The following is a 72,089-nucleotide window of genomic DNA, read 5'->3' on the forward strand; positions in this document are numbered from 1 at the left end:
GATGACCAACGCCCCATCAGCATTTATGCACTTGATCAATAGTGTATTCCAGCCATATCTTGATTATTTCGTCATTGTGTTTATTGACGACATTCTGGTGTATTCCCGAAGTCGAGAAGATCATGAGCAGCACCTGAGGACTGTGCTTCAGACTTCGAGAGAAAAGAAGTTATATGCAAAATTTTCAAAGTGTGAATTCTTGTTTCGTGCGAGGGGATCAAGGTAGATCCGAAGAAGATTAAGTCAGTGCAGAGTTGGTCCAGACCGTCCTCTGCTACGGAGATCCTTAATTTCCTTGGTTTGGCAGGGTAAAATCGCCGATTTGTAGAAGGTTTCTGTCACGACCCAAAATCCATTAAAGATCGTGATGGCGCACAACACCACTGTCAGGTAAACCAACAATAAACATTTAATTTAATTACTCATTTTAGTATTTTTGAAATCGTAAATTTCCTTTCATTAAATAGTAAGAGATAAAATTTATAAAGTAAATGGAAATATTTTTACAACTTTAATACAGAATAACCCAAAAGCATTCCCAAAACCCGGTGCCACAAATGCATGAGTATCTACTAGTAAGTAACTAAAATACAACATCTGTCCGAAATACAAATTAGACAAGAAAAATACAAATAACTCTGGAGGAGCTCTGCTGGCCGAGGATCGTAACCTGAAATGCAGCTCGTGGAAAATCCCCACATCATCCGTGCCTCCGTGCCCAAAGGACCGCCGGACATAAAAGTACCTGCACAAAAATGTGCAACAAGTGTAGTATGAGTACGTAAATTCACGTGTACCCAGTAAATAACTAGCCTAACCCCGAAGGAGTAGTGACGAGGGGTCGACATCGACACTCACTAGTGGTCCAATAAGATCAGGTACAATAAGGAGGTGAACAAATATGAGGCAAAGTAAATAAATAAAATAAACAAATGTAAATATGTGGTACAATTATCCTCCTTACAATAAACTCAAACTCTTAATTAGCAAATTCCTCCTCAACCGGAGCATATATATATATATATATATATATGTATGTATGTATGTATGTATAATGGACCACACCAAATAGGTTGTTATAATTCGAATCAAGGAAAAACTCACAGATACTCTGGCTGCTTGCCAAATATTACGCACGATTCCATGAGGATATTTTATAGGAATACCAAGGCATACGGCCCGATCCAACATAAATATTAAACTGTGCACTGCCGAGGGTCGAACGACACGAACCATAGATGCAATTATTAAATTGTCGAGGCGAACGGACCTCTCTCATGAGAGTGTGATACATATATCCTGCCAAGGCGAATGGCCCAATCCTATTAGAATAAGAAGTTTAAACGTGTCCTTCACTCCCACTCATGAATGAATATGAGAGTTATAATTTTTAAGGAAACTTATTCGACGACAACGTATAACGCGCGAGAAATCCGTAAGAAGAACACCATTATTCCGTGGAAAATCATAAAACTCACGAAAACTCTACAATTGCAAGTCCATCACTCCACGCATATCTAGTCTCAAGTCATAATGCGAAATAAAAGAATTAGACGAGCAAGGATAATCCCTATAGTACAATTACATCATGATGTAAACCTAAGTCTACCCGGACAATAACGTGAATCTAACTACGTACGGACTCTCGTCACCTCGTACGTACGTAGTCCCCGCAACAAGTTACACATATTAAATATACCACCTAGGGGTAGTTTCCCCCTCACAGAGTTAGACAGGAAACTTACCTCGCTCCGAAGTTCCGTAACCGGCTCCAATGCCGCTCTAACACCTCAAACCGGTGCCCGTCGCTCAAAAACTAGTCAGACAATGTGCAAACCAATAAGAATATACTCTAATACTCATAACAAATTAATTTAGACAAACACCCAACTCCCCTCGAAAAGTCGATAAAATCACCCTCGGGCCCACGTGCCCGGATTCCGAACATTTTCGAAGATAACCATTACCCATAACCTCACGAACTCAAATATATAATTTATTTCCAATTCCATGCCCACATTCGTGCTCAAAATCCAAAAATACCAATTCTAGGTTTTCTACCAAAACTCCCACAATTTCTACCAAATTCCATGCTTGAATCCATATAAAAACCATGTTTTTAACTCAAAATAGGTAGGGATAACTTACCTTGCCATTGATGATAAAACCCTTCACTTGAACGTCTCCAAGAATCGCCCAAACCAAGAGAGAATGAAAGAAAATGGGCCAAATCTCGTTCTAAAAAGAGCACACTCCCCAGTGACCTCTCGCACCTGTGGTCACATGACCGCTTCTGCGGTCCCGCAGGTGCGGCCGAAATACCACTTTTGCGGTCCTCCTTCAGGCCCCTCAACTCCGCATTTGTGGCCCCATACGCAATTCTGCACCTTTGCTTCTGCGACTCCACGTGCGCAGGTGCGGTCCCGCTTCTACGGAACTCGACCGCATCTGCGATCCTAGCCTTCCCCAGCCAAAACCGCTTCTGCGACCCTCTTGGCCACTTCTGCCGCTCCACACCTGCGGCCAAAACCTCGCAGGTGCGGTTACACCAAAAGACAGATGCTTCAGCTTCCCTTCCAAGTCCAAACTTAATCCGTTAACCATCCAGAATCCACCCAAGGCCCTCAGGACCTCAATCAAATATACCAACACATCCCAAAACACATTACGAACTTAGTCGATGCCTCAAATCACGCCAAACAACATCGAAACTATGAATCACCCTCCAATTCAAATCTAATGAACTTTGAAACTTCAAACTTCTACAATCGATGTCGAAACCTATCAAATCAAGTCCGATTAATCTCAAATTTTGCACACAGGTCACATTGGACATTATGGACCTACTATAACTTCTGGAATCAAAATAAGAATCCAACCTCGATATCAAAAAGTCTACTCTCGGTCAAACTTCTCAAAAACCCTTCAGATTTATAACTTTCGCCATATGACCCTGAAATGACCTACGAACCTCCAAATCGACATCCGTACGTTCTCCCAATACCAGAATTACCATACAGAGCTATTCCCAGACTCGGAATCCCAAACGGACTTCGATAACATTAAAATACACTTCAACCCAAATTTATGAAATCCTTCCAAAATACCAACTTTCCATAATAGGTGCCGAAATACTCCCGGGTCATCCAAAACCCGATCCGGATATACGCCCAAGTCCAAAATCATCATATGAACCTGTTGGAACTTTCAAATTCCGATTCTGAGGTCGTTTACTCAAAAGTCAAATCTTAGTCATTTCTTCCAACTTAAAGCTTCCGAAATTAGAATATTTCTCTCCAAATCAACTCCGAATTTCTCGAATTTCAATTCCAACCACACGTACAAGTCATAATACCCGAAGTGAAGCTAATCATGGCCTCAAACCACTGAATGACGCGCTAGAGCTCAAAACGACCGATCGGGTCGTTACATTCTCTCCCACTTAAACATACGTTCGTCCTCGAACGTGCTAAGAATTGCTCTAGAGTCGTCCGAAATCACTGGTCAATACCTCGTGCACCTACCCGTGCTACCACAACCCAGTTGAGCACATTAGCTCGAGAAAATCTGAATATTCTCCCTTTTATTCAGTCAAGTTAGCCTTAGAGCCAAATTCCAACATCTGAAATCCTCTACCAGACATGTTTCCAACATACGAACACCGTATGAATCATTACACACTGTACCAAACATGATTGTATACCCTTACTGAATTCACACCATGCACCGCATAATTCGCATGACCATAATAACGTCCTCTGATAACAATAGCTGAAATTCCACGAATCTGATGCCCACAATGCACCTGATAACACATAGAAGTCATGTTCCGACACTTGCGATGCCACCACGACGGAAGAGATGTGTAGAAATTCATAACCAACTGCCAAGTCAATAAATCATCGAGTCTCTCCTCTTGACGAGAACCGTAACCTCATTATGAACCAAATAACGATATTTGCTCTTTAATATGCTTCATATAAATCTGATCGCACTGATCCCAGGTCCAGTAATCTCGTCTTCCCCAATACAAGATGCTCATGTAATAAGCCACCTCAGACACTGCCAAAAGTCTCGTATGATGCCACAAGGTGCCAAGAACTACAAACTCGAATGTGATACATAAGGAAACAAACTCTAGAAAGAGCTACTCTACCCATGTAACTAGTTAAACAACCGAAAGGATGTTATGAACCTTCCTCAGAAAGTGAGAAACGGAGCACACAAGAATAGATATGGGGAACTATACTCAACATAACGTTGTTGCAGCGTACAACCCGATCCATACATGATACCGTTGCGGCGTGCAACCTGATCTAACCATGATACCCTTGGCGGCGTGCCACCCGATCCAAACTATATCGCTGAGGCGACGTGCCACCCGATCCACATATAATAATAAATAGGGAAATACCCATCAAGCCAGAAATGTTTATACCTATGAAATACCCGAATATCAACCACAAGCACGCGAAATGCATAATACAAATCCTGGGGAGACAGATAGCACCATACGCTACAAAACTCAAGCATGACTAAGGTGCGATAAATGACCTGCATCTTGAGAGCCATCATGCTCGTTTAACACCGCAAGCTACATAGGATCACAACCCATGTGCGAATAATCAAGATGTCTCACAACCCACACGACACAATAGAGTATTACATGAAATAGCTGACAATGAAAATAAGATCCAACACTCGAATGCTCCTCCATAGGAATGTTATCCTTAATGAACACACCCAGGCTGGTGTAGAGTACACATCCACATCGGACCCGTCAACGGACCTCAAACCGATTCTGATCATACCATGCTTGGGCAAATAACCTCTCAAGTATCCACAACAACCTCTTTCCCATGACACCCAAGAACAACGGTCGAATCCGTAACAAACTCCCACAATTCATAGCCACTGAAGAGAGCGCCCTTCAAGCCTAAACTCTCACATTAGCGATAGTACCAAAATCTTCATACTTGGTTTCAATCTTTAATCAATCAAGTGACTATATGCCACATTTATACAACCTTCCTGTGGGATACGCTCCCCTGACCTTCTGTACCAGGTAACAAGTCTGCACATCCATTCCACCGGTCACACTAATGTTGTAAAGCAAATCAAGAATCTGCAACCAGTACACAAGGCCTCTTACACAGGACGGCAATCTCAGGTGATGCTAAGGACAATACCAACTAACTCTAACTAACTGAATCCTTTCCTGCTCGCCCGAGCTCATGACATTCTTATCGACACCGAACTGCAACCTTGATCCTCAGCTTCCAATTTCCCATGCCGCTCACTGCACCTAACATGTCAATATGTGAGAGTACTAGAATTCCATAATAACACCTGATCCACTAATAGAATAAACCCTTCATCATATAGAAACCTTTTACTTAGCTCATTTCACAAGAACTAATGCAACACGCAACTAAATTCTCAAATCGCATAAAATACAACCCCAAGTAGTTGTCCAAACCACCATGATCTTTCCGGGATCCATCTACATATAACAGGCCATCATAACTCGAATGCATCCAAGTAAAATCAATTATGGTGGCCGTCCAGCCTCGCACGTACCGCCACAACCACTTGTGAAACTTAACACGTTGAAGGAACTGACCATTGCCACATCATGCCGATCCAACCATTGCTAACCGATCCGACTTCTTCTAATTTACTCCGGACTTGCTTTAGGAATAATAATAGCTCGATTCAAAACATGACGAACCCAATTCGCACTTATCCAAAAGGACCCTATTTCACGAGACCATGTTGTTTCAAAACCCACAAACCATCGCGTACCCTCCTTGTGCGCACATTCGCATCTTTAACTGGTACAACCATTCTGATATTTCCTCTATGAATCCAAAGTTAGTTTCTCCCATTCCTCCAGTGCTACACCGTAGACCGATGATAACACAGAACACTCCAAGCCCCTTTCATAATCCACTACAAAAGCTCGATACTTAACCATGCCACGGACTCAAAATCCTTAGGCACCGCACTTTATTTTTTTTAAAAAAAATTGAACCCACTAGGACCGTTGCTGAAAGTCACCCACTCCGACTTGGTCCCGATTATAATCAACTCCAAGGTTCTGCTAGCACATGAATCATTCTTTCAAAGAAGCACCCGGCTGAATCACTTTCCTCATACATCACATCTACACGAAGCATAAACTCTAAGTCCTCCCTAAGCCTGAACACGAATCGATAAGGCCAATTGTAGAACACATTCCTCAAATTCTTTGCTCAAATCACCATTGATGTTCTCTTTCCTTAATCGTAATAACCCACCAATATGCCGATAACTAGAAACCTCACAAGTAGACAACCATGTTATCCAATCGTAGGTGATGGGGCTCTCCCACTTAGCTTGAAGCTACCATTACATGACCCTGGAACCTACCAAGATTCCCTCTTCCTCACTGACATGACCTCGCGCAATCGACCCGCCAAATTCCTCAAAATCTTCATGTTAACCATTTCATGAACGCTTTGAATCCCTAGCCACATTCACATGTTCGACCTCTTACCGTGTCGCCAGTAGAATTCTTCATAGAAGCTTCGTCAACACCATGCAATCGCTAACCTGCTCATAGGAGATAACCCACCTGTGAAAATTTTCATGCCGACATCTTCCAACGACGCTGCTCTGGGTACAATTACTACGAAATCAATAGACCATTCTGAGCACGTGCCCCTCCACCAGCTGTGCAAGTCCATTCACTCCTCATGGACATCAACTAAAGGTGCGATAATACAATCCAATCCAAAGTCATGTTGTATCCTTCTTCAAATCAAGCAACTCCTTTCTGTTGTCTCCAGCCTTTCTCTGTATAGCAGCCAATATTCCAAATTAAGTTCGTAGACTTAGTCACTGCCCACCATGAATCCCAAATCACTCTAAACTTTCCTCAAGGCATGCAACTATCATACCACAGAACCCATATACTACTCTGCCACTCTCTCACTTTGGTCAAACCCTCTCCTTTAAGAAACTACCCGACTCCTATTTCTTATACCTGGCCTTCTAGAAATTTAACCACCGCAAGAAGCCTCCCACATGTCCTTCCTTATCCTTCGCCGCCCAGTTGTTGCCTAAAATAAAAAATCCATCTCTGTAGCACTTGGATTGCTAGATCGCTACCAACTTTAAACCTCCCCAAAGATCATCTTCCTCGAGCCATCAACACTAGGAACACTGATTCGATTCTGAACCGCCGCACACCGCGATCTCTAAAAGCCGCTTCCCCGGCACCATTTCACAATACCCCGCCCCAAAGGCGAATTGAAAAAAACTAATACCGGCAAATTTAGCACATTCAACAAGGACAAAGGCACCACATCACAAATAAAAATTCCACCACGCTCGAAAATATCAAGTCTCGTTACTCAATCAACCCAAATCTGAACATTCTTAGTGTGATTGCCTTTCCTCCATCGGAAATAAAATACTGAATCTTTGAATCATGCACTGAGTAAAACCTCCTTTTAGGTCATTCACTGCCTCGACGCCTAGACAAGCATCCTACGATTACATCATTACTGTGCGATAACAACTTACGAACATCATAGCAACCTGCGCATAAACTCAAAACCATCATAAATACAGCTACTGAGCCGAAATGACATAACACCCTTCCGCAAGAAGACAGTAATAACTTGCTCGAATCCGCAGGGAGAAACATCCTGCACCACCTCTGCAGTACCATTAAAATTCTTAGATTCCCAATTGATAACAAGCGCTTCACGTTGCATAAGATTGAATAGGAAAGAAATGAAGGCATAAGCCTCAAAGGAATCAAATCACACGATGAGGAATCAAGAAGGGAAGTGCTCCTAACAGTCCTGTAGCCTCTCAAAGATAAGTATAGACATCTCTGTACCGATCCGCAAGACTCTACTAGACTCGCTCATGACTCGTGAGACCTAAGTGAACCTAGTGCTCTGATACCATGTTGTCACGACCCAAAATCCATTAAAGGTTGTGATGGCGCCTAACATCACTGTCAGGCAAACCAACAATAAAATTTTAACTTAATTACTCATTTTAGTATTTTTGAAATCGTAAATTTCCTTTAATTAAATAGTAAGAGATAAAATTTACAAAGTAAATGGCAATATTTTTACAACTTTAATACAGAACAACCCAAAAGCATTCCCAGAACCCAGTGTCACGAATGCATGAGTATCTACTTTGAAATAACTAAAATACAGCATCTATCCGGAATACAAATTAGACAGGAAAAAATACAAATAAATCTGGAGGAGACTCTACTGGCTGCGGATCGTAACCTGAAATGCAGCTCGTGACAAGTCCACATATCATCCGTGCCTCCGTGCCCAAAGGACCGCCAGACATAAAAGTACCTGCACAAAAATGTGCAGCAAGTGTAGTATGAGTACGTAAATCCATGTGTACCTAGTAAGTATCTAGTCTAACTCCAGAGTAGTAGTGACGAGGGGTCGACATCGACAATCACTAGTGGTCCAATAATATCAGGTACAGTAAGGAGGTGAACAAATATGAGGCAGAGTAAATAAATGAAATAAACAAGTGTAAATATGTGGTACAATTATCCTCCTTACAAGAAACTCGAGCTCTTAATTAGTAAATTCCTCCTCAACCGGAGCATACATACATATATATATATATATATAAAATGGACCTCACCAAATAGGTTGTTATAATTCGAATCAGGGAAAAGCTCATAGATACTCTGGCTTCTTGCCAAATATTACGCACGATTTCATGAAGATATTTTTATAGGAATGCCGAGGCGTACGGCCCGATCCAACATAAATATTAAACTATGCATTGCCGAGGGTCGAACGGCACGAACCATAGATGCATCAATTAAATTGCTGAGGCGAACGGCCCGCTCCCATGAGTGTGTGGTACATAAATCTTGCCGAGGCGAACGGCCCGATCCCATTAGAATAAGAAGTTTAAACAGGTCCTTGACCCCCACTCACGAATGAATATGTGATTTATAATTTTTAACGAAAATTATTCGACGACAACGCATAACGTGCGAGAAATCCGTAAGAGGAACACCATTAGTCCGTGGCAAATCATAAAACTCGCGAAAACTCTACAATAGCAAGTCCATCACTCCACGCATGTCTAGTCTCAAGTCATAATGCAAAATAAAAGAATTATATGAGCAAAGATAATCCCTATAGTACAAGTACAGCATGATGTAAACCTAAGTCTTCCCGGACAATAACGTGAATCTAAATACGTAGACTCTCATCACCTCGTGCGTACGTAGTCCCCGCAACAAGTTACACATATTAAATATACCACCTAGGGGTAGTTTCCCCCTCACAAAGTTAGAGAGGAGACTTACCTCGCTCCGAAGTTCCATAACCAGCTCCAACGCTACTCTAACACTTCAAAAAGGTATCCGTCGCTCCAAAATTAGTCAAACAAATGTGCAAACCAATAAGAATATACTCTAATACTCATAACAAATCAATTTAGACAAACTCCCAACTCCACTCAAAAAGTCGATAAAATCACCCTCGGTTCCATGCTTGAATCCATATAAAAACTATGTATTTAACTCAAAATAGGTGGGGATAACTTACCTTGCCATTGATGATAAAACCCTCCACTTGAACCTCTCCAAGAATCGCCAAAACCAAAAGAGAATGAAATAAAATAGGCCAAATCCCGTTCTTAAAAGAGCACACTGCCCATAGACCTCTCGCACATATGGGTAATTGACCGCTTCTGTGGTCCTGCAGGTGCGGCCGAAATACCACTTATGCGGTCCTCCTTCAGGCCCTTCAACTCTGCATCTGCGGCCCCATACGTGCTTCTGCGCATTCGCTTCTGTGGATCCACGTGCATAAGTGTGGTCCCGCTTATGCGAAACTCGACCGCATCTGTGGTCCCAGCCTTCCCAGGACAGAACCGCTTCTGTGACCCTCTTGGCCGCTTCTGCGGCTCCGCACCTACAGCCAAAACCTTGCATGTGCGGTTACAACAGAAGACAGATGCTTCGACTTTCCTTCCAAGTCCAAACTCGATCCGTTAACCTTCCGGAATCTACCCAAGGCCCTTGGGACCTCAACCAAACATACCAACACGTCCCAAAACACATTATGAACTTAGTCGAGGCCTCAAATCATGCCAAACAACATCAAAACTACGAATCACCCTCCAATTCAAACCTAATGAACTTTGAAACTTCAAACTTCTATAATCGATGTCGAAACCTATCAAATCACGTCCGATTGACCTCAAATTTTGCACACAAGTCACATTCGACATTACAGACCTACTCCTACTTCCGTAATTAGAATCCGACCCCGATATCAAAAATACCACTCCTAGTTAAACTTCTCAAAAACCATTCAAAATTATAACTTTTGCCATATGACCCCGAAATGACCTACGAACCTCTAAATCCACATCTGGATGCGCTCCCAATACCAGAATCACCATACGGATCTATTCCCATACTCAGAATCCTAAACGAATATCAATAACATTAAAATACACTTCAACCCAAATTTATGAAATCCTTCCAAAATACCAACTTTCCACAATAGCTGCTGAAACGCTCCCGGGTCATCCAAAACCCGATCCAGATACACGCCCAAGTCCAAAATCATCATATGAACTTGTTCAAACTTTCAAATCACGATTCTGAGGTCGTTTACTCAAAAATTAAACCTTAGTCAATTCTTCCAACTTAAAGCTTCCGAAATTAGAATTTTCTCTCCAAATCAACTTCGAATTTCCCGAATTTTAATTCCGACCACACGTACAAGTCATAATACCCAAAGTGAAGCTACTCACGGCCTCAAACCGCCGAATGACACGCTAGAGCTCAAAACTACCGGTCAGGTCATTATAGTTTCTCTTCTATCACTACACCTATGACCAAATTGACTAAGAAGGGTGCTCCGTTCAGGTGGACCGAGGAATGTGAGGAGAGATTTCAAAAGCTCAAGACAGCTTTGACTACAGTCCCAGTATTAGTATTGCCTAAAGGTTCAGGGTCTTATACTGTATATTGTGATGCATCGCGCATTGGTCTCGGCGCAGTGTTGATGCAATACGGTAGGGTGATTGCCTATGCGTCCAGACATTTAAAGATACATGAGAAGAATTATCTGGTCCATAACCTCGGGTTAGCAGCTATTGTTTATGCCTTGAAGATCTGGCGGCAATATTTGTACAATGTCAATTGTGAGGTTTACACCGATCATGGAGTCTATAATATCTGTTTAAATAGAAGGATCTTAATTTGCGGTAGCGGAAGTGGTTGGAGTTCCTTAAGGATTATGACATCACCATTCTTTATCATCCAAGAAAGGCCAATGTAGTGGCCGATGCCTTGAGTCGTAAGGCGGAGAGTTTGGGCGGCTTAGCATACTTACCGGTAGCAAAGAGGACTTTAGCCTTGGATATTCAGGCCTTGGCCAATCAGTTCGTGAGATTAGATGTTTCGAATCCAAATCGAGTTTTGTCTTGTGTGGTTTCTCAGTCTTCTCTTTATGATCGTATTAGAGACCGTCAGTATGATGACCCACATCTGCTGGTTCTTAAGGACACTGTTCAGCACGGTGATGCCAAGGAAGTCACTATTGGGGATAACGGTGTATTACGGATGCAGGGCAGGCTATGTGTGCCTAATATAGATGGTTTGCATGAGTTGATTCTCCAGAAGGCTCAGAGTTCACGGTACTCCATTCATCCAGGTGCCGCGAAGATGTATTAGGATTTGAGGCAGCACTATTGGTGGAGAGGAATGAAGAAAGATATAATTGGATTTGTATCTTGGTGTTTAAATTGTCAATAGGTGAAGTACGAGCATCAGAGGCCGGACAGATTGCTTTAGAGACTTGAAATTCCAGAGTGGAAGTGGGAGCGTATTACCATGGACTTCGTAGTTGGGCTCCCACGGACTTAGAGGAAGTTTGATGTCGTTTGGGTGATTGTAGATCGGTGAACCAAGTCCGCACATTTTATTCCATTTGGTACTAATTATTCTTCGGAGCGATTGGCTGAGATTTATATCCGCACGATTGTTCACTTACACGGTGTGCCAGTGTCCATCATTTCAGATCAGGGTACGCAGTTTACATCACAGTTTTGGAGAGCAGTGCAGCGAGAATTGGGCACATAGGTTCAGTTGAGTATAGCATTTCACCCTCAGATGGACGGACAGTCCGAGCGCACTATTCAGATATTGGAGGATATGCTACGTGCTTGTGTCATTGTCCAGTATTTCATGTAACCATGCTCCGGAAGTATGTCGGAGATCTATCTCACGTTTAGGATTTCAACACAGTGCAATTGGATGGTAATTTAACTTATGATGTGGAGCCGGTGGCCACTACAGACCGGCAGGTTTGAAAGTTGAGACCAAAGAACATAACTTCATTGAAAGTGCAGTGGAGAGGCCAGCCATTCGGGGAAGCTACTTGGGAGACTTAACGGTAGATGTGGAGCAAATATCCACACCTATTTGAGATTCCAAATATAATTCTAAAGTCGTTCGAGGACGAATATTTCTTTAAGAGGGGGAGAATGTAACGACCCGGCCGGTTGTTTTGAGTATTACAACCCCATTCCCCTATTTACTGCTCAATTTATGCTTACAGTTGTTATGTGACTTGCCGGAGAAATTACTTCGTGTCCGGTGAGGTTTTGGAATGAATTGGAACACTTAGTTCCAAGGTTTAAAGCTTAAGTTAAATATTGACCGCATGTCGACTTATGTGTAAACGACCCCAGAATAGAGTTTTGATAATTCCAATAGCTCTGTATAGTGATTTTGTACTTAGGAGAGTGTCCGAAAAATTATTTGGAAGCCCGTAGCTAAATTAGGCTTGAAATGGCGAAAATAAAAATTTATGTTTGGAAGTTTGACCGGGGAGTTGACTTTTTGAAATAGGAGTCGGAATCCAGTTATGAAAATTTTCATAGATCCATTATATCATTTATGACTTGTGTGCAAAATTTGAGGTCAATCGGAATTGAATTGATAGGTTTCGGCATCGAATGTAGAAGTTAGAATTCGTTAGTTTCGTTAAGCTTGAATTGGGGTGTGATTTGTGATTTTAGCATTGTTTGATTTGATTTGAGGTTTCGACTAAGTTCGTATGATATTTTAGGACTTGTTGGTGTATTTGGTTGAGGTCCCAGGGGCCTCAGGTGAGCTTCGAATGGTTAATGGATCAAAATTTGGACTTAAACAACTGCTGGATTTTTCTAATGCATGTATCTGGTTTCCTTCATCGCGTTCGCGAAGAGGAAATTTGGACTGGTCATTTTGTGCTTCGCGTTCGCGAAGAAGAAATTCAGAATGGCCATTCTATGATTCGCGTTCGCGACCGGGGGCAAGCATTCGCGAAGGGTCGAGGGGCAAGGCATTTGGTCTTCGCGTTCGCGAGACCGGGCTCGTGTTCGCGAAGGAGGAAATCTGGGCAGCACGAAAATGAGTTTCGCGAACGCAAGGGAGCTGTTGCGTTTGTGAAGAAGAAAAGGCTGGATAGAGAGTTTAAGTTCTAAAAATGGGACTTCGTCCCATTTTTAATTTTTGACGAATTGGAGCTCGGGAAGAGGCGATTTTCGGGAGATTTTCAAGGCAAATAATGGGATAAGTGTTCTTAACTCAATATTGGTCAAATTACCCAAATCCATTGTTATTTTTAACGTTTAATGGGTGAATTAAGTTGAAAATTTTAGAAAACCCTCTTGGTTTAATTTGAAGATATGAGGGTCGAGTTGATGTCGGAATTTAGTAAAATTGGTATGGTCAAACTCATGGTTGAATAGGCTTTCGGATTTTGTAACTTTCATCGGGTTCCGATATGTGGGCCCCACGTGTATTTTTGGGTGAAATTTTGAATTTTGTTAGAAAATTTGTATTTTCATATGGAATAAATTCTTATAATTTGTTTTGACTGAATCGAATTAATTGTGGCTAAATACGAGACTTTCGAAAACCAATTCACGAGGCAAGGGCATAGCGGAATAAGAAATTACACGGTTTGAGGTAAGTAACACTTCTAAACATGGTTCTGAGGGTATGAATTCCCCAATTTGGTGTTATATAAATTGTTTGGAGGTGACGCACACGATAGTTGACGAGCGTGTGGACGTGCACCATTGAAATTGTGACTTGAATAAATTCTGTGAAGCTGTAAAAACTAAAGAACCGGGTTATTGTCCAAATATACTCCACGTGATAGGAAATTGAGTTGAGAATTGTATTAAAGAACATAATTAGTCTACGTGCCGATATTTAAAAAGCATATTTCTTACTCAGTCATGTTCATCCATTGTAAGGATATTTATGGGATCGGGGTTGCCTGCCTGAAACATGCCATATTAGCTTTATGTGTATTTTTATTATATGGAACGGGACTGCCCGCCTGCAATAGGCGTTATAGGCTTTATTATTATATGGATCGGGGCAGCCAGCTTGCAGCAAGCCATATCGGCTTTATATCACGCTTGGGCTGAAGGGGCCCCTCCGGAGTCTGTACACACCCCAGTGAGCTAGATAATTATATATTCGGGATGGACTTCTCAAGGCATGGACTTGCCTTACTTATTTATATTGTGATGAATTTTCCTAAACATGGATCTTGTCTGTATCATTTACATTTGGGGATAAATTACCCAGGGCTGGATTGACCTTATACGGTACCGCATGACTGGCTGTCAGTCGATATATATATATATATATATATATATATATATATATATATATATATATATATATATATATATATATATATACGTGATGGAATATTCCGGGCTGGATTTGGCTATAAATAGTACCGAGTGACCGAATAATTAGTAACCAGTAGTACATGAGGTCTTTCCACTGAGATGTCATATTCCTCATATCATGCAGTATTGATCTATTTTGCTTGTACTGAGTTTAACTGTTGAACTTGAAAGTATGCCTATATTTATGTACCATTATTTATATATACTGGATTGTACCTGCGGAGCTCGTCACTACTTTCAGCCCAGAGGTTGGTCTTGTTACTTATTGAGTTGGTTGTACTCATACTACACTCTTCACCTCGTGTGCAAATCAAGGTACTTTCAGACATGGCGACTGTTAGATCTCAGAGTGCTGCTATCAGTTGGAGACTATCAAGGTAGCTGTCTGGCATCCGCTGACTTGACTCTCTTTCCTTCAGTTATTATACTGTTCGATACTTTTAAACAGTGCTTTATGAGTCAGACTTTGTATTCATATTAGATGCTCATGTACTCAGTGACACTGGGTTTTAGGATTATTTATATCTGTATTTATGAGATTTATTCCGCTGAATTTGAATATTATGTTTTCAAATTTAGAAGATATGGTGGTTTATTGAGATTGTCGGCTTGCCTAGTATTGAGATAGGCGCCATCACGATAAGTGAGATTTTGGGTCGTGACACTTATGGCGTGTCTTGTCTTGGTTTAAGTTTAAGATTCAATTTAGGTTTATGTTGTCAAAGATGTCGTAGGTTTAGGATTCTTTTATTAGCAATCTTAATTTCTCTATAAAAAGAGTCTAATCAAGACATTACTACAAAGTTTGAACAACTTGAGTTTTATCGGAAGATAACTTTAATAACATTTTCAAGTAGAGCGTATTCAATAAAAATTATTTTTTGATCCAATTGCACTTTTTAAAAATATTTTTATTAATTTTGGGTGTGTGTTGCAGTAAAAGATCAACAATTGCTGATTCTTCAAGCTGATCCTCGAGTAGAAGCACGAAGCCCTATGGAAATGTCGTTCGCATTTTTTACCTTTTGTAAGTGTATTTCACGTTGGATAAAATTATAATTATAAACAATTACTCCCTCCGTTTCAATTTAGATAAGGTAGTTTGACTTGACACAAAGTTTAGGAAAGAAAAGAGGACTTTATAAATATGTGGTCCTAAAAGCTTAAGGGGTAGAAGCTTTGTGGGGTCATAATATTTGTAGGGCTATAAAAGATTCTCATTATGGGTAAAGTGGGTAAAATAAAAAGTTCAAAGTTAAATTATTTCTAAATATAGAAATGTGTCATTCTTTTTGGAACGGACTAACAAAGAAAGCGTTTTATTTAAATTGAAACGGAGGGAGTAATAATTTAACAAAACATATGTAATTAACTAGTCGGGTTTTAATTCGAGTCTTTCTTTATTTTGGTTTGTATTTATTTAGGTTTTGGATTCTTTTGCCAATTAATGTTACTTACATTTTCTCTTTTCTTTATTTACTTTAGGTTTGGTACCCCTAACAGTAAATTGTTCCACATTAACGTGTTAAGGTGCAAGAACTTCACCTTTAATGACATTAACATAAAGGCTCCAGCAGAAGGAATAAAGACAGATGGTACCCATGTTGCAAGATCAAGAGGTGTTAACATTACAAAGTCACATATTGATATTGGAGATGACTACATATCGATTTGTGGGGAAAATTAGCGGGGCTTAGGATTCAACAATTAATATCGAGGTATGTGAAAATTTCATATTGTGGTAGGAAGAAGGTAAAGAGTGACTTGTGATTAAGGTAAACTTTAACCCTTTAGTCGTTTAAAATATGTCATTTTATATAACTTTTATATCCAATAAATATATTTTCTGTAGTTCGCACGTATATGTTTTATTGTGTAACATTACTGTGTCGTTAATCAATCTTATAGCGTCTCAAGTTTTGCTTCTAAAATAGATTGTTTATACTGAAATCATCCGATGCTACTTCTTTGCTTTCTATGCTTTGGGTTAATTAAGAAAATTTATACTAAATTCATTCGGCACCTTGTGATACCTACGACTACAGGATGAAAGATTGATGTTTTTTCCTTTTTCTTTTTTCTTTGTTTGTTCTTGCGCGTTTGGTTTGTGGTTTTTTCTCCATAGATATTAGCTAATAGATATTACTTCTTTATGTAGTAATTGGTGGCTCTTAAAGTCTTGATATATTTTCACAAAGAAGATTTATAATACAAATCTGTCTTAATATAATATGGGGAATGAGGTTAAATTTTCTATCGGAATTCAAAATTCGGATATACTTCTCAATAATCTTATTAAAAAATTAGAAAGCATATTTAGACAAAGAACATTCTAATAGAGATATTAGGTAGATGCAATAGCATAACATATTACTGTATTGTACAATAAAATATCTATAATTAGAACTACTATATAAGAACTAAACTAAATTATCATCGTCTTTCCAGGTTTAGAAGATATCATTTTTTTTAATACAATTACTGGATCAATGTAATAACACTCATTTCTGTCATAAAAATAAATATAGTGTTGCATTTATTTTAACGTTAATTGCTATTTTATACATGATTCATTCTTTTTATATATAACTTTTTCATATTGACGCGGTATACACACGTACTCTAAAACTAGTATTATTATAAAAGCACGAATGTTGGAACGCTAAATGTTGAATGACAAAAATATCCCTAAAATATTGACTGACTTTTGTACCCTTAAAATAAATTAATTTCTTCAAACAAAATAATAGAATATGGGATAAAATAGTAACATTTAGTGCCTGAAATATAGGAGTTTGAAACTAACAAATACTAAAAAATTTAAAACTATAAAACAACGTGAATCAAGTTATGGTGACTAAAATATAGGAGTTTGTTACCAACTAATAGTAGAATTTCTTAAAACCACCTATCATTAGGAAGAAAAAAAGAAGAAGAATTTCTTAATCCGCAATATAACGCAAACTTCCAATGCCATTCTAATTCCTTTTGGACAATAACACTAGTAGAAGTCGTCAAAATGGGGTTGGCCCGGGAGGCCAGCACAATCCAGCCCACTACTTGGATAGGGTTGGGCTAAGAATTTTTGAGCCCATTTAAAACTGAGGCTTATAAGCCCGGCCCAAGTCAACCCGCTGGCCCCTGAGGCTTGACCGAGGTTGGGCCTGAGCCGTCCCGTGGGCCAGAAATTAATTAACTATTAAATATTTAATATTTAAAAAAAATTAAAAAACTATTAACTATAATCCCCATTCCCCAACCCTAGATTGCTCATTTACCCTTCCATGTCAACTAGAATTTATATTTTTGACATGCATATAATATGACAAAATAAGTTTTTCTTTTCTTTAATTAATAACGAACTTGAAAAGTTTTAGGTGGCCAATAATAATCCTTTTTCAAAAGAAAATATTACTTTAAGTGGCCAATGATCAGTTTAGATTACTTTAATATATTATTAATATTTAAACTGCTCTTCAGTATAGAAAAAAGAGCAATTTTAAATACACAAAAAATAAATTGACCACTAGCAAATTTCAGGAATTTTAAAAATTTTATGGACTATAATGATGAAATCAGCAAATGATGTTAATCCTAAATTAAAAAATCTCAGCATATAAACTTATTGAAGCAATCTGTGAATCTAAGTAAAATGAAAGAAAAGTATTAAGAAAATATTCATGTAACTTTAAAAAAGAAGATGTAACGACCCGATATATCGTATTGAGAATTAACGTTCCGTTTAGCGAGTTAAGGTCCCGAGCAATTTCGTAATATGTATTATGACCCCCGTGTGTAGTCGACTTTCGTTTTCGGAAGCTTCGAAATTTAATTGAAAGAACAATTCTTATTTTTTAAGCTTAAATGAAAAGAGTTGACCGGAGTTTGACTTTTGAGCAAACGGCTCCGGAATGGGATTTTGATGGTGTCAATAGATTTGTATGGTATTTTCGGAATTAGGCGTATGCTCGGATTTGGATTTGGAAGTCCGTAGAACAATTCGACGCATTTTGGCGAAAGTTAAAAAATGAAAGATTTTTAAAAAGTTTGATCGGGAGTTGACTTTATTGATATCAGGGTCAAAATTCGATTCCAAAAATTGGAACAGGTCCATTATGTCATTTATGAATCATGTGCAAAATTTGGGGTCATTCCGGATTGATTTGATATGTTTCGGCACAAGTTATAGAATTTGGAAATTTCAAAAACTCATAAGTTTGATTTGAGGTGCGATTCGTAGTTTCGGTATTATTTGATGTAATTTGAGGCCTCGACTAAGTTTGTGTCGTATTTTAGGACTTGTTGGTATATTTGGTTGGGGTCCAGGGGGCCTCGAATGTGTTCCCGGTGTGTTTCGGGTGTTATCAGATCATTTTGGGCTACTTTTGTGATGACCCAAAAGGTCATCTTATGTTTTAGAACTTGAATCTACACTCTTAAGCCTTAAAAATCTCATTTTTACTCTTCACGATTTGCATGCGCAGCCCGGGCAGATTTCCGGATTTCTTTTATGTTGAAAACTAATGAAAATAAGAATTTTTACCTTAAAAATTAATTTTAGTTGATTTCGGTCAATATTTTTGGTAAAAGGGTTTGGATTCGTGCTTTGACGGTCTCGGTAGGTCCGTATCGAATTATGGGACCTGAGTATATGCCCGGAATCGAATTCGGAGGTCCCTAGCTCAAGATATAAATTTTTTATTAAAATTAAAAGTTTGAAAATTATTAATTTTTAAGAATTGACTGATATTTGGCATTGTTACTATCGGGTCCGTATTTTGGAACCGGAGCCCGGTACAGTTTTATTATGATATTTAAGACTTGTCTGTGAAATTTGGTGAGAAACGGAGTTGATTTGACGTGATTCGGACGTCCAGTTGAGGAGTTATAGATTTTTAAGTGTTCTTGAGAATTGCATTTGAATTGGTGCTAAATTTAGAGTTCTAGGTATTATTTTGGCAATTTTATCGCGCGAGCAAGTTCGTATGATGTTTTTTTGACTTGTGTCTATGTTTGGTTTGGAGCCCCGAGGGCTCGGGTGAGTTTCGGATAGGCCACAGGATGTTTTGGACTTTGGAAATTTGGTTTTTCTGCAGAATCTGTGTTCTGGCATGTCCTTCTTCGCGTTCGTGAAGGTACTCTCGTGAACGCGCAGAGTAAACTGGGCAGCTGAGGATTTCTTATTCGTGAACGCGAAGCGATGTGGGCATTACCCTTCGCAAACGCGACACGCCCATTGCGAATGCATAGCTTTAGGCACTGGGGAGGGGGAGTCAGTCTTTTCTTCATCGCAAATGCGAGCACTGTCTCGCGAACGCGAAGTCTTGGCAGGCCATACACTTCGCGAACGCGGCAGTGCTCTCGCGAACGCGATGAACACTGTCGCCCAGCACTTAACATAACCCAAAAACGGGATTTTAGCCAAAATTCATTTTTTCGCAAAAACAAAACGTGAGAGGCAATTTTTCAAGAGCCATTTCTTCCCCAAATTGTTGGTAAGTGATTCTAAACTATTTTCTTTCAATTACCAATTATATTTCTTGAATTTTCAACCACAAATCTAGAGTTTTCATGGTAGAATTAGGGGTTAGGGTAGAAAATAGGGATTTCGAGAATTTGGGGATTTAGACCTTAATTTGAGGTCAGATTCCAAAACTAATTACATATTCGGGCTCGTGGGTGAATGGGTAAAAAGATTTTGGTCCGAACCTCGGATTTTGACCAAACGGGCCAGGTGTCGATTTTTCGACTTTTTGGAGGAAAACTTTGGAAATTTTAATTTGTGCAATATAATTGATTCCTTTAGCAATATTAGATATTATTGAGTCATTTTTGAATAGATACAAGTGGTTTGGAGGTGAATTCCAAAGGAAAAGTTGTGATTGAGAATTAAGTGGCCTTCAGAGCGAGGTAAGTGTTGTGTCTAACCCTGACTTGAGGGAATTAGGAACCTTAGATTATTTGCTAAGTGAAATTCATGTGAGTGGCGTATATGTGAGGTGATGAATACCTATGCGCCGCCAACTTACCTGTTTTCCATGTTTTCTCTGTTTTTCGTATATTGTGTTTTCCTATGTCAAATTGCTATGTGTTATACTAGTGTTGTTCAAATTATCGTTCTTATCATGTTTACGGAAATTTTCGGGTGATAATTGAGTTTTTATTCCAAATTAAAATTGATAATATGGATCCAAATGTTGAAGTAAGGTTTGTAATTGATATTCTATCTCCCTGTTGTTATTTATGCAATGCATTATGGTAAGGGAGAGTGTTAATGCACGAAGGGTGATGCCGAGCCATATTGTAAGTGTTAATGCACGAAGGGTGATGCCGTGCCATATTATGAGTGTTAATGCACGAAGGGTGATGCCATTCCATATTGTGAGAGTTAATGCACGAAGGGTGATGCCGTGCCATATTGTGAGTGTTAATGCACGAAGGGTGATTCCGTGCCATGATATGAGAGTAAAAGCACGAAGGGTGATGTCGTGTCGTTTCTATTAATTTTATGGTGAGATGGATAGTAAAAGCACGAAGGGTGATGCCGTGCATTTTTTTTTACTGTATTCACTATTCCTGTTGGTTCATGGTATATTGACTGCTCCGGTGATCATTTTGCTGTGGTTCTTTATCTTGTATTCCCCTCAGTATGTTTCCCCTCCCAACATTTCTTGTTTAGTTCTTTATTCCTGTTATTTGTGTATTCCTGTTCTCTATCTTGTATTCCCCTCAAGTTGATTGTATTTGGAAGTCCATAGTTAAATTAGACTTGAAATGGCTAAAACAAGAATTTAAGTTTGGAAGTTTGACCGGGGAGTTGACTTTTTGATATTGGAGTCGAATTCCAATTCTGAAAGTTTTCATAGCTCTGTTATGTCATTTATGACTTGTGTGCAAATTTGAGGTCAATCGGAGTTGATTTGATATGTTTCAACATCGAATGTAGAAGTTGGAAATTCTAAGTTTCATTAAGCTTGAATTGGAGCATAATTAGTGGTTTTAGCATCGTTTTAGGTCATTTGAGGTTTCAAATAAGTTCGTATGATATTTTAGGACTTGTTGGTATATTTTGTTGAGGTCCCGAGGGCCTCGGGTGAGTTTTGGATTGTTAACAGATCAAAAGTTGGACTTAAAAAGCTGCTGCAATTTTTCCTTCTGCTGGATATTTTGGGCTGTGATCGAGCCCAGATATCGACCCAGGGTCGACGGCCTGAGGCGAAACCAAGGACGAGGCTCAGTATCGAAGCTATGATCGAAGACCCAAGATCGAGGGTCACAATCGAAGGCTCAGGGTCGATGCCATGATCGAGGCTATGATCGAAGGACCAGGCTCGATGCCATAATCAAGGCCATGGCCGAGGTCTAGGCTCGAGCCTGTGATCGAAGCCACAATCGAGGCCTAGGCTCGAGGGCCATGATCGAGGCCCAGTTCGAGGCCCATTTCCGAAGGCTGTCTGAACAGTTTTATAAAAAGAGGGCATTCGTCCCATTCGCCATTTTTAACAAATTGGAGCTTGATCAGAGGCGATTTTGGATAGCTTTTCAAGGAAAGACATTAGGGTAAGTGATTCTAACTCGGATTTGGTCTATATACACAAATATATCATTGTTTTTACCATTTAAATAGTGTTTTGAGATTGAAATAAACTAATTTTTGAGATTTCGGCATCGATTCGGAGTCGGATTTGAGTGAAACTGGTATGGTTGGCCTCATAATTGAATGGGTTGTCGGATTTCGTAACTTTTGCCGGATTCTGAGACGTGGGCCAAATTTTTAATTAATTTCGGATTTTTATTTTAAAAATGTAGTATTTTATTATGGAATTGGTTCCTATAATTGTTAGTGATTGTTTCGAATTATTCTTGGCTAGATTCAAGCCAGACAGAGTTAGATAATCATGGAAAAGGCCTTCTATTGTATTAAATTGGAGCAAAATAAGGTAAGTCTTTTGTCTATTCTTGTGAGAAGGAAACTACCCCACAGGTGATTAAATTAAATAATTGAAGCTAACTGTTAAATTAGAAATCTTTGGTATTTAAAGAATTAATTATCTCTGCTTGTTAAGGAATCATTGTTATCGCTGTAAATGAGGCTAATTAATAGATGGAAAATTGTTGCATTTGAAGGAATTTAATTATTTCTACTGGTTAAATAAATTATTGTTAACTCTGTGAATCATGTTGATTTAGATATTCTAGTTTTATTTCAATTATTATTATTGACCGATAGTGAGTGTCAAAGTCGGCCATCTTGTCTCTACCACTTCGAGATTAGGCTTGATACTTACTGGGCACACGTTGTTTACGTACCCATACTACACTAGCTGCACTTTTTGTGCAGGACCTGAGACAAGTACTAGTGGAGGACCTATCGCCTTACACCCACGTTTTCCAGAGGCATAGTGATGAGCTGCCTTTCTGAGCTATTCTGCAGCTACAAGTGTCCCTTCTTATATTTACATTTTGTCTATTTTTATTTCAGACAGTATTTGAGGTTTTGTATAATCTACTAGAATTCTCATACACTTGTGACACCAGGTCTTGGCACACACATTGGTTGAATTAAGAGTTGCTTATTTTCTTGGTTATTTTAAATTGCTAGTTGGCTTGCCTAGCTGTAGTGTTGGGCTCCATCATGACCTATATGTGAAATTGGGTCGTGACACAAGGAGCCTCTCGCATTCGCAAAAAAGGATTTGGCTTCTGGGATTTTGATCTTAGCATTCGGGAAGAAGGAATTCCTGTTGTACGTCACCCGACTTCGCAAGCTTATATCTTGCAATCTATAAGGAATTTGGAGATGATCCAAAAATGAACGTTGTAGCCGTTTATGTCTAATATTCATAAAATTGAGTTTTTTGGCATTTGGATTGTGTACAAAAGGTTATGGTGGATACACTACAGGCTATCTGGGAAGAGTTTGGAAATCACGAATAAGCAATTTCTGCTGCACAGGGCTGAATTTGGAAACTTATATCTCGAAATTTATAAGGAATTGGGAGATAAACAAAACATGAAAGTTGTAGCTCTTGATGTCTAGTTTTCTAAAATTTAAACCATATGTCATTTGGAGTTTTGTACAAAGATTTATGGCCATTAAACTAGAGGCTGTCTGGGAAGAGTTTGGAAATGGTTGTTGAATAATATGTTCATTGCGAACGCGAGGGGAGGGTCGTGAACGAGAAGAACAAACCCCTGGGCAGCAGAATAAAGTAAAAAAATGAGACTTTGTCTCATTCTTCCATTTTTGGATGAAGAAATCTCGAGTGAGGCGATGTTTTGAGAGTTTTCAAGGAAAACAATGGGGTAAGAATTCCTAACTTGATTTTGGTTAAAATACATAAATCTATTGTTGTTTTTATCATGAAATTAGTGAATTGGCATAAAATGGTAGAAATTTTCTATACCTTAAATTGAGGATTTGGAGGTCAATTCGTTATCGGAATTTGAACTAGTATGGTTGAACTCGAATCAGAATGGGTGTTCCAATTTTGTGAAAATTCTGTCGGGTTCCAAGAGGCGGGCCCCGTATTGACTTTGTGGAATAAAATTTTAAGTCGACGTTTTATTATCCCTAATTGTTTTCAATGAATTTTAATGAAGTTATACAATAAATATGGATAGATTTGAGCTGTCTGGAAGTCAATTCAAGCAAGAAGGCTATTTTGGAATATCGGTCTAACTTCAAAAAGGTAACTATCTTGCCTAACCTTGAGTGGGGGAACTACAAAGGTAAGTATTTTGCCTAACCTTGAGTGGGGGAACTATCCCTTAGGTATTGAGTCGTATGTGCCATTTGTGTAATGTGAAAGTCATGTACGCGAGGTGACGAGTACATACTCGGGCTTATATGTGCAAATTTTATTGTTTTAAAGTCTTAGGCATTTTTATATATTAAATTAGAAATTTACTGGCACTTATTAATCTTTATTTGTCATGCCTCATTCTTTGGTTGTCGAATTTGTTTTATATGATAATTTGATGTGATTGCTATTTGGATTTTTATGTGAATTCCGTGTGCTTGTTGAGTTGACATTTTCTGGAAATAATTACATTATGGATTCTCCATTTGCAAATAATTAATTAGATAAGTTTAAAAAGAGGTGTTAATATATTTATCAGAAATTTGGATTTAAGAAGAGGTTGTTCTTGCTGAGTTATTCTTCCGTCTTTGCTGTTGCATATTTACTTTTTGGACTACGAGGCGGTACCTCGGGAGATCCCCCTATTTGCATATTTACTTTTGGGACTACGAGGTGGTACCTCGGGAGATCCCCATGTTTGCATATTTACTTTTTGGACTATGAGGTGGTACAACGGGAGATCCCCCTGTTTGCATATTTACTTTTGAGACTACAAGGCGGTACCTCGGGAGATCCCCCTGTTTGCATATTTACTTTTGAGACTACGAGGCGGTACATCAGGAGATACCCCTATTTGCATATTTACTTTTGGGACTACGAGGCGGTACCTCGTGAGATCCCCCTGTACGCATATTTACTTTTGGGACTACGAGGTGGTACCTCGGGAGATCCCCATGTTTGCATATTTACTATTGGGACTATGAGGTGGTACCTCGGTAGATCCCCCTGTTTGCATATTTACTTTTGGGACTACGAGACGGTACCTCGGGAGCGCCCCTATTATTTACCTCTATTTGCTGTGTTATTTTCTTTTTGTAATTTCTCATTGTTCACTTCTCAGTCATTTCATTATATTATTATGTCTACCGCCTTGTAAATTATCCGTGTATTTGTGATATGAAATGTGGGCACGAGGTGCCGCGAGTAAATGATGATAATATTGGCACGTTAGTTGTCTGTGCCTATGTGATAGAGATATGGGCACAAGGTGCCGTGAAAATATGCAAGTGGGCTGAGGCCCGTAATTTTTATGATTTTGAAATGAGGTGTCACATGGTGACTTTTATTCGAAAGATATTTGAAGAATTAAATCCGAAAGATATTTATTTGAAAGGATTACATTCGAAAGATATTTATTTGAAGGAATTATATTCGAAAGATATTTTATTTGAAAGGATTGTATTCGAAAGAGTTTATTTGAAAGAATTATATTTTAAAGAAATTTATTTGAAAGGAATATATTTGAAAGATATTTATTTGAAAGAATTATATTCGAAAGATATTTATTTGAAAGATTTATATTCGTAAGATATTTATTTGGAGAAAGTATATTCGAGATATATTTAATTGAAGGACTTGATTAATTGGTTGTACTTGTCTTCATCATTCGTTTCAGCAATATTTATGGTGTTCTTGCTGCCTTGCTGTTTATATCACTAGTTGATTATTATTGCTATCACTGCTATCTGTTTTGCTATTATTTTTGTATGCTATGTTGCACAGGTTATTAGACTAGTGAGTGTCTTGACTGTACCTCGTCACTACTCCACCGAGGTTAGTCTTGATACTTACTGGGTACTGACTGTGGTGAACTCATACTACACTTCTGCACATTTTTGTGCAGAGCCATGTATTGGAGATATCGAACTCGGCCAGATTTAGTGTGTTGATCGCAAGGATTCAAGGTAGAGCTGCTCGGTTGTTGTAGTCCCCTGGAGTCTTTCAACTTTATTGTATTGTCAACTCTTATTCGAACAGTATTGTATATTCGATCCTTGAGATCATTGCATGTACTCAGTTAGATTTTGTGACTCAGTATTACCAGTCTTGGGAGGTTGTTTGAATATTTTCGCTGTTGGTTTTGACAATTGTATTAGATTATCTATAAAAAAAAATGCTTGAAGCGTTATTATAATCGTCTTACCTAGTCTTAGAGACTAAGTGCCATCACGACGCCTGTGGTAGGATTTTGGGTCGTGACAAGTTGGTCTCAGAGCTCTAGGTTCATAGGTTCTACGTGTCACGAACAAGTTTAGTAGAGTCTTGTGGATCGGTACGAAGACATCTGTACTTATTTTCGAGAGGCTACAGAATTGTTAGAAAATTTCCACTTCTTTCATTCCTGTCGTGCAGATTTGTTGATTTTTGAATTTGAGCCTTTGTATCTCTCTTCTCTCAAGATGGTGAGGACACGTGCTACCGGGTCAACTGAGAAGACACCCGCACATACTACTAGGGCCGCAAGACGCCAGGGCCGAGGTAGAGGCCGAGGAAAGGCACATGCCGCAACTAGAGCACCTCTTAGATCAGCAGTTGAGGAGACATCAGTAGCTCCAATTGATGGACAGACACCAGAGACACTTGCTGTTACCCCCGGACTTCAAGAGACTTTAGCACAGCTCCTGAATATGTTTGGTACATTAACTCAGGCGGGATTGATCTTCGTTTCACCAAATATTTCACAGATGGGGGGGAGCTCAGACTCCTATCGCCCGTACTCCAGAGCAGCAGGTTCACATTAGTCATGTTCTAGGTATAGTACCGGTACAACCTGTTATTTCGGTTCAGCATGAGGTCAGGCCAGAGGCATCAGAAGAAGAATAACGGAGACTTGAGATATTTAAGAGGTATAGTCCACCTACCTTCAGTGGCACAGCTACCGAGGATGCTCAGGGATTTCTAGAAAAACAAATGTCATTGTATTCTCCTCACCATGGGCATTGTGGAAATGAGCGGAGTTACTTTACTACATTTCAGCTGTCAGGAGCAGCATATCAATAGTGGAAAGCTTATGAAGATGGCAGACCAGCCGATGCAACACTACCAACTTGGGCTCAAATTTCGGAGATATTTTTAAAAAAGTTTGTTCCTTAGACTCTCTGGGATGCGTGATGCACATAGTTTAAACGGTTGCGTAAGGGCACCATGATGGTGTCAGAATATGCTATCAGGTTCAGTGAGTTAGCTCGTCATGTACCTATCTTGGTTCCTACAGTTAGAAAGCGAGTTCGCAGATTCATCGAAGGGATCGATTATGATTTTAAAATATGTATGGCTCGAGAGTTGTAGACTGACATTCCATTTCAGCGAGGAGTAGTGATTTCCAGAATGTTAGAATGTGTTCGAAGTGAGAAAAAAGGAGTCTAAGGAGGCCAAAAGGTCTCGGAACTCTGGAGGATTCAGTGGATTCTACTCTGCATGTATGACTCATCATGGCGGAGGCTCGGGCAGTCGGTCACCCAGTCAGCAATCCAAAGTACTCGTAGTGCTCCAATTAATACTTTTAGTGCACCACCGACACGAGGTTCTTATAGTGGTTATTATTCCTGTTACACAGCACAGCCTCAGTACGAGCAACCGCGACCTCAGAGGGGTTGTTATGAGTGTGGTGAGACTAGGCACATCATAAGATATTGTCCCGGACTTGGGAGAGGTGGATTTCATCAGAACACTCAGGTTTCAGGCTCTATTCCAGTTACTACCCCACATGCACAACCAGTTAGGGGTGGAGGGCAGGCGGATAGAGGGCGCCCTAGAGGGGGAGGCCCAGCCCGTTGATATAATTGCTATGGTATAGTCGAGGCAGCTACACCAAATGGTGTCATTACAGGTACGATCCTAATTTGTTATAAAGGAATATTTTCCTTAGTTTGATTTTGTTCCACGTATCGAGCTGAGTCCTCCGACGAGCTTAAAACACACACTAAAATATGCCCTCTAGTAGAATATAGTAAATTAATAATATCGTATCCACAGGAATTGGAGTTAAATAGTATTATCATAGTTTGTAGCTAGATTGCTATCCAAGATGATCAACAATTTAGGTTTATGTTATTAAAACTAAAATTAACTAAGAATCTATACTATTGGCTAATGACAATCAACGCAAGTATTAAGCAAAGGAAGCTATCAATTGGGAGAAGATATGGTTGATAGGATAGGTGCAAGATAAATGTTTGGGATTTAAATCTAGATAATTCACTTCTAATGTTCAAGTGAGTCTCTCGAATTCACTTGGTTATTAGTTCAATTGATTAGTAAAAACTCCTCTCTCGATTAAGTCTCAACCTCACAAGATGAACCAACTTTAAGCACGTGAAGATATGCAATAATTTGTAGGGGATTTGTGTTTAGGAGAACCTCTCTCAATTATCCTCCTAACTAAGTTTAACCAACAATTAAACTAGCCTCTTACGATTAGTAAGAATAATTAATGATTTCAACCAACAGAATATAATGCAATAATATCACAAGTTATGCCTCTCTAGATTATATTAACAAGTAAATATAGATGCAACAGTTACAACATCCAAAAATGATTCAATACATAAAACTAGAGTTAATTATCAACAAACAAGTATCAATACACCAAATCCATCAAACCCTAAAGAGAACTACTCCATGTATATGGAGTAATTCATCATAAAAATGTTTAAGTTAAAGGAAAACATAAAACAATCCAAACCCTTGTCTTGAGTGAGGATTGAATGATGAAATTCTTGAGATTTTGCTTCTCCACCTCCTCCTTGGCTTACTTAGGTCTAAGATGTCTTAGAAGTTGCAAAAATAACGTTTTTCATGTATTTATACTAAGTAGGGTCGGGCCCGGACGAAAATACTTTTTCCTATGTGAAATAGAAAAATACTTTGTAAAAATACACATGCGTGCCGCATGGGGCGACGCACCATGCGGGGTGGTTGTGAGAAACTTCAGAGAGCTTGTTCTGACAAACTTCAGGAAAATTGGGCAGCCGTGATGACCCACGCGCCGCGACTGTGGTGATTTCTCAGAGTAATTCGTTTTGCTCGCTTTTTGATATCCGGCTTATTCCTCGACCCCCGAACGTGATCCCGCCTTAATTCCTTGGGCTTTTACTCAGACTTCAAAGCTCCAAATTACTTGAATTAGCTCCATAACATTTACATAGCTCGGAATCCTCCTATAAGGCATAAAATACACAATTAGTACGAAACACTAGCGATTAAAGCTCAAACTCTATTAAAGTGCAGTAAATTAGAGTGCAATAAGCGACTAAAACACGAGATTATAGCCTACCATCAACACCCCACACTTAAACCATTGCTAGTCCTCGAGCAATCAAACCATACTTTACATAGACACGGCCTTCTTAAGAAACTCTCCTAACTCTTCATACCAAGAATATTTTTAATAGATTAAGCACAATAGTGTAATATTTTCACCTAAAGATTTGACTCAAAAGTACCATGCATTATTCACAACTCACTCACTTATTCAACATAGAAGTCAATGACATTACCTTTCCTTCATGAATCAAGTGCCCTCACCACAGTAGAGAATAGTTCCACACACCATCAAATTTAACAACAATCAGTAACTCAATATAGAAAAACTTCACTCACTCTCAACAATAACATTCATATGCCACAAGAGATGCACCATAGGCTTGCCCGTAGTGTACTACTCTACTAATTGAGTTCATTCAGTCAAGGATCAAGTAGGACTTTAACTGGTTGTAATATAGGCAGCGGGTCAGGTAGGATACATTTAATATAAGAGTGACTGCACCTCCCTAAGCACTTTAATACATACAATTTAACATTTGCAACCCCACACTTATGTCAAATCATACTCCACCTTATCATCAATATGCATTAATTCCTTTATTCTTTAAGCACAATTACATCAAGAGTTACCACTATCAATGAATATTTTACACAACAATACAATTATATTTGTTTTCTTTATTTTTCAATTCAAATGGTTCTTACTTCTTCAAAACAGTGCACCTTTCTTCGTATTTCATTATTTCCACTCAAAAGCCAAACAAACCACGCCATACTTTAACTTTTACAAAGTTCATGACAAATTTAGGTGCTCAAGAGAGGTTAAAGGTTCAAATAGATGGTCAATTCAAACAAATGGGTAGGGCTTGTAATGTAGTTGTCAAAGAAACAGGATTACAGGCTCAAAGGGATTAACTAAGATACATAACAATTAGGTGGGTAGTAACATATACTTGGCTCAACAAAAAAATGCCTATATCACTTCCCAGACTGAACAAAACTATTATTTCGCATTGCAAACACATGGGAAAAGTTCTAGACATAAAATGCAATGTACATAATAACATAAAACCTCACACACACATGGAACATAACTCACTCAAGATTGGATCATCAAGGCACTCTAGTCAAAGCAGTTAAGTAAAGTGAAGATCATACAATTTAAGATACTTATACAAGAGTCAAAAACTGAGCCTGAGCGTCACAACTAGAGCACTCACTATTCTCAAGGAATAATACAGCCAAGAGATATTGCTTCCAATTCAAAACATATCACAAGGCTTCCTACTTCTAAAAAATAAAAACTAACTATACCCGGTTCAAAAGAAATCCTTAAAAAAGAACCGCGACACAAAGAAACACCAAGGGAGAATTATTACACTACCTAAATATTTAAAATCTTTTTGTCTTTTTCTTTCGACTTTAATCCCTCAAGAAACCTATCGAATGATATCCATCGTCGAAAAAAGTTGAAATTTTTTAAATGATATTGGGTTTTTCTCATTTTTTCTAACCACTAAAAAGCACTAAAAGGCAAAAACTAACACATATAAAAAGCACTAAAAGGCATATAAAAAGAACTAAAAGTGAAAAACTAACACATATACATACAATATATAAATATCCCTCACCAAAACAACACACCAAGAACACCTTGAAGCCAAAACCCTACGTCAATGGCTCTCTGGCCGGCGGCCGGCCTCCTCCAACGACCGGTCTTCCTACCCAACCATATCCCATCGTTCCTAACCCTACTACACAATCAAAAACACCCCTGGATTACATCACATACTAAAACCTAGCACCATTAATGCAGCCATGCATGAACGTGTCTCATATGTTGAGCCTATTCCATTGAGATGGGCATTGTTTTGAATGGACAACCATTAGTCAAGTTTACGGAGGCAGAAGTTGAGCGAATGAATGTTATAGAAGGACTTCAATATGTTGTGGTTGGAAAATTTGCGTATGGATGGCCAGAGTTACAAGAAATCTGTCGCACTGTACCTGCTCAATATGGAATCAAGGGAGAATGTAGTATTTGATTTCTTAGAGATAGGCATGTGCTCATTCGACTTACTTTATGGCAAGATTGAACTTATTATGTCAAATACAAGAATTGTTATGAATATCAGTTACGTCGACTCATCTATGATGCCAAGTTTAAAGATGGAGAAGAGACTCCAGTGGCCATGGCATGGATCTCTTTTCCAGGCATGTTACCTACTTTCTTTGTGAAGGAATGTTTATTTTCACTTGCTTCAGCTGTTGGGAAACCAATTCACCTAGATATGGCTACAATCAATAAGACTAGACCTAGTTGTGCAAGGATTAAAGTGCTTGTGGATTTGTTAGTTGATCATCCTAAGAAAGTTACGATGGATATTGAAAATGAATCATCTGGAGAAATAAGGACATAGTGGGTAACAATTAAGTATGATATGTTGACTAAGTATTGTAAGCAGTGTAAATTGCAAGGTCATGATATGATTGAATGTTGGCGTTTGTATCCAGAATTGATAGTTAATGATCAAGGAAGTCAGGCGGCAGATGGGAATGCTAATAACAAAGAGCAGAATAAAGAACCTTTGATGATTCTGTCAAGTGGAAGAGACAGTAATGTGAAGAATGGTGCAAAGCAATCTATGGTGCAAGGTCAAACTGGCAAGGAAAGTGTTATCGTGGATACTAATAATTTGCAGCAGGGTACTGGTGTTGCTCATCAAATTAATGATAATTCAGGAAAGGAAATTGTTCCAGCGATTGGTAATGTTAGCAAGGTAATGGTAATTCAAGGAGGGAAATTGTTCTAGTTGGTGCAGTTACTACTAAGCAAATTCAAACTGCTAATAAATTTGTAGCTTTAGAGGTTCACGATGGTGATCATGAGAATAATAATCAGTTGGTTGTGGTAGAAGAAAGCACTGAAGTAAGAAGTCCTGGACCTAATCCTACTACAACTAGGAATTTAAATCCTGCATCTGCTGTGTTTACTCCCAAATCGAATAGGATTGAAGGCTCAAAGAAAAGAATAACTACAAATCCGGCAGGGAATGGGAATGTAACAGCTGATGATGTTCAAAAGGAATCTACAGCAGCATGGGTGAATAGAACTTTCGTTGGTAATATTGTCACAATCAACCAGTCATACTAGGAAATACCATCTCAAGCAAATGATATTGATGCAGCAGCTGGGATATTCAAGGATGATGAGAGATTACAACTTAGTAGAAGTAAGCTATAGAGTGATCAAATGGAAGAAGACTCAGAGAAAGATGAATTACCTGAGGAATCCAGTGGTGAGGAAGAATCATTAGATGAGGAAAAGGAAGAAGAGTAACAAAGTATTAATGGAAAGACCAACAAATAGCAAGGGAATGCAGATAGCAATAATGGAAAAAGTACTGAAGATGTAGCTGATCAAGGTGAAAGGAATGGCATACATTCAGAAGTCGATGGTGTTCACAAAATTCTAAGCCCTAACCCTGGTAAGTTACTTCCTCCAGCAAAGCCAAATATAGCTTTTAGGAAGCCTTTGGGAGATAAGGCTATGATCACTTATGTGATTGTGGCTAAGGCAGTAGATGTAGTGAATAAGGAAGGAACTGTGAAGCTTTCTGGTGGTGTGAACAATAGCCATAATGTGGAAGAAGGATTGATCAATAATACAAAGCCTAGTGGTATTGAAGCACAACAGAATCAGGAGAAAGTGCACAAAAGTTTGATTCCTAATCCTACAAATAACCAACTGATAGATCCATTGGAGGTCATGCATGAAGATGATAATATTGGGGGTAAAGGGAGAGATCTTGATGATAAATATACTTATCAGAACTTCAAGCATGTTTCAAAGCAAGGTGACCTCTCACCTAGGCTCATGGATAAAGGGAAATCAGTTGGAGGGGGGAAGAAGAAACAACCAAAAGATAACAATCAAAGCATAGTTCCTGGGGTTCAAACTCGAAGGACCCTAACTAAATCTCACAATTAATAATGAATGCCATCATTTGGAATATGAGGTCAGTAAAGACAATGCAAGCCTTTGAGAGGCTTATCATCATGCAAAGGCAGCATCATTTTAAGTTTATAGGAATCATGGAACCAAAACAAAAGAAGAAGAAGCTGGAAAGATATAGGAGGAGGATTAGAATGTTGCAGGCCTTATCTAATGTTTCTAATAAAATCTGGGTGTTCTTGGATGATGATCATGGAGTTGATATAATATTTGGCTTGGAGCAGCAGCTTACTTTGAAGTTCACAAACCTGGATACTCAATTATCATATATGTTCACATTTGTGTATGCAAAATGTGATGACATTGAGCGTATAGAACTGTGGGACAGTTTGTATAATTTGGTCGGTGATATGTCCTTACCTTGGCTTGTAGGGGGGACTTTAATGTTATATGGGTCGAGGAGGAGAGATTTGGTGGACTACCAGTGTCTTTGAATGAGGTAAATAACTTTCGACATTGGATTAACACATGTAACCTTTGTGATCTAGGCTTCAAAGGAAGTATTTTCACTTGGTGGAATGGGAGAGGTGAAGATGACTGCATTTTCAAAAGATTGGATCGATGTATGGGCAATTTGAAGTTTCAACAGATGTGGCCTAATTTAGAGATCACTCACTTATCCAAAATAGGGTCTGATCTTAGTCACATGTTATTGAAAAGCAATCCTGATGCTACACCAATCAAGAAGGCTTTTAAATTTCAGAACTTTTGGAGTAAGCATCCGACTTTCAAAGATGTGGTGGAACAAAATTGGAATGCAGACTTTGTAGGAGATCCTTTATTTGTGTTAAATCACAAGCTCAAGAAATTGAAGAAAGCTTTGTCAATATGGAGTAGAGCAACATATGGGGATATTTTTCAAAGAATTGCATGTCTGGAGGAGGTTATTGTAACACCCCAGAAACTTTCAAAGTACTTAAGTGTAAGGCCTCGTAAAATTTGTAAAGAAAATAATGTTTCATGGTGTCGGACTAGGCTTACATGTTTGAGGATTATAGAAATTCTTCGCGGCGAGCTTGCTCGCCGCGGCTCGGACTTTTTGGGTTGAATAATGCACCTGAAAGTAAAAGAACCTTTTTGGAGAAAATGTGCATTTCTGCGGTCCATTATGCGACCGCAGAATCACTCTGCGGCCCGCATAATGGCCACAGAGTGAGGCAGTTAATTCGGTCGGTTGGGTGCGACTATGCGACAGCATAACTGTTATGCGGTGCATTATGCGACCGCATAACAGTTAGGCGGATCGCATACACAGGCAACCTTTTTGATCATTTTATCTGCAATCATGTGACCGGTATGCGGTCCGCATAACCATTATGCGGTCGCATATGCGACCGCAGAACCTGTTACGGAGCTTTATTTTTGGGTTTTTAAAATTCGATCCTATCTCGTTAAATACACTCTTTGGGTCATTTTTGAGCTATTATCTGACATTTTAGAGTGAGAGAGGGTTCCCTAGAGTGAGAAGGTGTTCTCCAATAATTGTTCTTTAATTCTTGCCCAAGTTTTGGAAAATTGAGAAGGGAAACTCACTAGGTCTTCATCCTAGAGGTAAGATTCTACACCCTAACCCTTAATTTCGAATTTTGTGTAAAAATGGATAACAAGCAAAATAATTTTTGGGCAAGAGGGTTGGTTATTTTACATGCATGTGTTATCAAAGGGTGTAGAAAGATTGTTGAGCTAAAAATGGTAAAGGTTGAGTTGTGGGATGATGGAATCCTGCATAAAAGGATCTTGAAACCTTAAAGCACATCTAGTGTTTGATAAAATGCTCAAATGAGCTAGAACCATGATCATCTTCCTAATTTTAGTTTAATTTGTCATATTTCTAAAATAGATTGAAGTTGCTAAGAATTTCGTAACATTTAGAGTGTAATGAAGCTCAAGTGAGGTATGTTGGCTAAACTCTTCTTTAAGAGTTGGAATTCTCATTATCCTGGTGAGTTCCGAGATGTTGATTATAAATCGGGTATTTTGATAAGTTTTGTGATGAAGATATATGTTCAATTCATATTTCAAATGCTCTTATCATATTGCATTATAAATTGAGGATGTGTCCCAAACTATGGATTACGTATCCACATGTTATAATTTCTAGTCGTGTTTTATATGAAAGGTATTATGCCTAGTTGTGTAGAGATTGTGATTGTGATACACCTCCACCCGCATACATGGGGGTGAGGCGGCATGGCCGCTTTGTGTGGGGATTATGGTATAGAGATTGTGATTGTGATACACCTCCACCCGTATATATATTGGGGTGAGGCGGCATGACCACTTTCTATAGGGATTATGATATTGTGGGACTACACCTCCACCCGCTTACATTGGGGTGAGGCGGTTCAACCGCTTTGTGTATGGTTTTGGTATTGTTGTGGCACCACCACCCGCATACATTGGGGTGAGGCGGCATAGCTATTTTGTGTAAGTTTTTAGTACTGTGGTTATATATCCACCCGCATACATTGGGGTGAGGCGGCAAGGCCACTTGATTAGAGTTGTGGTATTGTACGTACGCCTCCACCTGCATACATCGGGTGAGGTAGCAGGGCCGCTTTGTGTGAAGATGGTTGCATAAGATCTCATCTTAAATCCTATAAATGTTGTTGATAGCTTTTAATAAGCTTGCTATGGTTGAGACAGTTATCTATAGTATTCTATTGCCGCACTGGTTCATCATAATTATCTTGTATTTCTAAATTCTTAAATTGGTGTTTAGTTTTCATACTAGTACTATTCGACGGTACTAACGTCCCTTTTGTCGGGGGTGCTGCATCTTTAAATGGATGCAGGTGGTTCCACAGCAGGAGACATTGATCAGTGATAGCAGTACACCTTCTTCCCAGCTGACTAGGTGAGCCCCACTTCATCTCGGGCTCATGTATCTTTTGATCTTTATGTATTATGGTTGAGGTATAGCCGGGGCCTTGTTGCCGGCATTATCATTGTACTCTTCTTTATCTATAGAGGCTCTGTAGACATAGTGTGGGTTGTGTATTGGTGCTGGGGAAAGACAAACTATGTTATGTTGTGACAGTATTACTTGTCCATTTGAGACTTTAAAAATGACGAAACTTTTGGAGATAAACTGGTATTGTAGACATGAACACATTTTCATTTAATTAATGATAATATGTATTATCACTATTCATGGATGAGTTTTGGTAGAATGAAATATAAAAGGCTTGCTCGGTCGGGTTCACTCGGTTGAGCGCCGGTCGCGCTCCTCGGTTTTGGAGCGTGACAGTTGTGATAGTGCATGAGGCTCAATTTGAGAGGTCTCCTACATATCATAATAGAGAAAGGCTGCAAAAGGTTCAAGCAGAGTTGATCGAATTTTTAGCTTTGGGGGAAGAATTTTGGAAGCAAAAAGCTGCAATGCCATGGTTCCAAGATGGTGATAGGAATACAAAATTCTTCCATGCACAAGTTCATGGCAGAAGAAGAAGAAGATTGCAGCTGAAGAGAGTGCAGAATTCTAATGGTGATTGGTTAGAGGATAGTGTCGAGATGGCTGATGAAGCTGTGAGATTTTTTCAAGCCCAGTTTCATGAAGAAACTGTTCCCACATCCTTTAGCATCCTTGATCATATTCATACAATGATTGACAATGCTCAGAACTTGTAATTGATATAACAACCTACTAAAGAAGAGGTAAAACAGGTTATTTTTTGTCTAAATGGGGAAAGTGCAGGGGATCCTGATGGCTTTACTGGATGTTTTTTCCATACTTGTTGGAATATAATTGGTGATGACATTGTAGATATGGTGAAGGATTTCTTCAATGGTCATGAATTGCCTAGATATGTCACTCACACTAATCTGGTATTACTACCAAAGAAGAAGGAAGTTGTTACTTTCTCTGATATGCGACTAATTAGCCTTAGCAATTTTGTTAACAAGATCTTTTCTAGAGTTGTGCACGAAAGGCTTGCAGTGTTGCTTCCAAATCTAATATCTGAAGAACATGATGGATTTGTAAAGGGCATGAGCATAGTAGAAAATGTTCTCTTAACACAAGAGATCATCACAAACATCAGACTTAGAACCAAAGCAGGACCAAATGTAGTGATCAAATTGGACATGACCAAAGCCTATGATCGATTATCATGGCTTTTCTTAACTAAGGTATTGAGGAAGATGGGATTTGGAGAAAGATTCATTGGCTTGATTTTTGGGATTTTTTTCAAATAATTGGTATTCACTGTTACTTAATGGGTAGCCTCATGGTTTCTTTAAATTAACAAGGGGATGAAGCAAGGTGATCCATTATCGCCTACTGTATTTATACTGGTTGCTGAAGCATTATCAAGAGGGTTGAATGCATTGCATAGGAATCGATACTTTTGTGGATTTGGATTGCCCAAATGGAGTCCCAAGATAAATCATCTAGCATACGCGGATGATACTATCATATTTACTTCTTCTCGTGCAAGGTCATTGCGTTTGATCATGGGAGTTTTAGCAGCCTATGAGGGTGTGTCTGGCCAGCTCATAAACAAGAACAAATCTGCCATATAAATGCATCATTCAGCACGTGAAGCAGTAGTGAACAAGGTGCAAAGGATCACAGGTATAACTAAGCAGGACTTCCCATTTACGTACCTTGGTTGTCCTATTTTCTATGCTAGAAGGAGGATGGATTATTACCAAGTTCTCATGAATAAGGTAATGAATAAGGTGCAGGATTGGAAAGGGAAGTTGTTGTCTATAGGAGGAAGGGATGTATTAATCTCTAATGTTCTCCAAAGTATGCCAATACATCTTCTTTCTTCTGTAAATCCCCTACCTTATGTGATTAACAAGCTACATAAAATATTTGCTCAATTTTTCTTGAGCAATATAGTAAGTGTGGCAAAAAGGCATTGGGCCTCTTGGAACACTTTATGTTTACCTTGTGAAGATGGGGTGTGGGTCTTCGATCACTACATGATGCCTCCAAAGCTTTGTTTTGTAAGTTATGGTGGAACTTTAGAACAAAACCTAGCTTGTGGAGTGCATTTATGAGTCAGAAATATTGCAAAAAGTTGAACCCTATGATCGTTCCTTGGAGAAATAGTTCTCATGTTTGGATAAAAATGTTGGAATGTAGGGATATCATTGAACATCAAATACTATGGCAGCCTAAGATGGGTTCCTCACTATTCTGGTTTGAAAACTAGACAGGTTTGGGAGCTCTATACTTTGTCACACCTCCAGACTTTGTATGTGATGAATCCATACACAACATATATGATGTGGTTGAGAATGATCAATGGGATGAGAAGAAGATAAGGGAGATACTGCCAGAAGAACTTGCAGATCATATTCTGCTGCACATGAAGCCTCCAGTGGTGCACGATGTTCTGGACAAACCTTAATGGATGCTTCAAAGGGTGTATTCAGTGTAAAATCAGCATGGGAATACTTTAGAAGGAGAAATGAACCTGCCAATGCTTACAAGAAAATCTGGGTGAAAGGACTACCTTTTAATATTGCTTTCTTCATGTGGAAAGTGTGGAAAAACAAGCTGCCTTTGGATGATTTCTTCAGGAGATTGGGGTATCTTATGGCTTCAAAGTGTTGGTGTTGTACTGAATCAAATGAGAAGACTATGCAGCATATGTTCTTTACATCATATGCTGCAAATAGGGTGCGAAAATATTTTCTGGCTCATGCAGGAATTACTATGAAGGGGATTACATTCCATCAAGCAGTGACTAAGTACTGGACTGCAGATGTGATCCCTCGATTGCAGCCAATTGTGCAAGCCTTACCAACTGTGATTGTGTGGGAGTTATGAAAGAGAAGAAACAGCTACAAACATGGAGATGATGTAACTGTGAGCAGGGTCATTTATCAGGTGTCCACTACTATGCAATCACTACTTAAACTCACAAAGCCAGCACTTCAAAATGTACCACATAAATGACCTGACCTGTTGAGTATGATGGATTCCTATTTGCCTAAATTGAAGTTCACTGAGGTGTTGTGGGGATATCCAAGTCCAGGGTGGATCAAGGTCACTACAGATGGGGCTTCTAGGAGAAATTCAGGAAGAAGTTCCATAGGCTTTGTGTTACGAATTGAAGAGGGGGATATAGTCTATGGATGTGGAAAGGAGGTGCAAGAAGGAACAAACACAGAAGTTAAAGCTAAGGCAATTCTGGAGGCCTTGAGATTTTGTGTGGAGCATGATTATGATCTTATTGATCTCCACACTGATTCAATGATGCTTAAAAATGTTTTAAATGAAGAATGGAGTATGACATGATTTATCTCTACACATGTGGAGGAGATCAAGGAGCTGATGGCAAGAAACAATGTCACTATGGCTCATACTCTTGGAGAGGAAAATAGTTTGGCTGATCATTTAGCTAACTATGCATTAGATGTTGGATCTATTAAGGCACACCGTTTTTGGGATCTAGATATTCAAGGGAGAAGGATAGTGAATAATGAGAAGTTACAATGCCTTTATCTAAGAGTAAAAGTTACAAGAAATTAGGAGGAGAGGAGGTAACAAGGTGGAGTAGCAGCCTGCAGGCAACTGGAGTAGTCTCACTAGAATGCTTGTTCTCGAGTGATATATGGCTGCTGAAGCTGGGAATAAAAAGGGGGAGAGGAGATACTATGGAATGTTGTGATCGAATCCTTTGGGAGGAGGTCATAGTACACTGGTTTTTAACTAACATTGTATTTGTTTTTTTGCAGGAAAATATATTGTCTCCATGCCTCGCCAACTGATTTATCTTCTATTGATGGTATTAGCACTAGGTGCTCAGTCCCAGGAAGAGATGTCACTGGTGAGCATAAGCATGAAAGCTTAGAGGATTACCAGTATACAAGGGATCAACAACTTCTATTGGATCAAAAACTACAGAAGGCTGATCAGAATTTTGAATAAAACATCAGCAAACCAACAATACATGAAGGTGCATACTTGCTTGGCATTGGAAGCAATGAGGATTTGGGGCAGTATGGACTTAATAAGGTCAAGTGGTGTGTTGTGGAAAAAAGAAACTACATCTAATAACTTAGATATCAAATACAAGGAGACAGACAATGAACTGTGCAGAACAACACTTTGCTGCAGATCATCATAGCCAAATCCTTTGGGAGGAGGACATGAGGACCATTTTTTATGCTAACTTTGGGTTCTTTTTTGTAGGGAAAGATATTGTATACATGCCCTACTATTGGCTACAAATTCAAAGGGTCGTATTAGAATTTGATGCTCAGTCCCTTGAAGGAGTACTAATAGGAGGCACAAGCATGGAAGCAAGGACAACATTGCCCAGAATCGTGTTGTATGACCTAGGCTTTTGGGAGTCAAGTATGGGAACATTGGGTACATTATATAACAAAGCACCAGTGCATATTATTATATATTCATCCCAAGAATGGTGCCAATCAATGGATACCTCAAATGGTTGCTGGGGATCACACGAACACCTGATCAAACAGGGCATACACAAGATAAATCTGCCCAGTTTTTTGGTCGAATGCAGTTATGACTGGGACTTTTGGCACTCAAAAATGGGATTAATGGATGAATTGTGGAGTATCACCCCAATGCATTTCATTAATTCCACATCCCAAGTATGGTGCCAACCACTGAAATCAACAGATGAAAGTTGGAGATCACACGAATCACTCCTCAACATATGCTCGAAAATGCTGGACTTTAGCTTCATTGAGGAGTGCGTATAGATGTAATAGCAATTATGTGAATACAGATAATGTTTGGAAGTATTTGCAACAAGATGCAGAAGTATATGGGGTGTTTTGGCATATAGAAGGCAACGATGTTCGAAAAAGAGAAGGAACACATCAAGGACACGACAAGGAAGAGAAGTTTGTACTAGAGATTGATGCACAACATTTTAGCAGATACACACTCCAGGAAGATGCAGATGAAGGTTTACAAAAGAAGTTAGATGTTTTACTACTGGACTTTATGCTCTCACAATGGCTATAACAATGGGAAGATGATCAAAGCTGCAAAATAAGAAGAATTCATATGGGACTCAATTGTCAAGACTTAGCATGGCTAGTTTTGTTTACTCAGTTTATTAATAGTTTTCATATTGTGATATCAGTGTTGAGTAAAATACTCAATGGTGATAATAGGAATTATGTACTCGTCAAAGTTTATTTCTTTCATCTTATAAGACCTCCTGACACTTTATCTTATTTTTGATTTTATTTATATAAAAACTAGCCCTAGGCAACTTGCCTAGTGGATTTGCAAAAAATAAAAACAAATACCCCCCACCCCACACTTTAAGTTGTGCAATGTCCCCATGACACACAATTAAAAAACATAAGGTATAGGAAACTTCCCTGAATCTCTAGTCGGGGTCTGAATTAAAGTCGGCCTCCATTCCACGCGCCTGAATTAGTGCACACATCCACACAGACAACTTCTTCTCAGCCTTCTTGGGGTACACCCCACACTTATCTTTCTCAATCACTGGGACCTTCTCATTCGCGTTTTTCACTCTCCACTCAACACTTGCAGCTGGCTTCTCCTTTTTCACTCCAGTTGCTACATTCATCTCAAACGTCACCATCTCCTCACTCACTCTAAGCATGCATTTTCTATCATATATATCCAGTATAGCTCTACCCGTTGCTAAAAATGGTCTTCCTAGGATGAGGGGGACCTCCTTGTTCTCCTCCATATTTACCACTATGAAATCTACAGGAAATACAAACTTATCTACCCGAACTAATACATCTTCCACTATCCCCTCGGGTATTATAGTTGTTTGGTATGCCAACTGCAAAGATATTAGTACAGGCCTTATCTCTCCAAGCTCATTCTCCAGTTTCCTATAAATAGAGAAAGGCATTAAATTAATTGAGGCACTAGAATCGCACAAAGACTTATCAAAATAAAGAGTGCCTAATGAGCAAGGTATAGTAAAACTCCCTGGATCTCCACACTTTTGTGGGAGTTTGTTTTGCAAGATCGCGCTGTAATGCTCTATAAGCTTGACCACTGATGCCTCTTCTATCTTTCTCTTCTTTGTCAATATTTCCTTCATGAACTTGGCATAAGCTAGCATTTGAGAGAGCACCTCTGTGAATGGCAAGTTTACATTAACCTGTCTCAACATATCTATAAATTTCTCAAACTGCTTGTCCAGCTTTTCTCTATATAGCTTTTGGGGAAAAGGTAGAGCAGAGATATGCTCGCTCTCATTAGATTCCTCTCTTCTTAAAGTTTTCTCAGTTCCCTTCTTGCCTTTCTTCTTCTTATCAACTTCATTTTCAGCTGCTCCCCACTTTCTTTTTCAGGTACCACCTCCTTTTGGATAAGGGTGGGCTTTTTCACTACTTGCCCACTTCTCAGAGTTACAGCATTTACCGTCTCCTTAGGGTTTCTTTCAATATAAGCTGGCAAAGTACCTGGATCCTTTCAGACAATATGAAGGCAATTTGTCCCACTTGCTTCTCCAAGTTTCGCAACCTTGTGCCAAGCTCTTTGATAGCTGCACCATGGGCATCTAACCTCACATCAGTCTTGACAATCAATGACTTCATTAGATCTTCTAACCCAGATTAAATTGGTTGTTGAGGCTGAAACTGCGGCCTCGGTTGATTCACAAAACCAGGAGCTCCTTGAAATCTGGAGTTATTTTGTTGTCATGCATTTGCTGTAACCCCAGGTGAACTCTATGAAAGATCGGGGTGCTTCTGACCCATTGCATTGAAATTATAATTACCCACAACATTAACTTCCTCAGTTGAGGCTTGACACTCATGAGTAGGGTATCCTCTTCCAAATATGTCACATGCTGCATGAGGCTCATTATGTATCGAAGCTAAGGTCATCTTCCTTATCTCTTTCACCATGTGTTAGCATCAACCTGGTGAACACCAGTTGATCTTCTTCTTTCAGCAATTTCAGAAGACCACTGATTTGCATCTTCAGACAACTCATCAAGAATAGTGACTATCTCCTTTGGAGTCTTTTTCATCAACGGGCCTCCAGTTGCGTTACTCAATATTTTACGTGAGATCGGTGTCAATTCATCCCAAAAGTCCTGGAGTTGCATACAAAGTTCAATTCCGCTATGTTGACACTTACGCACTATCTCTTTGAACCTCTCCCAAGCTTCAAACACCGTTTCAGTCTCATTCTGGCAGAAGTTATGGATTTCTCTTTGAAACTTGCCCGTTTTAGCTAAGAAGAAATATTTAGCAAGAAACTTTCTGGCCATCTTTAAGTTTGAAGGGGAATGCCCTTAGGTAAACTGCATCTTGTGACATACCATTGTATTGAAAGGTGTTCATTATCTCCTTGAAGTCCATCAGATGATTGTTTGGATCTTCGTTCATCATTCCTTCGAAGACGCAGCTATTTTGAACCGTTCGGAGCAACCCTTGCTTCAGCTCAAACGTATTAGCTGCCACTGGAGGTGGTCTCACGCTTGACAAGCCATGGTTGTAGACCGGTCTAGCATAATCACCAAGTGTTCACCCATGGCCGGGAGCTATGTTTCCGAACTGGTCTGCACCCACGGGCTGATTCTGAGCCATTCTTCGAACCCTCTCCTCCTCATAAGCAATTTGTGCATCTTTAAGTGCTGCTTCTTCAGCATCTCTGCCAGCTTTCTCTCTGAGTTGGGCTGCCTCTCTCATAGCCAAATCAACATTATCATCATCTCAAGCGATGTCTTCTTTGGTTGAGGATTGCCCAACCTTTTCTAATTTCTCGGCGAGATTTCTTTCCTTCCACAACTGTAGCAGTTGTTTCTCGATTTCTGGTTTGTATGGTTGCAATTCCTTACCAGAAGATTGAGTCATGCACCAATCTAACTTGTAGCTTACGCACAGTCAAAGAACACCAAACGTAAAAAGGGAAAAATAAAATAAAATAAAAAGAAAAAATTCCTGAATTAGCACTACAAACTATTTCAAACACTATTGATTGCCTATCCCCGGCAACGGTGCCAAAATTTGACGAGCTTAAAATACACACTAAAATATGCTCGCTAGTCGAATATAGTAAATTAATAATATCGTATCCACAGGGATTGGAGTTAAACGGTATTATCGTAGTTTGTAGCTAGATTGCTATCCAAGATGATCAACAATTTAGGTTTATGTTATTAAAACTAAAATTAACTAAGAATCTATACTATTGGCTAATGACAATCAACGCAAGTATTAAGCAAAGGAAGTTATCAATTGGGAGAAGATAGGATTGATAGGATAGGTGCAAGATAAATATTTGGGATTTAACTCTAGATAATTCACTTTTAATGTTCAAGTGAGTCTCTCGAATTCACTTGGTTATTAGTTCAATTGATTAGTAGAAACTCCTCTCTCGATTAAGTCTCAACCTCACAAGACGAACCAACTTATAGCACGTGAAGATATGCAAGAATTCATAGTGGATTGGTCTTTAGGAGAACCTCTCTTGATTATCCTCCTAACTAAGTTTTATCAACAATTCAATAGCCTTTTTCGATTACTAGGAAGAATTAATGACTTCAACCAACAGAATATAATGCAACAATATCACAAGTTATGCCTCTCTAGATTACATTAACAATTGAATATAGATGCAATAGTTACAACATCCAAAAACGATTCAATACATAAAACTAGAGTTAATTATCCACAAACAAGTATCAATACACCAAATTCATTAAACCCTAAAGAGAACTACTCCATGGATATGTAGTAATTCATCATAACAATGTTTAAGTTAAAGGAAAACATAAAACAATCCAAACCCTTGTCTTGAGTGAGGATTGAATGATGAAATCCTTGAGCTTTTGCTTCTCCACCTCCTCCTTGGCTTACTTAGATCTAAGAGGTGTCAAAAGTTGCAAAAATAACGTTGTTTCATGTATTTATACTAAGTAGGGTCGGGCCCGGACGAAAATACCTTTTCCTACGTGAAATAGGAAAATACTCTATAAAAAGTTAAAGGCATTAGTTATCAATGTCTTTTATGACACTTTTTCTAGTTGGACGTTATTCTGTTTCAATTATTACAAATTTTGATGTCTAAAATTTTTAATTTCTTAGCCACACATTGAAAACACATTTCATAAATTATACAGAAGAAATCATATTATACAAAAGTTATCGCTAGGAAATTATTCAACTCAAATTCTTATCATTCCAAATAAATCAATCGTCACTGAGAATCTTGAGATATAACTTAGTATATCTATTTTTGAAAGTGATTCATTTATTAGGAGTAGTCACCAATAGAGATTTAGCGTTTCTGAGTTGCAAATTTGCCTCTATATATATATATATATATATATATATATCGCCATACTGTGATGATCCAAAATATTATCTTTAAATTTAATATGTAATTCTGTGTTCTAAGACCTCGAAAAGCACTATTTATTATTCATCGACTTGCGTGCGCAGTCTGTAAAATTTTTCGGAAACTTTTTATGTGAAAAATGGATTAAAATGTGAAATAGAGCCTTAAAACTCAGCTGAGATGACTTTGGTCAATATTTTGAGCAAACTAATCCGTATCAGTATTTTGATAGTTTTGGTAGATCCATATCGTGATTTGGGACCTGGGCGTATGCCCGAAATTTAATTTGGAGGTCCCTAGCTCAAGTTATAACCATGTAACGGAAACTAGTAATTTAAAGGCTAAAGATTTCCAAGTTTGACCACGGGGTTGACTTTTAGATATCAGGGCCAGAATCCAATTCTGAAAATTTAAATAGCTCCGTTATGCCATTTAGGACTTGTGTGCCAAATTTGAAGTCATTCCGGATTCATTTAATATGTTTTGGCATGAGATTTGCAAATGGAAAAGTTTAAAACTCAAAGTTCGAATCGGGGTGCGAATTATAATTTCAGCATTATCTGACGTGATTTTTGACCCCGCGTAAGTCCGTATTATATTACGGGACTTGTTGGTATATTCGAACGGGGTCCGAAGTACCCCGAGTGTGACTCGAATCGAAATCGGAACAAGAATTGGACTTAAGCAAAATCTGAAATTTTGCCTTCTGTTGTAATAGCACCTTTGGATTTTTTGACCGCAGGTGCGAGCTCTCAAAAGCGAGCCTTCCATCGCAGAAGCGGCCTGGGCAGGCTGGGCAAAGGTCCGCAGGTGCGGAAACTTGCACACAGCCGGGCGTTCGCAGAAGCGGACTTGACAATCGCAGAAGCGGAAGGCAACGCAGGTGCGCATTTGTCCTCCGCAGATGCGAGGCCTCACCTGGCAGCCCCATTTTGCAGATGCGAGAATTTTCTCGCAGGTGCAATCTCGCATGTGCGAGCCCAGGCACCGCAGGTGCGAAAATGCCTGGGCAGTGTATATATCGAAGAGTCCGACATTTTTACTCATTTTGGTCATTGTGAGCTCGGTTAAGGCGAAGTTTTGAGAGGTTTTTCACGACTTTGAATTGGGTCAGTGTTCTATAACCAAAAGTGATTATATTTCATCAATCTATATCTATATTCATCCTTTATTTTGGATTTAGATGGAAGAAATTGAAATTTTTGTAAAACTTTTCAAAAACGAAAAATTTAGATTTGAAGGTCCATTTGACATCAGAATTGGATAATATTTATATGGTTGAACTCGTAGCGGAACGAGTGTTCGAATTTCACGAGTTTTTTCGGGATTTGAGATGTGGGTCCCACTGTCGAATATTTTAATGAATTTAGGATTTTATCCGGAAAATTAATAAATTCATATGGAATTAATTCCTATGATTCGTAATGAATATATCGAATTGTTTGTGAATAGATTTGAAACTTTCGGAGACAAATTTAAAAGGAAAAGTTGTGGTTGAGTAATTGATTGGAATTTACAAAGCGAGGTAAGTGTCGTGGTTAACCTTGACTTGAGAGAATAGAACCCTTAAATTATTTGTTATATGAAATGCATGTGAACGACGTATAGGCGAGGTGACGAGTGTCTATACGTCGTCAAATTAATTGTTTGCCTACTTACTTGAAAAATCATAAATTATTTTAAATCATGAATTAATTGTTATAATAATTGCTTCTTTCCTATTCTTTGTCTAATATTAATCCTTGAATTCTTGCATTAATTGTTACATGCTATTTGAATTATGTGTCTTAATTGTTATTTGACATTTAGTATATTAAATATTAAACTGCCTATTTTCTCTTTGATTTCCATAATAACTTGCTATTTATCATTGTTTGTTTCATAATTAAATCATAATTATTGTATGCTTGTTGTCTTATAATTTTATATTAATTATTGCATTTATTGGGAAAATTTCTTCTATAAGAATTGATAAATGAATATATTGGAGGAGCTGGTTGCACGCCGCAATAGCCTTGAATTGGTAAATGTATATATATTGGAGGATCGGGTTGCACGCCGCAACAGACTTATTAAAAAAAATTCATATTGGAGGATCGGGTTGCATGCCGCAACAGACTTATTAAAAAATCCATATTGGAGGATCGGGTTGCATGCCGCAACAGACTTATTAAAAAGTCCATATTGGAGGATCGGGTTGTATGTCGCAACAGACTTATTAAAAAGTCCATATTGGAGAATCGGGTTGCACGCCGCAACAGACTTATTAAAAAGTCTATATTGAAAGATCGGGTTGCACGCCGCAACAGACTTATTAAAAGTCAATATTGGAGGATCGATTGGATGCCGCAACAGACTTATTTAAAAGTCTATATATATACTTGATTGAAATAAATATATGACAAAAGGAATATATTGAGAGAGCGGGTTGCACGCTGCAACATTGAATGCGAATATATTGTGAGAGTGGGTTGCACGCTGCAACAAAATTGATGGAAATGATAATTGGTCATGACTGCTAAATTGGCTTCAATTATTATAAATGAGTTACCCGATTTATTTCTATTATTTGTTGTTGTTACTAATATTGCGTACAGTTTAATGTAAGTGACCCGCCTTAGGCTCGTCACTACTTCGTCGAGGTTAGGCTCAACACTTACCAGTACATTGGGTTGGTTGTACTGATACTACACTCTGCACTTCTTGCGCAGATTTCAAAGTTGGTCCCAGCGGTGCACCATAAACTTGCTCAGATTTCAGCTAACAGAGGAGACTTGAGGTATAACTGCATGGCGTTTGCAGTTTTGAAGTCCCTGTCTATCTTACTTTAGCTGTGTATTTATTTTCAGACAACTTTATTTTATTCAGACCTTTATTTGTATTATTCTAGAAGCTTGTGCACTTGTGACACCAATTCTGGGATAGTATTTAGACACTGTTATTTTTATGGATCATTTACTACATTTCAAACTTTACTTCCGCATTTGTTCTTTGTTATTAATAAATTTAAAAATTATTTCAAAAATGGATAATATTATTCTAACGTTGGCTTATCTAGCAAGTGAAATGTTAGGCACCATCACGGTCCGAAGGTGGGAATTTCGGATCGTGACACATACATACCAAACCAAACATCATATCTTTGTTGTTGACTTGTAAATGTTTCTTTTTAACTATTTATATAGATATAGAGTGAAAAATCATTTATAATTTATTCGAAGGAATAAACTTCATTTTGTCAGGCAAACACTCATATTCAAACCTATTCATGCTTACCATGCAACTCTAAAATCTGTATGTGCGGGTGTTGAGATTTTTGCCAATCAATATTTAGTGTCTTAACATTTGTGTATATATATATATATATATATATATATATATATATGTTAGATAAACAACAGATAAAAAATACAAAAAATATATAATTCCTCGCTATAGAGCAATCTGATAACTTTTTGATTTTTATATTGTGTGAAAAATCAGAAGCAATTGAAATTCAAAGTTTATTCAAATGACTAGTGTTTAGAGTTGTCAAAACGGGCCAGCCTAGCTCAAGCCTCGTGGGCTAGAATGGGCCGGCCCTCCATATGAATGGGCCTTAAAATGGCCAGCCCAACCCAACCCTAAGAGGGTCGCGGGCTAGGGCAGGCCGGCCCTTCAATTCCTTTTTAGAAAAAAAAATTTCTTCAAATCCTTAAATATGTTTTCGTGACATAGTTGATTAATCATGTAAACAACGTCTGTTTGTTTAGTGCGTACAAAAAGCTTGATATTTGACAAGGAATCTCGTAATTGAAATACAAATTCTCTATATCTCTAGCTCTTCTGTAACGACCCAAAATCCCACCACAGGCGTCGTGATGACACTTAGTCTCTAAGATTAGGTAAGCCGATTATAATAACAATCCAAGCCATTTTGTTTTTGTTTTTATAGATAATCTAATCAACCTCCTAAGACTGGTAATACTGAATCACGAACTCTAACTGAGTACATGCAATGATCTCAAGGATCGAATATACAATACTGTTCGAATAAGAGTTGACAGTACAATAAAATAGAAAGACTCCAAGGGGCTGCAAAGATCGAGCAACTCTACCTTGAATCCTTGCGGTCAACACATTAACTCTACCCGAGTCCGATATCATCAAAACCTGCGCTCTGTACAAAAATGTGTAGAAGTGTAGTATGAGTACACCACAGTCGGTACCCAGTAAGTATCAAGACTAACCTCGGTGTAGTAGTGACGAGGTACAGTCAAGACACTCACTAGTCTAATAACCTGTGCAACATAGCATTCAAAAATTATAGAAAATGGATAGCAGTGATAGCAACAATAATCAACTAGTGATATAAATAACAAGGCAACAAGAACACCATAAATATTGCTCAAACGAATGATGAAAACAAGTACAACCAATTAATCAAGTCCTTCAATTAAATATATCTTGAATATACTTCCTCCAAATAAATATCTTACGAATATAAATCTTTCAAATAAATATCTTTCAATATAATTCTTTCAAATAAATATCTTTCGAATATAATTCTTTCAAATAAATATCTTTCGAATATAATCCTTTCAAATAAATATCTTTCGAATATGATTCTTCCAATAAAATCTTTCAAATATAATTCTTTTAAATAAACTCTTTCGAATATAATCCTTTCAAATAAAATATCTTTCGAATATAATTCCTTCAAATAAATATCTTTCAAATGTAATCCTTTCAAATAAATATCTTTCGAATATAATTCATCAAATAAATATCTTTTGAATAAAAGTCACCATGTGACATCTCATTTCAAAATCATAAAAATTACGGGTCTTAGCCCACTTTCATATTTCCACGGCACCTCGTGCCCATATCCGCATGGACAAATCGCGTGCCAATATTATCATCATTTACTCGTGGCACCTCGTGGCCACATTTCATATCACAAATGCACAGATAATTCACAAGGCAGTAGACATAATAATATAATAAAATGACTGAGAAGTGAACAATAGAAATTACAGAAAGAAAACAACACAACAAAAAGAGGTAAATAACAGGGGCACTCCCGAGGTACCTCCTCGTAGTCCCAAAAGAAAATATGCAACAGGAAAATCTCCCGATGTACCACCTCGTAGTCCCAATAGTAAATATGCAAACAGGGAAATCTCCCGAGGTACCACCTCGTAGTCTCAAAAGTAAATATGCAAACAGGGGGATCTCCCGAGATACCGTCTCGTAATCCCAAAAGTAAAAATGCAAATAGGAGGATCTCCCGAGGTACCGCCTCGTAGTCCCAAAAGTAAATATGCAACAACAAAGATAGAAGAATAACTCAGCAAGAACAACCTCTTCTTAAATCCAAATTTTTGATAAATATATTAACACCTTTTTTTAAACTTATTTAATTAATTATTTGCAGATGGAGAATCCATAATGTAATTATTTCTAGAAAATGTCAACTTGACAAGCACACAGAAATCACATAAAAATCAAAGTAACATTCATACCAAATTATTATATAAAATAAATTCGACAACCTAAGATGAGGCATGAGAAATAAGTATTAATAAGTGCCACAAAATTTCCAATTTAATATATAAAAATGCCTAAGACTTTAAAGCAATATAATTTGCAGATATAAGCCCGAGTACGTACTCGTCACCTCACGTACACGACTTTCACATTACACAAATGTACATACGACTCAATGCCTAAGGGGTAATTTCTCCACTAAAGGTTAGGCAAGATACTTACCTTTTTGAAGTTAGGCCGATATTCCAAAATAGCCTTCTGGCTTGAATTGACCTACGGACAGCTCAAATCTATCCAAATTAATTGAGTTAGGAATTCTTACCCAAATGTTTTCCTTGAAAAACTCTCGAAAACTTGCCGCACCCCAACTTTCTTCATCCCGAAATGGAAGAATGAGACAAAGTCTCATTTTTTGACTTTATACTGCTGCCCAGGGGTTTGTTCTTCACGTTCGCGTCCCTCCCCTCACGTTCGCAACGAACAAATTCTTCAACAGCCATTTCCAAACTATTCCCAAACAACCTCTAGTCTAATAGTCATAACGTTTTGTACAAAACTCCAAATGATATATAGTTTGACTTTTTGAAAACTAGACATCAAGGGCTATAACTTTTATGTTTTGTTAATCTTCTAGTTCCTTCTAGATTTCGAGATATAAACTTCCAAAGTCAGCCTTGTGCAACAGCAATTTCATCTCCGCGATTTCCAAACTCTTCCTAGACAGCCTGTAGTTTATCCACCATAACATTTAGTACACAACTCCAAATGCCAAACAGTTTAATTTTTAAAACACTAGACACAAAGGGCTACAACTTTTATTTTTTGGATCATCTCCAAATTCCTTATAGATTGCAAGATATACGCTTCTGAAATTGGGTGATGGGCAGCAGAAATTCCTTCTTCGCGAACGCGAGCTTCTCTTCGCAAATGCGAAGAATAAAATCCCAGAAGCCAAACCCCTCTTCGCGAACGCGAGAGGCTCCTTGCGAACGCGAAGAACAAAACCAGATATCAGAAAACCAGCATCTAAAGTAGCCCAAAATGATCCGATAACACCCGAAACACACCCGAGGCCACAACCAAATATATCAAAAAGTCCTAAAACGCGACACGAACTTAGTCGAGGCCTAAAATCACATCAAACAATACACAAAGTACGTATCGCACCTCGAATCAAACTTATGAGTTTATGAAATTTCCAAATTTTATAACTTGTGCCGAAACATATCAAATCAATCCAGAATGACCCCAAATTTTGGACACGAGTCATAAATGACATAATGGACCTGTTCCAATTTCCGGAATCGAATTTCAACCCCGATATCAATAAAGTTAACGCTCGGTCAAACTTTCTAAAAATTTTCCATTTTTCAACTTTCGCCAAAATGCGTCGAATTGTCCTACGGACTTCCAAATCCAAATCCGGATATATGCCTAAGTCCGAAATCACCATACAAAGCTATTGACACCATCAAAATTCCATTCTGAAGTCGTTTGCTCAAAAGTCAAACTCCGGTCAACTCTTTTCATTTAAGCTTCAAAAATAAGAATTATTCTTTCAATAAAATTCTGAATCTTCCGAAAACCAAACTCGTCCTCACACGCGGGTCACAATACATATTAGAAAGTTGCTCGGGACCTTAAGTCACTGAACGGGACATTAATTCTCAAAACGACAAGTCGGGTTGTTACATTCTGCCCCTCTTAAAACATAAGTTCGTCCTCGAACGTGCCAAAATTTATTCTGAGGACATTAAATTACTGAGTGTACTATTATACACCAACTCGCGGTGAATCCACGTCACCGAAATTTTCACATCATATGACAACACCATCTCAGTTGAGATTTTGTTTTATCCACATTTATAAACTTTAAAACCAATTTCTTACACTCCAAATATTTCCAAAAGGTTTGATTTTCACATCAACACACGATATTAGTCTCAACCGGTTGTAGCAATTTCGTGGGCACACATCATACGTATGACCATAACCACATCTTTGGTCATAATAGTTGTTCATAATTAATTCCATCATTGTCAATTGACCTCACATTATCCAAAATCTCATTTCAAATTTTCACAACACTGACAGTAACACGCGAGGTATGAAGACCTCATAATTATTTACCCGAATTAACGAGTCACATTTAACGCCACCTGGGCACTCACATCGTAGGCAAAACTCAATAATTACAACACGAATATGGCTAAATATGCACAGAAAATACATACACGAATTATCAAATTAGCCTAACAGGCATGACTCCCCATTAGTACCATAGTACAAATTTAATTTCATAAAGGGAGAATTTAAATACATGAATTTAACCACAAGGATCTCATCCTGATATAACTTCCATCGCGACACATGGCCCGTTCAAACAAATCAAAATCACATGAAAATGCTAGGACCCCATCCTCAACTCTGAATCCCAAGTACTTTGCACATTGTGCCATCTTAAAATTTTCCATTTCCTTTCTTCTTTTAATAAATTCTGTCAAACAAATTTCACAACACTTAATGAACCTCCATACCGGTAGGGCATATAATTCATAAAATTGTAATCAATTATCCCAAAATTACATCAAAACCCACTGTAGCGAGTAATAGAAAGTCACTTTTGGACTCATAGCCCTCAATAGTGTACAACACAAAATGATAGACACGGCTATCGCAATAAAATCTCCTATCAGGGGTAAATGCATAAGTAGGTTACAGAATTACGAAGCTCACCCATAAGTGGAGCATAATAGGAGGATGATAGTAGGCTATGATCTCGCATTTTAGTCGCTTATTGCACTTTAATTTACTGCACTTTAATAGAGTTTGAGCTTTAATCGCTAGTGTTTTGCACTAATTGTGTATTTTATGCCTTGTAAGAGGATTCCGAGCAATGTAAATGTTATGGAGCTAATTCGAGTGATTTGGAGCTTTGAAGTCTGAGTAAAAGCCCAAGGAGTTAAGCCGGGATCGTGTTCGGGGGTCGAGGAATAAGCTGGATAACAAAAAGCGAGCAAAACGAATTACTATGATAAATCACCACAGTCGTGGCGCGTGGGGAGCCGTGGCTGCCCAAATTTCCTGAAGTTTGTCAGAACAAGCTCTATGAAGTTTCCCACAACTGCCCCGTATGGCGCTTCGCCCCATGCACGCGCCTGTTTAGTTTTCTTTATTATCAATATATTTTTATCTTGAGATATACATTAGACGTCATATACCTAAAGGCTTAATCATAACTTCACATAAAATAGTAAATAACAGTGCATTCGTTAAGTTATTTTACAACTTCAATAACATAACTTTGTGACTCCAGAATATTTAGTTTTAATTTGTTCTCTATATTATGTCCAAACACTATTTATGACTTGGTTTGTATAATAAATTATAGTTTTTATTTATTTAAGGATCTGATCTCATACTGTGTACATATGCAATTAATAGTTTGTTGTTGTCAGTACACATTTCTCGTGCAACGCATGATCATAGAGGCTAGTATATATATATAAGTGGGAAGCCCCTTCGTGTGAAATTAATTTACTAATTTATCCATGACAAACTGATTGACCGATTTGCCTTCAACCAAACATTACTTCAAAAACAATTTTGTTCAAAGATGTAAATACACGTTTCTATAACAATAACAAAAAACGTTTAATTGAGAAAACAAACGTGATACTTCTTCATGACCCCCTTTTTTTATGGCCTTTGATTTTCTCTACATTATAATAAATATGCAGTTAAAGTTGGAAGCAAGAGAAAGACCTTTGTTTGCTCCGCTATTTAATAAAGATAAGAGAAAATACTTTATAATATTATTTCCTATCAAAACTTTTCTTCGTTACACTCAAAATATGAAGAATTTAAAAAGTAGCAATTAATAATACAAATACAATATGGACTAAATTCATCTAGAAAATGCAAATTGTATCTGAATGGTCATTCTTTATTGCTATACTTAAAGGTATTTTTTCATTCCTATACACTATATGAAACTTTATTATCAAAAATATTTATGTTTACTTAATTACCCGGCCTGAACACGTTTTGTCTACAAATTCTATACAATTATTTAAACTAGAATCCTTTTTGCAGTAGCATTCCTTTTTTAGAAGCGGAGTTTTGGGATAGCGTAGGATTCTACCGAGATTTTTGCAACGCAATAATCGCAATGAATTAAGCCTGCAATTAAGTCATTTTTCTCACTATTCTGATACTCTGCTTTTTCGATACTCTGCTTTTCTCTGTCTATTCTGGTTTCACAACCATAAGCGAAGCAATTATCTACAATTGTACTGAATTCCGCGAAACATTATCGAAAATAGCTATTATGCTTCAGCTAAATGGTAATTGGGATAGCTTTGGGAGATACAAAGATTTCAATATTGACGGAATTGTAGTCAGCGAAGATTCAAATTGTAGTCAGCGAAGATTCAAATTGTAGTCAATTGAATTCTGCAATCGTCGAGTATCTAATGATTGATATATCAGAAAATATTATCGAAATAAAATACATTGTCAACGAACATTGTCCTCCAATGGAAATTCGGAACGATATGAGAGTTCGAGTATACATGGAGACGAAAAAAGAAAACAAAAGCTTAGGAATGTATCCGCTATATATAACAGTGCGTGATTTCGATTTGGAATGCAGTATCTCTAATTCGAACATAATTGCAGGTTTGCTCTGTTATATCAGTGGTGATGTTTGTTTATATTTCATGCGTTCTTCACTTTTTCTACAATATTGCTACAAAAAAACTGCATAACAAGTGTAGTTCAACTGTTATGAATATAAAACTATTGAATTTCACGTGTTCTATAATTTTACTTCAAACTATCTACAATATATGTCAGAACTGTAGTTAGCTTTAATTGATTGCATGTTCATCTGAAACACTGAAGTTGATTAATATGCCAACATCTCCGGCGATAGTGGAATATGAAAGTATCATCATAACAGAACATATGCCAAGTATTATTGCAGTAGGCCAAGTATACAAAGACAAACAAACAATTGCCAGTGCAATGAAGCATTATTCTGTCATGAACAAGTTCCAATTTAGGGTGAAAACGTCTAGTGCTAGAAGGTAGGAACAGTTCAATGGTCAAAAATCATATCTTTGTTTAATTTGTAGTTTATTTGTATTTTTTTGTATAGTTTGTAATATCATTGTATACAAATTGCAGATAATTTATAGTTTTTTTGTATATAAATTGTTAAATATAAGATTTTTATGCTTAAACAGCTATTATTTTGTAGCTACATTTTTTATAACATTCTTTAAATTATTTTTATTCTATAGCTATTGCCTTATATGTGTTGGGGACAATTGTACATGGCACTTCAAGTCCACCAGCATAAATAATTCAGCATTGTTCAAGGTTCAAAAATTCAATAACTTTCACATATGCTCTTTGACGGACAATACATACATACAACGCAAACCTACTACCATGGTAGTTGATAGCATGGTTATACCAAAATATGCGGATCTTAAGATAATTTACACACCAAAAGACATACAAACTGATATGTTGTCTGAACACGGCGTGAAATTAACATACATGTAATCTTGGAGAGCAAAGGAAAAGGCTTTGGAAATTTTGAGAGGTCATCCTGCTGACTCCTACATTCGATTGCCTAGTTATTTGTATATTCTGGAAAAGACTTATCCGGGGTCGGTAGTTAAATTGCAGAAGACTGATGATGACTGTTTCTTGTACGCATTTGTTGCGTTTAGTACGTCAATCAAGGATTGCGAATATTGTAGGCCAGTTATAGTAGTTGATGGGATCTTCTTGAAGTCGGCATACAGGGGAATAATGCTAACAGCTAGCACAATGGATGCAGCGGGTATTGTAGATTTAATGTAGAAATATTATTGTAGATTTGTTTTATATATGTATTTTTTTTCCTTTACGATTTTATTATGGAAATTGAATTTCTTTTTGCCACATATGATAGGTAGCATATTACCATTGGCATACGCTGTTGTTGATTCAGAAAATGACGCATCATGGAAATGATTTTTCGAGCAATTCAAATATGCATATGATGAAAAACCAAATATGTGTGTTGTTTCGGATCGGAATGAGAGTATCTTGAAGGCAACATCTATTATTTATACCGGCATGCCATATTATGCTTGTATGTGGCATATTTGGACAAATATAAGGTCAAAGTTCAAGAAGTGTCATCTAAAGTTAAGCGAATTATACTTTGCCACGGCACGATCATACACGCTTGATGAATTTGATGAAAGAATGTCAAAGATTGAAGATATCAACACGCGTGTTAAAGCATATCTATACGATATTGGCTATCACAGATGATCTCGAGTACATGCTATGGTGAACAGAACTTGGATGATGACATCAAATATTGCAGAGTCATTGAATGTGGTAACAAGAGATGCAAGAGAGCTGCCGATAGTAGAACTATTAGAGTACATGAGGACTCTTCTTGAACGTTGGACTAATGAAAAGTTATTGAAAGCAAAGGGTACATTCACATACCTTGGGAAAAAAATACAACAAACAGTTGGAGGATAACATGACATTATCGCAGAAGCTGAGAGTAAGCTATATCCAATAACATCAGATTAATTATTCCATCAAACTAAATACATACAGTCATTGTAGATAAAATGTTGAATAATTGTAGTTATTTTGTATATGTTTCTTACAAGTTGTTGTGTGTTTGTAATGAAATTGTAGGTGAGGGCTTCAACAGATCACATCCATACAGTGATAGATGGTGTAAAGCACTATATTATTTGTCTTCAAAATAAGAGATGTAGTTATGGACAATTCCAGCTTGATGAACTTCCTTGTGCACATGCTTTGGCGGCTTTAAGGCACAGGAATGAGTCTTATGAAAACTACTGTTCTCCTTATTACACGAGGGAGAGCCTCTTGCATACTAATGAAATACCAGTAGACCCGCTGCCTGATGAAAGCAAATGGAATGGGCCACAACATATAGCTGAAGAAGTTGTAATGCCACCTACCAGGAAAAGACAGGCAGGAAGACCTCAAAAACAAATATACAAACCATATGATGAAGTAAATGCAAAAAAGTACAAGGTTTCATGTGGCAACTGCAGACTAGAAAGGCATAACAAAAGATCTTGTAAGAATGCTCCCAAGAGGAAATAAAATTTGATAAAGTCACAAGATATTTTGATAAATTGTGTTGAGGTGTTCTGGAGAATTATAGTTGAGGTGTAACTGTGTTGATAAATTTAATAAAGACTGTCTCCTATAATGAAATGTTTTCAACTCGTAATGCAGTTGGTTTGTATTTATTTTGTTTAATTATTGAGTGTATTAATTTCAGCATTTCATAACTTGATTGGATTATGTATTTTTTTGTATGTATAATACATAGTTGTAGTTAAATTGTAAAGAAATTATATGCTAACAATAACGATATCAAGTACTAACAACTTTCAACCAAAAAAAATAACAGATGTTTCATATTCTAAGTAGTAGTATCCTCGATAAAATAACAAAACATAGGGTAAAACAATTGTAGCACAAATTTTCTACAAATAAACTTTAACTGACTTGTTCTTAGATAACAATTTGTCTACAACTTTATTACAAAACAGCTACAACTAAACAATCTAACTACAATTTTTCTACAGAAAAGGAAAACTAATTCTTCTTCTTCCAGACTTGTGTTCTCTCGTTCACAGCTGGTGCACCTTTTCTTCTTCCTAATCTTCCAGTCACCTCGCTCTCACTAATTGCACCAGTAACTTGCTTCTTCCTAGCATAATCCCAAAGTAGCGCTCCATAGCCGACAATCTCAATAAACCACCATATCTTTTAAGTTTGAAAAAATAATATCTAATTTAGCGGAAGAAAAACTCACAAATACATATAGAAACACTCCTAAAACCTGGTGTCACTGAGTACATGAGCATCTAGTATGAATACAAGTCTGAAAAATACGATCTTTAACAGTCTAAGACCAAATACATTAAACAAGGAGATAGGGAAGGAGAGGCAAGGTCTGCGAAATATGGCAGCTACCTCTAAATCTCCGAAAAATCAACTGTGTGAAAGAATCAACACCCGCTATGTCCGGGAATACCTGGATCTACACACGAAGTGCATGGTGTAGTATGAGTACAACCAACTCAGCAAGTAACAATAATAAATAAGGAATTGAAGATAGTGACGAGCTACGCAGTTATAGTTTATTTCCAGTAATTCCAGCAAAGAATAGACATGTTTTCAAATCCGACAGTTTAAGTCAAATCGATTTTATACATTTCAAGTTCATGTAATCCGGATATAAAATCTTTTAGAGAATTTCACAACAGTGTCAGATAGCAACTAAGTGCAACAACAAATGAAAAGGCAAGTACAGCCTCTCAAGGCAACAATTACTCAACTCGTCACAACAGCTCCACCACTCGGCTCTCAGCCCTCATCACTCACACTCAATGGGTACCCGTGCTCACTGGGGGTGTACAGACTCTGGAGGGGCTCCCACAGACCAAGCGCTATAATCTGCACGGCCAACTCACGTGCTGCACGGACAACTCACGTACTATAGTATCAATATCTGAATCCGCACGGCCAACTCAAGTGCTGTACGGACAACTCATGTTCTATAGTATCAATATCACACAATCAGGCCCTCGGCCTCACTCAGTCAAAAATCTCTCCAGTCTCTCGGGCGCTCAAAAATCATGAAATCAGCCCAAACAATAATGATATGATGCATCAATAATGAACAATAGATACTGAGATAAAACAAATAAGTAAACTATGATTGAGTACCAAACAACAATTTAGCAGATAATTCAACATGTACACGACCTCTGTGGGTCCCAGCAGTACTAACATATAGCCTAAATATGGTTTCTAACGTGTCTTACAGTCAAATTTCCACAACACATAGAGAGCATATAGCTAACAACAAGTTATTCAACTTTACAGTTTCACGGGATAGACCAAGTCACAATCCCCTCGGTGCACGGCCACACGCCAGTCACCTAGCATGTGCGTCACCTCCAAAGTAATCACATGATACAAAAATCTGGGGTTTCATACCCTCAGGACCAGATTTAAAACTGTTACTTACCTCAAACCACATAATTTCTTATTCCGCTACGCCCTTGCCATAAGAATTGATCTCCGAAAGCCTCGAATCTAGTCACAAATAATTCGTTTCAGTCAATAAAATTTATTGAAATTAATTCCATAAAAAAAATACTAATTTTCCATAAAAATCCAAAATTTAGCTCAAAATTTGCCCGTGTGCCCACATTTCGGAACCTGACAAAAGTTACAAAATATGAACACTCATTCAACCATGAGTCCAACCATACAAATTTTACTCAAATCCTACATCAACTCGGCCCTCAAATCTCCAAATTAAACCAAGAGGGTTTTCACAATTTTTCAACTTAATTCACCGATTAAATGTTAAAAACAACCATGGATTCGGGTAATTTAACCAATATTGAGTTAAGAACACTTACCCCATTGTTTTCTCTGAAAATCTCCCAAATATCGCCTCTTCCCGAGCTCCAATCCGTCAAAAATGAAAAATGGGACAAAGTCCCATTTTCAGAACTTAAACTCTCTGCCCAGACATTTGCTCTACGCGATCGCGGACAAACACACGCGATCGCGAAGCACAATTTTCCACTTCCCAGAAAAGACCCTACACAATCACGGTTGTCTTCATGCGATCGCTATGCACAAGATCCTAGATCTACTCAATCGTATCCCTCTTCATGCGATCGCATCACTCTTCACGCGATCGCATAGAGCAAATGCGTGGCCCAACTTCCTCTCAAGTTTGCCTATGCGAATGCGGCCTCTCCCACGCGTTCGCGTAGCACAGACTAGCCCAACCTACGCGATCGCGAAGAATAAAATCAACACTACCTCACCAAGACTACGCGATCGCGGACATTCTCATCCGATCGCGTAGAAGGAAATCAGTGACAGAAAACCAGCATTCTTCAACTGGAATGCCTAGTCCAAAATTGATCTGTTAACCATCCGAAAATCACCCGAGGCCCCCGGGACCTCAACCAAACATACCGTCAATTCCCATAACATCATACGAACTTAGTCGGACCCTCAAATTACCTCAAACAAGGCTAAAACCATGAATCACACATAGATTCAAGCCTAATGGACTTTGAAACTTTCCATTTCTACAAACAACGCCGAAACCTATCAAATCACGTCAGATTGAACTAAACTTTTGCACACAAGTTATAAATAATATAACGGACCTATTAAAATATTCAGAATCGGATTTTGACCCCGATATCAAAAAGTCAATCCCCGGTCAAACTTCCCAAAAATTAAACTTTCCGCATTTCAAGCCTAATTCCTCTACGGACCTCCAAATAATTTTACGGACATGCCCCTAAGTCCAAAATCACCATACAGAGCTATTGGAATCATCAAAATTCAAATCCGAGGTCGTTTACACATAGGTCCATATCCGGTCACTTTTCTAACTTAAAATTTTTAATTATGAGACTAAGTGTCTCATTTCACTCTGAATTCCTTCCGGACCCGAACCAACTAACCCGATAAGTCATAAATCAATTGTAAGGCATAAATTGAGCAGTAAATGGGGGAACGGGGTTGTAATACTCAAAACGACTGGCCGGATCGTTACATCTCCAATGCTGACATATTTTGTAAATGCAGCCACGTATTGTCACGACCCAATTTTCCCTTCGTCTATGTATCGTGATGGCACCTAGTCTTAGGGACTAGGCAAGCCTAACAATAATTAAAAAAATATTATTTAAATAGAATCTCTTAAAATTTCCAAAACCGGTAGTACAAGTCATAAGCTCTACAGAGTGTTTGCTAGAAAACTTCTAAATACAACTGTCCAGAAATAAGAATAACAGTGCAAAATGAAAACTAGAAGGTGACTCTGAAGCCTGCGAATGCAGCACCAGGTTTACCTTGAGTCTCCACAGCAACAGTCCACACAGATAGCTAACGAACAAGTACCTGGATCTGCACAAAAAAGTGCAGAAGAGTAGCATGAGCACACCACAGTGGTGCCCAGTAAGTATCAAGACTAACCTCGGTGAAGTAGTGACGAGGACTAGTCAAGACACCCACTGGTCTAATAAACTGAACAATTATAAGTATAGGGATAACAGAACATGACATCTATCTAAGGACCCCGTGATATGGCTAACGACATAGCAACTGCAATAAGCAAGGAAAAACAGCAAGTAACAGCGAAACACCAGAATAAGAAACAGAAGAATGAACGAAAATACAACCCAAATCAAGAAATCACAATACAGTAAAGGCAAGTAGTAACTCAGCTGCTGCAATAGTTTTCACATCAGGTCTCAGCCAACAACCCCAATAAATTAGTCAAAATCCTTCAAGTGTAAACTTTCACCCGTAAGTTTTTAAATTGAGGTCTTTAGAATATAATCCTTTCCAATAAGAATTTTTCTTTTTGAAATATACTTCCTTCAAACATAGTTCTTTCAAGATAAAACCTTTCAAATATAAACTTTTTAAATAATTAGCTTTCAAGCATAGCTCTTTCAAGATAAATGCTTTTCAAGTATAACTCTTTCAAATAAATATCTTCAAACATAGTTCCTTCGAGATAAATACTTTTCAAATAATTAGCCTTCGAGTATGAGTCACCCTGTGACACCTAAGCATGGAAGATTTACAGCTCCGAACACAGATATAACCACAGGGAAAATCTATCGGAATACCGTCCCGAAATCCCAAAATAAATATGCAGTGCTGGGGGATCTCCCGGAATACGTCCGTATTCCCAATTTAAATATGCAGTACTGGGGGGATCTCCCGAAATACGTCCGTAGTCCCAAAGTAAATATGCAAGACAGGGGGATCTCCCGGAATACGTCCATAGTCCGAATTTAAATATGCAAGACAGGGGGATCTCCCGGAATACGTCCGTAGTCCCAATTTAAATATGCAGTGTTGAGGGGGGGATCTCCTGAAATACGTCTGTAATCCGAAAGTAAATATGCAGGACAAAGGGATCTCCGAGAATACGTCTGTAGTCCCAATTTAAATATGCAGTGCTGGAGGATCTCCCAGAATACGTCCGTAGTCCCAATTTAATTATGCAGTGCAACAACAGAGATAACAACTATAACATGACATAAACCTCGTACATTACCACAACTAGTACAAAAGCAACAATGACAGAAATGCAAAGTACGACGAGCAAATCAACTCAAGAATTTAAATCACAAGAACGGTATAACTCATTCACAAGGAATAACCACAGTAAAGAATGCCAGGCACAAGGAGAACAGCTTAACAAGGGAAAACAAAACAAAAATGTAGCAACGATTCCACAATATTCAAGTCAACAATAAGAATCCAACACGAGTCAAATAGTTTCAAATAATGCCAATTCAACTAAGATATAGGTTATCTAAACTCCTTTTGAGGTTGAGCAATTTCGAGGAATATTCAACAATTCAAGTAAGGATAAGCAACGGAAGGTAATCATAACTCCAATTAAGATTAAACAATTATAGGATGAGAAAATAATGATTTCAATTAATGATAAGCAGTTAAGAAAAATATAGCACGGCGATAGAAGAGGTAAATTCTTTGGTTACGTCGAATAAGGGTCAAATAGGCAGTAGGAGTGAATCCTAGAGTAGTTATCTCTAATCAAAGCATGTAAAGGTGAAACTAACAAATAGTAATTCAAGCGTATCAAGAACAACATCATACACGGTGAATATAAGGACATAAAAATCCTAAAAGGCCAACTTTCCATAAATAAGTCTGAACACGCACTCGCCACCTCGCGTACACAGACTACAATCAGCATAGATGACTCAAATCCTAAGGGGTAGTTCCCACACACAAGGTTAGGCAAGATACTTAGCTCAAACTGCGCTTAATCAGTCAAGTAGTATACCCTTTTCTCGATTTTCCGACTCCGATCGGCTCGAATCTAGTCATAATTAATTAGATTCAATCAATACAAATTTGTAGGAATAAATTCCATATGAAAATACAAAGTTTCTACAAAAATCCGAAATTTAACCCAAAAATCGCCCGTGGGGCCCACGTCTCGGAACCCGACAAAAGTTACAAAATATGAACGCCCATTCCGATACGAGTTTAACCATACCAATTATTTAATTCCGATAACAACTCGACCTCCAAATCTTAAATTGAATCAAGAGGGTTTTCACAAATTTTTCCAACTTAATTCACCGATTAAATGTTAAAAACAACCATGGATTCGGGTAATTTAACCAATATTGAGTCAAGAACACTTAACCCGTTGTTTTCTCTGAAAATCTCCCAAAACTCGCCTCATCCCGAGTTCCAATCCGTCTCATTTTCTGAACTTAAACTCACTGCCCAGGCTTTTCTTCTTCGCGTTCGCATGACCAGTGTCGCGTTTGCGAAGGCCTGACCATGCAAGGCATCGCGTTCGCGGTAGCCAACTACCCCTCCTTCTTCACGTTCGCAGTCCATGCTTCGCGTTCGCGAACGGTTAATGGCTCAAGGTCCCGGCTCCCTTCCTTCTTCGCGTTCGCGACCACTGCGTCGCATTCATGTAAGCTTAATCATACCTTGCCTCGCGTTCGCGTCCACTCCTTCGTGTTCGCGAAGGTCAAATCCAGCACCTCCAAAATTTCTTCTTCGCGAACGCAGGACTTCCTTCGCGTTCGCGAAGAAGGAAACCAGACACCAGAATCAGCAGTTCCAAAACAGCTCCAAATGATCTGAAATACACCCGAGGCCCGCGGGACCTCAACCAATCATACCAGCCAGTCCCATAACACATTACGAACTTGCTCGAGGCCTCAATCACATCAAACAACACCGGAATTACGAATCGCGTAACGAATCGAATTATAAGTTTTTAAATCTTTCAACTTCTATATTTTACGCTGAAACGTATCAAATCAATCCGGAATGACTTCAAATTTTGCACACAAGTCATAATTGACGTACGGGGGCTATTCCCATTTCCGGAATTGAAATCCGACCTCATTATCAAAAATTCACCCTTCGGTCGGACTTTTTTTTTCCAAAATCTTATAATTTCCAACTTTCACCAAAATGTGTCGAATTGTCCTACGGACTTCTAAATCCAAATCCGGACATACGCCTAAGTTCGAAATTATCATTTAAAGTTATTTCCATCATTGAAATTCTATTCCGGGGTCGTTTGCTCAAAAGTCAACTCTCCGATCGACTCTTTCCATTTAAGCTTCTAAATAAGAATTTTCTTTAAATTAAATTCCGAATCTTCCGAAAACCAAACTCGACCACACACGCGATTCATAATACATATTGTGAAGCTTCTCGAGACCTTAAGTCACTGGACGGGGCGTAGTTTCTTAAAACGACAAGTCGGATCATTACATTCTCCACCTCTTAAACAAACGTTTGTCCTCGAATGTTCTAAGAATTATTCTAAGGTTACCAACTTGATGCTTCTTTTTTTACACATATACTCACGGTTGATTCCACACTACTGTATTTGAGATAAGCGTGACAATATCCTCTCATTTGAGATTATTTCTTTTTATCCATACTTGAAACCTTTAAGGCCATTTTCTTACGCTTCAATATTTCCAAAAGGCCTGATTTCTCACAACAACACACAGTATTAGTCTCAACTGGTTATAGCAACTCGGGCCTATGCACATACCAATTTTCTCAATAGTGTTGAAGTAATTCAAAACTTTCTCTGGGGTGTTACATTATTCCCCGCTTAGGATCATTCGCCCTCAAACACATAACATAATTTATCTTTTCTTTTGCAAATCTCAATCCCCCAAATTTTACTAACTCCCAAATTTTTCAGAAATTTCGGCAGAGTCTCCCCTGTAATTGGGCCTATCCACCTGCCAGAGTAACATCCAAACAACCCCAAACAACATATCCACAACCCAACAAAATAGCACAAGGTATACATCAATAACATTAATCTCAGCATTACAAGCACTGCATTATCATAATGATATCAGGACATGAAGCACATCATACATATGCTCATCACCACATCTCTGGTCTTAATAGTTGTTTATAATAAATTTCAGCATCGTCCACCTCATTTCGAATTTTCACAATACTGACAACAGAATGTGAGGTATGAAGACCTCATGATTACTTACTCGGATTACTGAGTCCCAATTAACGCCACTTGGGTACTCATCTCATAGGCTAAAACTCAATATTTACAGCACGAAAATGGATAAATATGCACAGAAAATGTACAAGAATTATCAGAAAAGCCTAACAGGCATGACTCTCTATTAATATTATTGTACAAATTAATTTTCACAAAGGGAGAATTTTAAACTCATAAATATTTCACCACAAGGACCTCGTCCTTATATAACTTCCACCGCAGCTTGAAGCCCGATTTAAATAATTCACATCATGTAAAAATGCGAGGATCTCGTCCTCAACTCCGAATCATAAGTATTTTGCACATTGTGCCAACTGAAATTTCAATTCCTTTCTTTCTTCTTTTTAATAAATTTCATAAACAGTTTTCACAACACATAATTAACCCCCATACCGGTAGGGCATATAATTCATAAAAAATTAGAATCAATTATTCCGAAACACATTGAACCCACTGTAATGAATAATAAAAATTACTTTTGGGCTTATAGCCCTCAATTGTGTACCAAAAATATAATGACAGACACGGGTTCACATCTTTAAATCTTCCAACAGGGATAAACATATAAGTGGGTCACAAATTTACGAAGCTCACCCATAAGTGGAGCATAATAGGAGGACGCACCTTAATATTCAGAACCGAAACAAATTAAGGAAAATATGCTTTTATAATAAAAATCAAGATCGTACATGTGTCGACAGCATCTTGTATATTGGCCTCAGCCAAATCATAGTGATTAAATCAACGGGTCTGGCCTCCACCTCTTAGGAGCCCACTACCCGCTTGTCCTCCACCTCTAACTGACTTTGCGCCTGGAGTATTAACTGTAATAAAGCTCGTAGCTTAATTATTCTGATGAAATCCGTCTCTTCCAAGTCTGGGACATTCCTCCTGATGTGTCTAGTACAATCACACTGATAACAACCCCTCTGCGGGTTTGGCTGTCCATACTGAGTCTCTGCCGGATAACTGGAATAACCATTATAGGAACCCCGTGCCGGTGGTGCATTAAAAGAACTTACTGTAGTAACCCGAGTATTCTGAAATTATTTCTGTGACCTCACTGGTACTGAAATGTAGAATTATTAAGGAAGAGGGAATACCGCAAGTCCCAACATCATCTTATACCAATCTCAGCTCTTAATCATATACAAATTTCGGCGAACCTTTCAAGTCTTTTGTTCTTCTTCTGATGTCTCGTGCCTGACCTCAGGCTGAACCGGAATAACAGGTTGTACTGGTACTATACCCGGAACCTAACCAATATGGACCTGCTGCCCTGGAGTTACTCTGGTTGCGGCACGTGCTCCTCGTCGACCTTTGCCTCTGCCCCTGGCGACATGCGCTCCGGGGGTGACGTTATCAACAACTAAAACTCCTGTCCCCACCATCTGTGAAAGAATGGAATGATAAAAGTTCAAACTTCGAGATCAATGAACTCGCACGATGGAATGAAAGAAGTGAGATTATCCTAATAGTTATGTAGCCTCTCGAAGATAAGTACAGACATCTCTGTACCGATCCGCAAGACTCTACTAAACTCGCTTATGACTTGTAGCACCTATGAACCTAGAGCTCTGATACCAGCTTGTCACGACCCAATTTTCCCTCTGTCTGTGTATCGTGATGGCACCTAGTCTTAAGGACTAGGTAAGCCTAACAATAATTAAAACAACATTATTTAAATAGAATCTCTTAAAATTCTCAAAACCGGTAGTACAAGTCATACTCTCTCCAGAGTGTTTGCTAGAAAACTTCTAAATACAACTGTCCAGAAATAAGAATAACAGTGCAAAACAAAAACTAGAAGGTGACTCCGAAGCCTGCGAATGCAGCAACAGGTTTACCTTAAGTCTCCACAGCATTAGTCCACACAGATAGCTAACGAACAAGTACCTGGATCTGCACAAAAATGTGCAGAAGAGTAGCATGAGCACACCACAGTGGTTCCCAGTAAGTATCAAGACTAACATCGGTGAATTAGTGACGAGGACTAGTCAAGATACCCACTGATCTAATAAACTGAGCAATTATAAGTATAGGGATAACAGAACATGACATCTATCTAAGGACCCCGCGATATGGCTAACGACATAGCAACTGCAATAAGGAAGGAAAAACAGCAAGTAACAGCGGAACACCAGAATAAGACACAGAAGAATGAACGAAAATACAACCCAAATACAGAAACACAATACAGTAAAAGCAAGTAGTAACTCAGCAGCTGCAATAGTTTTCACATCAGGTCTCAGCCAACAACCCTAATAAATTAGTCAAAATCCTTCAAGTGTAAACTTTCACCCGTAAGTTTTTAAATTGAGGTCTTTAGAATATAATCCTTTCCAATAAGAATTTTTTTTTTTTTTGGAAATATACTTCCTACAAACATAGTTCTTTCAAGTTAAAACCTTTCAAATATAAACTTTTCAAATAATTAGCCTTCAAGTATAGCTCTTTCAAGATAAATACTTTTCAAGTATAACTCTTTCAAATAAATATCTTCAAACATAGTTCCTTCGAGATAAATACTTTTCAAATATAAACTTTTCAAATAATTAGCCTTCGAGTATGAGTCACCCTGTGACACCTAAGTATGGAAGATTTACAGCTCCGAACACAGATATAACCACAGGGAAAATCTACCGGAATACCGTCCTGAAATTCCAAAATAAATATACAATTCTGGGGGATCTCCCGGAATACGTCCATAGTCTTAAAGTAAATATGCAAGACATGGGGATCTCCCGGAAAACGTCCGTAGTCCCAATTTAAATATGCAAGACAGGGGAATCTCCCGGAATACGTCTGTAGTCCCAATTTAAATATGCAGTGCTGGGGGGGATCTCCCGGAATACGTTCCTAGTCCCAAAGTAAATATGCAAGACAGGGGGATCTCCCAGAATACGTCTGTAGTCCCAATTTAAATATGCAAGATAGGGGGATCTCCCGGAATACGTCTGTTGTCCCAATTTAAATATGCAGTGCTGGGGAGATCTCCTGAAATACGTCCGAAAGTAAATATGCAGGACAGGGGGATATCCCGATATATGTCTGTAGTCCCAATTTAAATATGCAGTGCTGGGAGATCTCCCAGAATACGTCTGTAGTCCCAATTTAAATATACAGCGCAACAACACAGATAACAACTATAACACGACATAAACCTCGTACATCACCACAACGAGTACAAAAGCAACAATGACAGAAATGCAAAGTACGACGAGCAAATCAACTCAAGAATTTAAATCACAAGAACGGTATAACTCATTCACAAGGAATAACCACAGTAAAGAATGCCAGGCACAAGGAGAACAGCTTAACAAGGGAAAACAAAACAAAAATATAGCAACGATTCCACAATATTCAAGTCAACAATAAGAAGCCAGCACGAGTCAAATAGTTCCAAATAATGGCAAGTCAACTAAGATATAGGTTATCTAAACTCCTTTTGAGGTTGAGCAATTTTGAGGAATATTCAACAATTCAAGTAGGGATAAGCAACAGAAGGTAATCATAACTCCAATTAAGATTAAAAAATTATAGGATGAGAAAATAATGATTTCAATTAAAGATAAACAGTTATGAAAAATATAGCACGGTGATAGAAGAGGTAAATTTTTTGGTTACGTCGAATAAGGGTCAAATAGGCAGTAGGAGTGAATCCTAGAGCAGTTATCTCCAATCAAAGCATGTAAAGGTGAAACTAACAAATAGGAATTCAAGCGTATCAAGAACAACATCATACATGGTGAATATAAGAATATAAGAATCCTAAAAGGCTAACTTTTCACAAATAAGTCTGAACACGCACTCGTCACCTCGCGTACACAGACTACAATCAACATAGATGACTCAAATCCTAAGGGGTATTCCGCCACACAAGGTTAGGCAAGATACTTACCTCAAACTGTGTTTAATCAATCAAGTAGTATGCCCTTTCCTCGACTTTCCGACTCCGATCAGCTCGAATCTAGTCATAATTAATTAGATTCAATCAATACAAATTTGTAGGAATAAATTCCATATGAAAATACAAAGTTTCTACAAAAATCCGAAATTTAACCCAAAAATTGCCCGTGGGGCCCACGTCTCGGAACCCGACAAAAGTTACAAAATATGAACGCTCATTCCGATACGAGTTCAACCATACCAATTATTTAATTTCGATAACAACTCGACCTCCAAATCTTAAATTGAATCAAGAGGGTTTTCACAAATATTTCCAACTTAATTCACCGATTAAATGTTAAAAACAACCATGGATTCGGGTAATTTAACCAATATTGAGTCAAGAACACTTACCATGTTGTTTCCTCTGAAAATCTCCCAAAAATCGCCTCATCTCGAGCTCCAATCCGTCAAAAATGGAAAATGGGACACAGTCCCATTTTCTGAACTTAAACTCACTGCCCAGGCTTTTCTTCTTCGCGTTCGCATGACCAGTGTCGCGTTCGCGAAGGCTTGACCATGCAAGGCATCGCGTTCAAGCTCTCGCATTCGCGGTAGCCAACTTCCCCTCCTTCTTCGCGTTTGCAATTAATGCTTCGCGTTCGCGAAGGGTTAATGGCTCAAGGTCCCGGCTCCCCTTCCTTCTTCGCGTTCGCGACCACTGCGTCGCGTTCGTGTAAGCTTGACCATACCTTGCCTCGCATTCGCGTTCACGTCCACTCCTTTGCATTCGCGAAGGTCAAATCCAGCACCCCTAAAATTTCTTCTTCACGAACGCGGGACTTCTTTCGCGTTCGCGAAGAAGGAAACCAGACACCAGAATCAGCAGTTCCAAAACAGCTCCAAATGATCCGAAACACACCCGAGGCCCCTGGGACCTCAACCAATCATACCAGCCAGTCCCATAACATATTACGAACTTGCTCGAGGCCTCAAATCACATCGAACAATACCGGAATTATGAATCACGCAACGAATCGAATTATATGTTTTTAAATCTTTCAACTTCTATATTTTGTGCCGAAACGTATCAAATCAATCCGGCATAATTTCAAATTTTGCACACAAGTCATAATTGACATAAGAGAGCTATTCCCATTTCCAGAGTCGAAATCTGACCTCGTTATCAAAAATTCACCCTTCGGTCGTACTTTTTTTTTCCAAAATCTTATAATTTCCAACTTTCGCCAAAATGTGTCGAATTGTCCTACGGACTTCCAAATCCAAATCCGAACATACGCCTAAGTCCGAAATCATCATATGAAGCTATTTCCATCATCGAAATTCCATTCCGGGGTCGTTTGCTCAAAAGTCAACTCTATGGTCGACTTTTTCCATTTAAGCTTCTAAATAAGTATTTTCTTTAAATTAAATTCTGAATCTTCCGAAAACCAAACTCGACCACACACGCGGTTTATAATACATATTGTGAAGCTTTTCGAGACCTTAATT

General features: G+C 38.3%; 2 protein-coding genes across 2 annotated transcripts; one reads left to right on the forward strand and one right to left on the reverse strand.

The window, feature by feature from the left end:
• Nucleotides 1–42,029: 42,029 nt before the first annotated feature.
• Nucleotides 42,030–43,227, reverse strand: LOC138905790 (uncharacterized). Its single transcript, XM_070194308.1, has 3 exons — nucleotides 43,093–43,227; nucleotides 42,405–42,968; nucleotides 42,030–42,356 (listed from the first exon to the last, which is right to left on the reverse strand). The coding sequence occupies exons 1-3, from the start codon at nucleotides 43,225–43,227 to the stop codon at nucleotides 42,030–42,032; spliced, it is 1,026 nt and encodes a 341-aa protein (XP_070050409.1).
• Nucleotides 43,228–57,859: 14,632 nt separating this feature from the next.
• Nucleotides 57,860–58,669, forward strand: LOC138905791 (uncharacterized). The gene is made up of 2 exons (XM_070194309.1): nucleotides 57,860–58,051; nucleotides 58,229–58,669. Exons 1-2 carry the CDS (start codon nucleotides 57,860–57,862, stop codon nucleotides 58,667–58,669), a joined length of 633 nt encoding a protein of 210 aa, XP_070050410.1.
• The last annotated feature ends 13,420 nt before the right edge of the window (nucleotides 58,670–72,089 follow it).

Source organism: Nicotiana tomentosiformis, chromosome 2 (genome assembly GCF_000390325.3).
Source record: "Nicotiana tomentosiformis chromosome 2, ASM39032v3, whole genome shotgun sequence".
Taxonomy (NCBI): domain Eukaryota; kingdom Viridiplantae; phylum Streptophyta; class Magnoliopsida; order Solanales; family Solanaceae; genus Nicotiana; species Nicotiana tomentosiformis.

What these genes read in the sequence shown, in the direction of transcription:
- LOC138905790 (XM_070194308.1), bottom strand. Translation starts at nt 43,227, where the DNA reads ATGAAGTCATTGATTGTCAAGACTGATGTGAGGTTAGATGCCCATGGT. An exon ending in TATTGTCTGAAAGGATCCAG is followed by an intron (nt 42,969 to 43,092) that starts GTACTTTGCCAG and finishes TGAAAAAGAAAG; the next exon opens with TGGGGAGCAGCTGAAAATGA. An exon ending in TGGAAGATGTATTAGTTCGG is followed by an intron (nt 42,357 to 42,404) that starts GTAGATAAGTTT and finishes GTAAATATGGAG; the next exon opens with GAGAACAAGGAGGTCCCCCT.
- LOC138905791 (XM_070194309.1), top strand. Translation starts at nt 57,860, where the DNA reads ATGGTGAACAGAACTTGGATGATGACATCAAATATTGCAGAGTCATTG. An exon ending in GGAAAAAAATACAACAAACA is followed by an intron (nt 58,052 to 58,228) that starts GTTGGAGGATAA and finishes ATGAAATTGTAG; the next exon opens with GTGAGGGCTTCAACAGATCA.